We start from the raw sequence: 72,089 nt of genomic DNA, 5'->3' as shown, positions 1-72,089 counted from the left end.
ATCCCACTGGGCTCCAAATTATTAGATATTTAGTGGATGGGAGAACGGGCTACCTTAAGTCTTACTTTTTCCTGGATTTAAGTACTTGAGTTTAAAGGCTTATTCTTTTTCTAAATGTGGGCTTTTGTCAAAGCGAGTTGTAAGCTTTATAAGAGTATAAAGAGGGTGTGAAGTCTTAGCACTGTTGTAGCAACCTCAGGCTTCGTGATTTTCTGACTTTCAAGTGGGCATTTGTCAACTTTTCTATTTAGCTTCCTTTTTGTATATTATTTCTATGTTTTAGACAAAAAGGGCAAGAAACAGTCTGACTGTACACATGCAAAATTTTGTCATTGTACTCACTTAAGGAAGGTCATCAGGTCTGAGCTTAAACTGGTATGAACTGGGGAAGAGAACTGACAGCACACTCTAAACCTTTTCATCCCTCATGTACTGAAGCAATGGCATCCACTCCCGCTTTTTCAAGTCAATTGGCCTTAACAGCTGGGGTTCTTGACAAATGTATTCATAACTGAGATGTCATTAAAGATATTCTTAGTAAATGAATCCCTGGCAAACTCATTTTAAACAAGGGTTTAAAACTAAATTAAGAAAAAGGGAGAGGGGAGAAATGAGAGAGGTCTACATGGTATGAAGAAAAATGACAAGTTGATTTAAAACTACTTAGCCAATTTTCTTCAACCCGAGAGTGTTTTCTTGAAGAGGCTATATCATAAGCCAACACAAAAAATTTCTGGCCTGCCATTTTTGACTTAAACAGATGCAGACGATTTCGATAACAACATATGGAAGATTTTTTTTTCACATTCATTTAGCTGAAACATTTTTTTTCTATCTTTTCTGACATAATCCAAGAGTAAAACCAAATATGGAAATCCTCAGTCCCAGAAGAATGTAAGAAATTAATGAGAGGTGCTAAGATGAAGGTAAAATGAAAGTTGGCACAGAGCTCTACCTAAACAGTCATTAGGATGGATTTTTAATAGAGCTGCAGCCATCTTGGGTACTTTGTTAAAAAGAAAAAAAAAAAAAAAGACCCACAAAAATTCTCCCTGGTCACTCATGAATCTTTTAAAGGGCAGTCTCACCAAGCTCATTACTAGAATTTGAGATCTTCCACCAGGCCTTTAAAGACATACCAATTTTACAGTTTATATGTATATATATATTTATATAACCCCATATGTCTTGCAGGAGATGAGTATTGGCATAGACCACAAATCAACATCAGCTGCAACTTTGAAATCAATATTAAGCATGGCTGCAAGTGTTTTAGTGAACAATGGAAACGGTAATTATAAACGGTAACTGTCAGAATTGAAATTAGTAAAGCCATCCCCCACCCCCATTTAAATCATGGCCTTATATAATACTACAATCTCTTTGTCATTTGTACACAATAAAAGTTTTATTTATAAATTTCCTCTGTATGCTGTATCGCCGGGTTGCCGATTTTACCAAATGAGTTATAGAATCCACGGTGAGAGCACAGCTCTACCCATGTGAAGCAAGTTTTTGCAGCGTAAGTTACTCTCCTCCTATGGAAGAATGATCTGCCGGGGGGGATGTACTCTTACATCAGTCCAAGTGCTCCCAGGCAGGAGGAGAATGGGCAAGCAAGATGAGGAAGTCTTGGATGGGGCTTTGAGCAGCCTGGTCTAGTGGGAGGTGTTCCTGGCCATGGCAGGAGGCTGGAACTAAATGATCTTTAAGGTCCCTTCCAGCCTGAACCATTCTGTGATTCTGTGATTCTACGAAGTTTTGCACCCTAAGGAGGCTAGTGATGCTCACATGGTGTAACCATGAGGACAACACTGTAGGCAGCACCTGTGCCAAGTGTTCCCCCAGCTTGTGGGGACAATCATGAGCAGGCAAGCATGGATGTGGTGGCACCAACACTGACACGTTGTTCAGGAGCTGCGTTGGTGGCTGGAAGAGGCAAGGCTCCAGCTCCCCTGGCCGGGTCTTCTCCCAGCCACCACCCCAGCCACGAGTTGCAGCGTGAGCTTCCCGCAGCTGCAGACCAGACCCTGCAGCCCTGGGTGGTGGCTGCTCTTGGACTCCGCTCAGAAAAACCTCCTCGGGGATGCTGAGTGTTGCCAGCAGTGTAATGCAGCCTGGCTCCTTGCAGTTGGGGAGCAAAGTTAGCTGGCTTTTGGCCACCTCTTTCACAGGAGCGCAGTGGGGGACTAAGGGTTCCCTCTGCAGAAACATAATTCTCTGTGGCTTGCTTGTAATTTGATCTATAGCTGTCAAGAATGAATGCTGCCTGGACTTACCAAGACGCGTAAAATAGCGTGTATAAGGACGTCCCTTGTTAAGGAACACCCATTGTTTAACTCTATTAAAGAATGGAACGAATCATGGTATTTATATGGAGAGCGCTGCACTAAATCCCTAGCATAAAAATATTTTGTGTGCACGCCTTAACTTCTAATTGATATTATCTTTCTGTGCTTTGTTCAGCCTTTGCTACGACTGCCTGAAATAAACAGCAAGACTTGAGTTTTGTCCCCTGTGGAAGTCGGAATCCTGCATGCTTGCTTCGTGGGAACCATCTAACTGACTTCAGTGCCAGTATACAGAGCCCCTGCATGCAACAGGAGCAAGAGCTAATTCTCATGTACAGCACTGTGGTGTGGTAAATGCTGACTTAAATATGACTAATGATATAATTAATGGCCAGACTGGTTGCTTTTCATTATCTTGTTCAGCTAAGCAAACACATTTCAAAGCTCCAAAGGAGTCAGTCAACGTCCAGAAAAAGTTGATTTATCAGGAACAGGCAGCCAAAGCTGTTCTGTATCCCTTTCAAACAAATAATCCTTTCCAAAACTAAATAAGTATATGAACTACTTCCTGAAAGAAATGTGTTGTTTGTGCAATGAAAAGCGCAAGTTGTAAGATGGTTTCTACTGCCTTTTCTCCTTTACCCCTTCAGATTTTCTATGTTGTCATCAGTTGGAAATCTTACAAAAAGCATCAGATTATAAGTGAGACAGAAAACTCAATTAAAGCTTCTAATTTTTACCAAACTGACCGTACAAATTATCTATTATGGAAGTGAAACAGCTACAATGGAAACGTCGTGCCATGCTATTGTGCAGATTAGGAAGCATCTGATTTTACTTCCCCTTTAACTAAAATACTCATTTCTTCTCCAAAATTTGTGGTCTCCTGTTTAAAAACTCGATGAAGCACCTTTTGCAATCAGTTATACATATTCAAACCACCAGGTGAATGCATACATAAGAAAAGCCTTTGCCCCAATACTCTATGTCAGCTGTTTATATGGGAAAAGCTGGCTCTGTTTGCTTGAGATGTTTCCATTTTGCTTTTCAAAAACCACCAAACACCATCCGTTTGAAAAAATAAAGCACTACTGACATATTTCAAGTAGGGAAACCATTAAATGAAAATTATCAAAATCACAGGTCACTTTTTTGAAGTGTAGATCATGAAGTTTAATTTTCCGTCACAAGAACTGGGCAAATCAAGCTCTTAATATTAAAAAAAAAATCCATCTGCTAAACTGGGGGAAGATATCACTGTTCACATTATTTTTATTTTTTTTATTGCACGGTAGTAAAATATACTGTGTAGTACTTTACACAACCGTATTAAATATAACCCTGTCTGACCATTTTTTAAATAGGGACGCTGTCATTTTCTTAGCATTACAAAATAGTTTAGGCAATGTAGATCTGAGTTTTTAGAAAACTTTTCTGGATTGTAAGACCTGTAATAATTATCCTTCTCAGGAACATTACTTCATTTCATAAGGGTTTTAGAACCGATGCGTGCAGCGCAACAGAAGGCGTCTGCGTTAGGTTTTGAATACACTGTGAGTGCAAGGAGATCCATGGCCAGCAAACTGTCGGGTTCACAATCCCGTAAGCGTGGGAATCCCCTGAGTCTCTCCTTCATGGTGGGGTCTGCCCAGCTGCTCCCTGGATTGCTGTGCCAGCAAGGGTGTCACATCTCGGTGAAGGAGCTTTTCTCACAAATTTGTAAGGCACCTCAGACTGCCACAAGCGAGACCCTGCTGCACAGAATTCGGGTTGTCCCAGGCAAAACATCTGTCTCTCAGCCCATTTTGGCACCCTTTGGGAAGGCTCTTTGCTGTATGCTATTACCCCTATGCACAAACCCATGACCTCTTTTCCAGCCTATGCCGTGTGTTTTTTTTAGCATCCGCAGTTGTCTCATAAAGCTAGAAAGAAAGAAGGATCCAAAATCTTCCCTGATGGCCACAGAGAGGGGGAGGAAAAACTCTTGCAGTGCATAGTGCCTGACCCCTCTCAGCGTTACGCGAGGCTGGTGGAACACCCTTTGCGGCACCAAGAAGAGGGCAGAGCTGCTGGGGCACGCTGCCACCCAGCCTCCTAGGCACTAGGGGTCCCGGCGCTCAGTGTGCTCCTGGGACCACGCTACCCTCCAGGCGGGAGGTGATCAAACCAGGGCCGACTATTTCAGAAGGTAAGAGGCCTCTGCGTGGCCTGGTGCAGGAGGAACAGCTAGCTGCCCCACATTCCTACCACATCTCTATGCCTCGTCAAAGAAAACCCTTCACCCATGGGTTATTTGGCTGCAGAGACAAATTCCACTTCCCCAGCTTTTTATCCCTCCTTTGACCCCTCCCAGGCCTGTGCTTTGGAAGCAGCTCCTCTCCGGTCAGTCTGTAAGCCCACCCCTCTGTTTATAGCACTCACCATCTTCTAGAGACAGGGCATGGAAGGGTGGTGTCTTCATCCTGCATGGAATGAAGGGGAAGGATAGACCTAAGGGCCTTCCCAAACAGCAGTTAGTCCTGAGGAGACACACTGTGAAGCGCAAAAATACTCTATTGTTGTCAAGTGCAAACAAATTTTATTGGCCTCACACAGAGAGGCTGCTGGCAAGGAGTAAGCTCTGAAAGCCAGTCCATGTTTGATAGCCTTCCAGGGACTCTCTGCCCCAGTGGGACACTAAAAGAAGAGAAAATATGTACACACAAGCCAGGCTTTCTAACTAGGCTCAGCCTACATTGCAATGTTCACAACCAGAAAATATTTTCAGATAGGCCACCCTTGTTTGTTGGGGCCATTTGGATAGCCTCGGAGTCCGTTCAGTTTAAACGTCCGCAGAGGTACTTCGCAGGCGGTGGCATGAGTTGGGAAGTTCCGAGAAAAACAAACATAACAAAAACAAGCTCTGTTCAGGCCTGGCCCATAAAAACACCTGAAAGACAGAAATGCCCCCATCCTTTTAAGGACCACATGTCCTTAGAAACAGAGTAAACAAAAGCAAGTGCCAATAGTCCTTCCCACACTGCAGTTCTGAGGCACAAATCCAGACAATAGGCTGTCTGTCCATGCGCTCATTAAAAAGCATCTGTTGTTACAGACTATGAAAACATAGACAGGGCACCATGCCCCTAGAGATGAAAGCAGCTAAAACCAAAAAGCCCAGGAAGAGTTTACATCCCACAATGGTCCTATAACACTCTTCTTCTGACCTCCACAGCCATGAGCTCCTTTGCTCCCTGCAGCTACTGGTTCATCTGACTGTGGCCAGGGGGGCACACTGCCAGCATTCAGGAAGCTGCAGCCTCTCCCAACAGCTCCTGCAAAGTTACAGGCAGTCCCACCACTGCAGCCGCCCACCAGCTGCAGAGGGGACATGCTGGGAGGCTCCGTTGGGATGATCCCTCCTCCTAGCAAAACTATGGAGCTCTACTCCCAAAACACCCCTGTAACAACCCTTATATCTGCTTCCTGTGATTGCTAGAGTCCGAGATTGCACTCTTCACGCTTAGCCTGTCCTTCCAAGTGGCCCAGAGAAAGTGGATGTAGACCCCTGTAGCAGCTACAAGAGCTTGGACTTTCTGGAGGCAACACACAAAGCGCTCTGCAGGAAAGACAGTGAACAAGGCAAGATCTGTGCTGCTCCTACCCTTGCTCTGTGAGCATTCAATGGAGAAATGGGATTAGCTAGAAAGTACAGCATGGAAATATGTTTCTGAGGGACAGTGTAAAGATAGCTCGTCTGTCTTTTCGTATCGTGTGCCCCAGAAAGGAAAAAGAAGTGAACCCTTTCTTTGGCTGTTGCAATTACACAGCTTGGAGCAGTCAAACTGTCTACCTTCCTAGAGGAGATGTGACAGGTCCCAGCGCCAGAAAGCTGCATTCCTCTACTTTGAAGAGACGACTCATAATTCATGAGCAGCAAAATCTAAAGGGAGCTATAAATGTTTTCTCAAATAATAATAAAAAAAAGAAACAACAGCTACAGCCTCAATTATACATGGAGGCTTTGGATCTGTTTTTAGCATTTTCACATGATAAAAGGCATCAGCTGAACCAGAAAAAGATGACATGGGCCAGATGTTAGGGTGCATTATAGAAGATTTCTGTCACTGCCCAGCATCAAGCTGTCTTGGCCATCAACAGACCCATCCTCAGGCTAGGGAGGATTCCTCTTGCTCCTTCCACACCAGACCCTCCCGCAGGCAGCATGGAGAAGGCGGGCGGGAGCTGCAGCCAGCCACTTCAAAGCAGCCAGCATCACTCGGAACTCGGTTCTGGTGGCCCAAAACAAGGGAGACCCCAAAGACATCTGTTTTACTTTTCTTCCTTAACCACTCCATTTTGTACAAGTCACATTGGTGAGCCTCTTCCAGTTCAGTTTACCGGAAAAAAAAATCTCCAGTGATTTTCAACAGGAGAAGACTCCGACAGTTGTCAAAGCGCTACGTTTTTCTCCATACAAATAATGAAATTGCAGATTTATTTTTTTTTTCTGAAACAGTGTAGAAAATTCATCAGGCAGTCACCAAATTCTCTCTCAGTATGTTTTCCTTGTAAGGGCAAATGGCTTTTAAAAATGGGGGCTAAAGTGTAACAACTTGAAAAATTTTTGTTCGAACTAGTATCTTGTTCATAGTCTACATGCACAGCTTGAGGGACACACAGAGTCCTTTCCTTCCTCCCAAAGCACTCTCCTTTTAATTTTTTGCCTACCTTTTACATTAACGACACAACAGGCTTTAAGCTTGACCTTTTCTTAATGACCATGCAAGAGCTCTATAATTTTTATTTTCCTAATGAAAAAAAATGCCTGTAGGGAAGTTCTTCCTGCCTTACCATATGCATCACATACAAAGTCCCCACTGCTCTTTGCCTTCTTCCAAAGTCCCATGGGATCAAGCTCCTCTTTGGTCCCTGAAGATTATCTTCGCTGCCCTTCCTTCTCCCCAGAACTGTCAAGGACTTACATGGGGGGGGATGGATGGAGAGAAGGGACCGGTCGTAAAATCATAGAATCATAGAATCTGTTGGGTTGGAAGGAAACTTTAAACCTTCTAGTCCATCCCTCCTGCAGTAGGCAGGGATATCTTTAACTAGATCAGGTTGCTCAGAGCCTCATCAAGCCTGGCCTTGAATGTCTCCAGGGATGGGGCCTCCACCACCACTCTGGGCAGCCTGTTCCAGTGTCTCACCATCCTCATTGTAAAGAACTTCATCCTAATGTCTAATCTAAACCTACCCTGCTCTAGTTTAAAACCATTGCCCCTCACCCTGTCGCTACATGCCCTTGCAAACAGCCCCTCCCCAGCTTTCCTGTAGGCCCCCTTTAGGTACTGGAAGGCCGCTATAAGGTCTCCCTGGAGCCTTCTGTTCTCCAGGCTGAACAACCCCAACTCTCTCAGCCTGTCTTCATAGGAGAGTTGCTCCAGCCCTCTGATCATCTTCGTGGCCCTCCTCTGGACCCACTCCAACAGGTCCATGTCCTTCTTGTGTTGAGGGCTCCAGGGCTGGACAAGTACTCCAACTGGTCCTCCCAGTTGCTTGGGTCCCTCTTGTTCCTTCCTCAAAGCACACAAAATGACAAAGGATGCCAATAGCATTGCCATCTGCCCTGACTGCTGACAGTCAGAAAGGAGAGTTAGAGTAACCCAGGCACATAGTCTCTGTCAGGTAGGCACCACTGTAATTTTAGCCAGAATTTTGCATACAAAACCACACATACTTTCTCTGCATAGCACAAGCACAGGGACTTCAGTCCACAGGGACACTCCACACATGTTGCCTGCCTGAATCCTGTATGTCAGAAACACTGCTATTTATAGCAGTGATTTGTCCAGGAAAACCTGACACAAATATCCATAAATCCCAAATAGTAAACTAGACATCTTAAATTCTACCTAAATAAACTTTCCAGGTTTTTCGGTAAATACTGTTGTTCCACTACAGATTCCAAACCAGGAGTTCAATGAAAAGCAGAAAAAGGACCATATATTCCTATTTTCTAAACTCTCAGCTTGTTAGAAGTTTTGTCTTCACAGAACCACAGAATCCCGGAACAGTAGGGTTGGAAGTGACCTCTGGAGATCATCTAGTCCAACCCCCCTGCCAGAGCAGGGTCACCCAGGGCAGGTTGCACAGGAACGCGTCCAGGCGGGTTTGGAATGTCTCCAGAGACGGAGACTCCACCACCTCTCTGGGCAGCCTGTGCCAGTGCTCTGCCACCCTCAGGGTAAAGAAGTTCCTCCTCATGTTTAGGTGGAACTTCCTCTGCTCAAGTTTGTGCCCATTACCTCTTGTCCTGTCACTGCGCACCACTGAAAAGAGCCTGGCCCCATCCTCCTGACACCCACCCTTTAAGTATTTATAAGTGTTAATAAGATCCCACATCAGTCTGCTATTTTTCCAGACTGAAAAGACCCAAATCCCTCAGCCTTTCTTCGTAAGAGAGAAGTTCCAGTCCCCTAATCATCATTAATTTATACATTTTCTCTTGACCTGAAGACTCTTCACAGCAATGTTCTATCACAAGACTGCCTCCATTGCAGCTATCTTCCAAACAGCCATTTGATCAGAGGCAGGAAAGGTAATTAAATCCTTAAGTATTTCTTTCCAGCTGCTGACAGGATCCTATCTTTGTGCTCTAAACTGAAGGGAAACAGCCACAAATTAAATCTGCTTTTCCAGGAAGAAGACCAGACTTTTATGACAACTGCTGAAAGTCTTCATAAGAGATAAGAAGACCTGAAAAATAAGGTACCATGTCCGTCTACATCTGTAGTATAAGAATTAGGAGGTCTGTGCACAGTAAATACAAGGTGCCTGCGGTCCCTGGGAAAGCCTTTTCACATGGAGGCATGACTGAGAGAGATTTTGAAGACCAAATGTGACACCCTACATCTTATATAGCTAAAGAAGAAAACACAGATGAAACTTCCATATAGCAATTTTCTAGGCCCAAGGGGATCTGCATTTCTGCAGGGTCTACCATCACATGCAAAACAGCCTCCCCACTGCCTTGTCAGCTGGAAGGGGTCTCCTTTCCCCATGGTGGAGTGTTCGCTGGTCTGGTTTCCTGCTGGTAGCTTTGTGAATGCAACATGCCAGCCTAGGTGAGTGTGTGTGTGAGCACCTGGAGAAATGGCTCCAGGTTATCGTTCACATGCACCTCCCACCCCTGTTACACTGATGGTTTTAGCACAATGATAAGGAAATGAGAGGAGAGCTCTCCACAGTGTTTGCTGCGCAGTGCTAGCACGATGAAAATTATGTTCTCATTAGTTTCTACTGCCCTACTAACACCTCAATGCTGAACAGATCCTGCCTTTGCAGCTGCCCTGTGCAGAGGGAAAGCCCATCCATGTCTGCATAAGCCACTATGGGCTGTCCACCCTTCCTCACTCCACTGAGGTTGGTGACCCAGTTTTCTGCCTTTTTTTATAGTTTACTTTGTAGACATGGGTGTCCCTCAGGAGGTAGTGCTAAGGAGCACCTTGACTCCCTTGATTTCAGTGACTGTGTCTTGGCCGCTCATGTAAGTGCTGCGCAGATTCAATATAATTATGCTTTTCAATGCCAATATGAGGTGCAAATACAAGCAAAAGCATACTAGAGACTCTCACAGATTCAGGCAATGTTACCTGCTCATAATCGCTTCTCTTCCCTCCTGATGTTATTTTCATTCCTGCATGCACTTCTATTCTGGGTCGGTTTCTGCTGAAATAGATCTTTTCAAATTTGGGAGCTGAAGGGCAAAATTTGCTGATATTGGCGGAACCCAGGAGGATGATTCAGGCTGAAACTGTTGCTGCATTGGCTCCGTGCTGCCAAGCCACTGCATTCCCCACCCAGCAGCCAAAAGAGCTCCAAGCCTGCACCCCAGACAAGATTACTGCCTTCTTGTTGGAAACATAATATTGTTTGGTATGTAGCCATAAAGGAGAACCTGAGCCCTAAGAGCGTGAGAGAGGCTGAAAGATTCCCCTCACGCTTAACCTTAGCTGTGTTTTCTAATTACCATTTCACTCACATAATGCTATTTATTATACTGGGACTGAATAGATGCAACCAAGATCAAAATTTCATTCTTATTAAATTTCTGCAGCCAAGGGAGACAGAGCTTGTGATCCCAGAGGATTGAGAAGGGTTGGTCATGGAAACAAAAGAGTAGAAGCTGGGTCATAAAATAGCCCAAAGACTTTTTGAAGTTTTTCTTGAGTCATTCAAGGACAGGAAGATGATGTACATAAAGAAGAAGGGATTGAGACCTAGCTGAAAAAAGGAGGGCATTTATTCTCTCCTGCATCTTGAGCCCATTATCCTAGGAACCATCATCATTGTAAAGGTATCTAATATAAACCTCTATAGTTTTGAACTTGCTATGCCAAAATCCTTCTCTGTATAACTCTACAGATGAAGAGTTCTCCATTTAGGCTAATTTTTCTCTGCCGCCGCTTTAACCTCATTATTTCTGTTCTGTTGTCATTAACTAATGACAAGAATTTGATTGTAGGCTGTTCTTTCAGTATCTCTTAAAAAAAAAAAACAACAATCATGTTCACTCCTGCTTCCTCCATCAAAATAAACCTTCATTAAGAGACAATTAAGGTTGCTCAAGCAATATGCCACCATAACAACAATTGAAAGGATGGACATTTCCAGGTCACCCTGTCCCCACTGGTTTTGCCTTGGCTTCTCTGGAACACCTCATCTGCATCCACTGCTCAGACCTCACAAGCTTTCTGCAAGACCTTTCAAACTTTGCATAATGACTCTCAGAAAATGTCATTTTTGAGCCGACTATAATGACGAACTGGTGAATTTTTGGATGCGAGTCGCGCACAGTTTCACTGAACAGCTATTGCTGAAGCCTGTCATGCTAACACCAGAGGACTGACGTTGCTAATGGACCTGAGTAGGGTTAGTGTTGGCAAAATTCAATGCGATTGAGCTGAACAGAGGAACTGTTCTCTGTATGACAGGTTCTTGCATTCCAGTGTAGATCAGTGTAGCACTCGTGTCACTTTAGGCTGGATGGGAAACAGGCCTGCTGCTTTCAATTCTGAAGTGGCCAAAGGCTTCCTTTAGCAAAAGCTTATTAGAACATTTGTACATTTAAAAATTTTCCTTGTCCCTGGCTGTTCAGCAAATTCAGTCATGGAAACTAGAAATCCATGAAAAAGATAATTCTACAGGAAAAAAGAAAAAGCACCATAATTAATAGTATGGGCTTTATATTTTAATTTATTTTATATGTTTAGTAGATTTAGTCCTTCCTTTGCGAACATTTGGTGCCTACAGCAAGAGTTGTAATCCTCAAATTACTTACCTGTCCCTAACTTATCTGAGTAACTAATTTTTTGGGGCAATAGAGCCCCTGAGGGAGCCTATGCTTTTGCTGTTGAGCACATGAGTAACGATATCTTGACCTCAGCTTTGGACTAAGGTGCCTAAAGAAGGACCTCCCACAGAACAGAAGTGTTAAAGTCCCGTTTCTGGATCTGTTCCTGAAAAGGACCAAGCTTAAGGCATAACCCCCCATCTTTCCCATTTCCAATTGGCTTACATGTCTGCATCCCAGTCTGCAGACTGGCTTTTGTAGATCTAATTCTCTGAGCTCCCAGGGACCATACTCAGACATCCTAAATTCCGCCTAAGTCCGTGTTTCCTCCTGGGAGTGCTAAGCTCTCAGAGGCCTCTCGCTGACAAGAAACTGCAGGCTCAGGACAAGGCTGGAATTGAGGCCACCTAAATACGACTCTGATGGAGCTGTGTGAGGCTCTTACTACCTTAAAAGAGCGGGGTGCCTGGAATTTAGGCACTGCAATGCCATTCCTACATCACCCTTGTCAATGGATTACTCCTTTCTCGCCAGATGTCTAATAAAACAGTCTGTGGAATGATATCCTCGTAGAACAGTTTTAAAATAAAATAAAAATCTCATGTTCTAAAGAGGAAAAATCCCGAGCTATTAGCTAGTATTACAGAAAATAAGAACCACACAGTGTTATAGCTAGGGAGAATGTATGAGAGTGTATCAGAAGAATTCTGGATTCAGCAAAAACCAAAAATAGATATTGTTGGAGACACTGTATTTAGCACTTTTATTGTTCCCTAAGAGAAATACTTCAATAATTATCCTTTATCTGAATCCTGTCATTAGAGAAGAAGGATAATTTTCAAGGTAGGGTAAAAATAACAATCTGCATAAGCTGTTTCTGAATCCTTCTTGTCTCTAGGGAAGCACAGGTAATGCACAATAACGTGTACTCTTCCCTACAGAAACTTCAGTGGTAGATTCCTGATGGAGAAAGGGACACAGACCCAGGCTTTAGAGAGAATAACATGGTGAAACTCAAGACAAGTTCCACCCTTTACATGCATTTTCCTTCTGGAGTACTATTGTTACCAGCGGTATTTTCATTTGCCTAAACGCAGATTGTTTGCCCACCCCTTTCAAAATTATACTCAGACTTTGTGTCTTCCATTTGCAATTCCTTGTTGCATGCTTTGCTGTGTTCGTTGTTAGTTGGTACTTCATTGCCCAGCCTAAAAGACCCAAAATTATCAACCACAAGATAACATTACGTTAGTACCGATCGGATTGCCCTGTATATTTAAAACAGAGCAAATGTGCTGTAAGGGACATCTCAGCCACTCAGATAATCAGAAGCTTCTGTAAACAAAATTCTTTTCACTATAACTATCAAAACGTTAATTCAGGAAAGCTGGAACCGAATAAGTGGAGTTAACCTGTATTTGCCCTTCTCTTTACACATACATATATTTACAGAAAGTTTCTGTCTTTTCTGGTTGTGAAGATAACCTTTCAAGTATAAACTGAGGGGAATGCTGGCTTGAGTCTGGAGCCAAACACATGGAAACAATAACACTAGACATAAGCTGCCTTCATTCATCTCAGTGGGATGCTAGCAATGAAGTCTGCTTATGACAATGTAAAAGCCAGACCTGTTAACTATTTCGTTGCTACATTTTGGTAACAGAAAATCTGATGCAGCCAATCTATCCATCATAGCCGGACAGTCTTTTCCTTTGACAGGATATGCCACGTAATATGACTATGTATTTGAAATATGTACATTACCCATCTTTATTTTTGCCTTGACCAGATTATGCTTTATTTGACTGTTTTAATAACTGCATGTCAAAGTCAGTTCTGTACTATATGCAGAATAAACTGCTTTCTTGAATAAGTTTTCTTTTTCAAGGAATCTTTTTCCCCAACTTCTGGTTTTTTCTTTTTTCTTTTTCCAAAGAAGAGTTGTGGCTGAGCAATCCAAGGACTAAATTTAATCGTCTTCAAGGCCTGGGGACAGATACATACAGACAGTCCAAATATCTGTCTGTCCTGTGTTTTTTCCAGGGAGCACTGTGTCAGTTCATGCAGGGAGGGAAAGAACACAGTGCGCTCAGTCAGCAAACAAGGGCTCGGGCAAAGGAAGTCTTTTCTGGTTCCTTATAGGCTTCACTAATAGGATCTGTAGGATCTGAAAACCAGTCTGCCTTAAACCTCTGTTGACTGGGGTCTTTGGTGGTAGCCACCAAGCTGGGAAGAGTGAAGTACGACAAACTTGATGGCTAAACAGGAAGCTCCTGTGCCAGAAAAGAAATATCTTAGGGCAACGTGCTTTGTAAAAGAAAATAACTTCTGTTTACAAAGAAGTGCATCATAAGAAGAAGCAACTGTCAGTTGTCCTGTCTCTGCTGTACCCATGGAGACATCTACTCTTTCCCTCTGTCTGCCTCAGCTGGAAGCAAGGGCTCCAGCTGGAGACAGGAGCAGTGGTTCTTCTTATCGCCTCTCTCCAGTTTGCATTGAGATTGACAGGAAACAAATATATTTACTAATATCATCCTTTTATGTTATTTACTTTCTGTTGCTATCTCTGTCCTCTTTCCTCTGTCCTTTGCAAGGGAAATGAAGCCAAAAGGGAACATGATAGCATCACTCCAAGGACTGGGCTGGGTTATAACATCGGAGGGATACAAGAACTTGGAGTATTTGATGTTATAGCAAGTGTAAAAAAAAATTCATCCTAGATTTCTAAAAGATGCTGACTCTTCTTGACGATGAACATTCAGTCCTGTATGGTGCCACATAGTTTGTTCCTAAGAAATCCTCTATAAACCTTTGCTTTATTTTTGGCCATTGTTTCTAGTTGCGTAAAAAGTCCCATCCAACTCAGTCCCACTGGAAAATGAGGAGAGGTCATCTTGATTTCAGTAGATTTGTGATTAAACTTGTAACGGGGATACTGATGGCTGCGTGGAAGTCTCTCTGTGCAAACAGGCTGGCTTTTGCTGAACCCCCATGAAGCTGAGCAAGTTGTAGCAATAGTAAGAAACATTTGAAATTACTTATTCTTATCAGAGATATCTGGTACACTGGATCTTGTTTCCAAAAGTTGTGAGTTCTTTCTTCAGAAATTTTTTTTGAGGAAAACTGCGCTTTCTCCCCATCAAACTGTTTAAAATAATTCTTAATGATTACACATAAATGTTGTGGCATTCTCTTTCTCCAGCTGCAAACTGCTGTATTTCAGAAAGTGTTTAGGTCTGTAGCAAGCATTTATAGAAGAAGTTTACTTTCTTGGAAGTATCACTTATCTAATTGTTTTTTCAAGCACAAAACATAATTGTGATCATTGTTTAGTTCTGGGTTTGTGTTTTTCTTGAAGGCTGCTGTTGGTGGGCCTGGAGGAGGTTCTTCGGGTTGGGTGGGAAGTTTAGGAGATTCCCTGTTCTCTTCCTTTGGCTTTTGGTCTTTATGTGTTACCCTCTGAAGATACAGCCCCTGAATCCAGTTTAGTATAATGCTTTACACACGTTAAAAAGTGAATGTCTGGATGACCTGGGGAGGATCCAGGAGGTAGGAATGGGATATGATGCCCACCTGCACTCAGGCTAGTTAGATCCTACCCCTCCAGCAAACCACTCAGGGCTCTTAACTAAGTGAGGGCTCTTCAGCAGCTTAGATGAAATATGTGGGATGTGCTCAGCCTAACTCCCAGAGGAAATACATCTATCTGAGAAACACATGCTCTTTTTCAGTCCGTCCCTCAACACAGACGGGCAGCTCGCTGGGGTAGGGGGCCGTAAGATTTTATTTCCAGCTGTGATCTTTGTACAGGGATTTGATGGGTGGGTGATCCTGTTCTCAGGCTGCCTAGGGGCTGGTTGCTCGCGTGCAAACCCATGGAGAGGAGGAACAGCCTTATGAAATAAGCTGAAGCAGCTCAAAATAGCTGTTGTGGAGCGCAGCCTGTTCAAAATAGAGCATGGGTATACCGAAAGCACAATACGGATTAATTTCTATTGTTTTCTTTCAAATGCCTCCTAGTGCTCTAGGTGGAGAACAGAATCTGTCTCTTCATAAACGTTAAAGCCACATTGTTCATTTAACTGGGTAAATGCAGACATAAATATCAATCCTAGTAGCACAGACTTACTAGCCTCACACCACATATAAATACAGTTTCACACCATTTGCAAGAAATACTGTATTCTCTGAGTTCCAGCTTCGCTATTATGATAACTGTTATATACCTGGGTAAAATGCCAGTGCTGACAATGTTTGGAAGGTTCATACCTGTTAAACTGTCGATCAATAAGTGATTTTCTTGTCAATCTGGGTGCTGCTGAAAAGAGCTGCATCGACAGGCTTACTCCATTCCAGCTTTCTTCTTTCTGTTTTGTAATTTCTCTCTCAGTTCTTTTACTGGGATTATAGAAAATTAAACTGTAAACTTGTTCACCTAAAAGGTTTTCTTACAACAATGCAGTCCTGGCTGAAATAACCATTTCCAATTTGACTGTGTTAGGAGAGCAGCATGTGCTTGCGTTGTGCGCGCGCACACACACACACGTATATGGATGACTAAAATTTCATTCATAATACCGTGCTTTTTCTATTGCTTTGATGGTGATAAACTGGAACAGGTTGCCCAGGGAAGTTGTGGATGCCCCATCCCTGGAAGTGTTCAAGGCCAGGCTGGATGGGGCTTTGAGCAGCCTGGTCTAGTGGGAGGTGTCCCTGCCCATGGCAGGGCGGTTGGAACTGGGTGATCTTTAAGGTCCCTTCCAACCCAAACCATTCTGTGATTCTATGAAATGCATGTGGCTTTACAGAAGCCCCCAGCAGGAGCACACTGAGGGATGTCTGGGGGACAAGGGTGGCACCAGAACCTTCTGCATATGTCACCACTATGACTAATATCGGCACCCTCCTGAAATTAAAAGCAGGAAGATGCAAAGATGGGCTGCAATGTATGTAACTACAGTTTTTCACAGCAAACAGGCGTTTTCCAAGCCTTTTGTGCTAATGGTGATTCTTGAACAAGAGATTATCTTTAATTTATAGGTCAGACTTTGGCTGCAGTGTGGGTATGGCTGGAATTAAAGGAAAAAGCCTTGGCGCTTTGGAGGCTGGTCAACGGCAATATGCCGTTCCCAGGGCTCAAAAGCAACAGGGCTTTGATCCAGAAGGGCATATTTTAGGGTAAGATGACCTTCCTCTATTTCCACATGATAAACAGAATGAGGGCTCTTTAATGGAAGAAACTGTAGCCTGCCTCAGACTTCTTAATTTTCAGCTAAATCAGAGGCACACACAGTTTGAAAGGCTAAAGTAAGTAAAACTTCATAGTTACTGAAATCTTTGAAATCTTCCTCTTGTGTCTTTGTAGAGGTAGGGAATGTTTCCTGTCACCTACATGTAGACAGCCTTTATGTTGGGGAGGGGGAAATAAAAGAAGCAATAAAAATAAATCCTCTATTGGGGTCTGCCTACAACAGAGTTTGTCTCTACAGTTTAAATGTTTATTTCTGTTTACACATGTAAAAGGAGAACTATGAGAAGCTCTTTAAAGTGTGACTATTGTACACTTCTGGGATTTTGGAAAGAACTACTGAAGCTGTAAGCTTTTCTCCAAGCTCAGTGTTATTCCACAAAGACCGAGGATGGCATTCTGGTCCCTGGGGTTGGGGGGGGGGTGTGGAACTGTAATAATCCATTATATTTTATGCTTTCAAAAAGAAAATAATGAATCTATTCTGTCACACCTTTGGGTCAGTTTAACAGCCAGTCAGTGGTAATGGTTCAGTTTCCTTGCCCTGACACATTATAATGTCAAATAATAGTCACTGGATTTCAAAAGGTGGGGTTTTTTCCTAGATTTTAATCAGTATAAGAAATGAATTTGGCTTGTTCATTTTAATACTGATTTATCTGTAACTCCACATTCAGTGTCACACATATACTCTTGATTTATGCTTAAAGATCTCTACAGATAACTCGATCCTTGCCTTAGCAATTATAAGGTGTGAAAGCCTTCTTTTAAATTCAACACATGTAGATGTTAAATGACCAGCCCTCTCATCGTATATGTCTAACCATTACAGCCTCTCTTTAGCAGATGGGACAGTCACAACCCTTGTAGCCAGATGGATAGGTGAACTTCAGTAGCTCAGAGAGAGCCTGGTGGTTACTGAACACACCAGGGCTACTTGGATTCCAGCCTTATTCCATAAACTACTTTAGTGTTCTGTGTATAGCAGCCTTGTGTCAAAAAGAGAAAATAAATATACTCCAATTCTAAGAGGAGAGCTGACTTCAATCTCCATCATGCCTGATGTAAAGGTTTGAAACATCTAAATATGGGCAGGATGAATGCAAGATGCTGCTCATTTCTCACGCCTTTATGTGGGAATAGCTTTACTGTGGGCACCCATAGAAACTGGAAGCCAGATAGGGTAACGACTTATTGAAGGTATAGGTTTATGGTTATCATTAAGTTACTCAGCACTGCTGAATGCTGGGAAATTTTGCCTCCAGCGGAAATGGGGCAGCTAGGATTTTTTTTTTTTTCTGGAAGAAATTTAGGAATTAAGAGACTTAAACCAACTGTTTATGTACAAAGCAGCAAAATGGCCGTTTTTGCAAATGCTCACCTCAGCTTCCTGTCTCACAGAAATAAGTGCAGCAGTGCTAATGCACGTGGACCCAGAAGTGGTCCCTGCTCAGCCTCAAAAAGGCGGCTACTCATGTCTAAGTAGTTAGCTGTATTCCTGCAGAACATACTGTCAGGCGTTCAGGGTCACTGTGCCAGACTCTGTGGAAAGGGGAGGAGGCAAAATATAATAGGAGGGAGCTAGAAAGGGCCATGCTGCCACACTTTTCATATTTTTTTGTATGTCCCTTTTTGGGACCTTTAGACATAAAATCTTGCTTCTCTCACACTCCCCCTGACCCACGTCACAGCGCAAATCAACGGCCGTGAGGTAGACTGGATAGGGGAAACAGGAAATATGACACGATTCTTCTTCAGGTAGGGCCACTGACCACCAGAAGAGATAGTCAAAGAGAAGATGGCTTTCTACTTTATGAAGTGTCCCAGTCAAGCCTGGAGGTCCTTCTGGAAGACTCGCGTTGGCTTTGGCATCACTCATGTGACTCTGCGGTGAGTCAGTTTAGAAACCTGAGTTGACAGAAAGCTGACCTATGTGGGAGAGCAAACAGGTTATTCTCTGCTTCAGTCCCTGAAGTGTGGGCTTTCTGTAGGGTCAGATTTATGCCAGAGCCGGTGCACGTGAAGGAGCAGGACGACCACTCCACACAGGGCAGCAGAGGAACGCTATGTGCATGACCACTGCTCAACCACAGCAATTGGACCAGCTCAAGGAGGTTGTGAAAATGTAGTTTCAGTGACCGTGACCACTTGTTGCAACTGCAAAGGGTTTATGGAATTTCAGTCCAAATTGTAAGTCCTATTTACAATTTGTTTTTAAACTTTCAACCTCCAGTGATCTAAACATTGATCTATGCCACTCCTTTGAAAAGCATAGTCATGAACAAAATATTTCTTCTGTGTTCACTATTGTCCTGATGTGTTTTTTAATGCTCAAGAGGCGGATTAGATTTACATTTAGCCTCTTCTCCTTTCTTTTGCTAGAAAAGCAATATGATCTATTCCAGCATTATAAAAAGCAAAGTCCCATTACTCTCGGAAATATTAAATCCATCCAATAAATTACCATTAGGATAAATGAACACACTTCAAGCAGATCTCAGAAGACTATTCAGGATTCCACCATGGAGCTAATTTCAAATGAGTTTTACCCTTCCTCTGAGATTCGTATCTTTTTCTTCAAGGTGGCTAATTACAAATGTAACTGTAAAAGTATGTACCTATCCATAAAAATGTTCCTTTCCCTCCTCAAGGAAAGATCCTATTACAGATACTAGCACAGATTTTCAGCTGTCAAATCAACAGATTACGTAGTATATAGAAACCATGTAATATTTATTCCTAAATCTGCCTTCCACATGAGAGGCGGGCCAGCTCAACAACATCTGGAGGGCTAATATATTTGTATGCAGTGAATAAAGACAGCAACCTGGAGCCTAGGTGCAGCTGCATAGATATTCCCTTATACTCGCTACCCATATACTCACATCTTGCATACAATATTGCATCATATTTACCCTCATATAGATCCCCATATGCCTAATGTGTTCAAATCTTGACTAAGAGAACAGAATCAGAAATGACCCCAGCGCTGCAGGGAAAAGGGAGACAAGTCTACAGCCTCAGCACCAGAGCTGTGCAAGTTAGCTTGCTAGGAAAAAGATTTAAGAAATAAAAGGAAATATTTTTTAATGAAATATTTGATTATTCTGCATAGTTTTAGCTTTTGGAAGTGCTCAAAATGTTTTCAGTCAATCGTAAGTGACATTTTGGGAATAAGATCTGAAAAAATTAATCTTACTCTAACTCTGAATGATCTACTTTACAGCTAGAACCAGGATTAAAAAAAAAAAAAATCTGGAAACAGTTGACAAGTCTAAGAGCTTAAGTAAGGACTGGGAGACTGGATAAGTCTAGCAGGCCATGATATCTGCAGTGAGAAAAAGGGAACAGCTTTGCTGTGTACAGAGGTCTGAAATCTGTAACTTTTGCATGTCTAACCCATCCACTTGAAATAGCAAGCAGAAGGCTGCTGAGAGTGCAGAAAGCCTGAAAAGATTTGGCTCCAAAGCAGTAAGGGACTGCAAAACATTTTTGATTTTACAAATAAAAATGAAAGAGAACACAAAACTTTTCATAACACAGAATTCTGGACTCTGCTGCTTAAGTGGAGATTATAAACACAGATATCGGAAAATTGCAATTGCAGCACGTGATGTGCTCTGCAAATAAATCAACTGTCAAACAGAAAGCATCCCATAGAAAACACACAGTTCATACGTTTTAATACATCAAACAGTTTCACAGCACTCATGCTTTTCCTTTCAAGAACAAACACTATAACAACAGGAAGAAACGGTCGTGAAGATGTTCAGATGACCCAAAAAGCAAAGCCATCATTTTAAGGATCCTACTTGAAATTCTTATAGAATCAAGCTTCCTCATGCTAATATAGAATAATTGATAGAGAATTCTGTAACTTGATCGAAGATGTGCTGCTTCAGTAATGCCATAGCATGATTAACAGGCTACAAATATATTTATACACACACACACACATATATATATAGTTATGCAGTTACAAAAAACTTGCGTCTTCCAAAAATGTACAAATCCTCATTTCCCATGCAAGGCTGCAGAAGGTAATATACAGCGTGTGCTAAGTCGCCAGGCAATAAAGAAGGATATTGTGTTTTGTTTGGCAGAGAACAACAGAGAGCCTCAGATAGATTGGCAAAGCACTGAATGCCAAAGGTTGAAAGAATTACAACTTTCAGCCAAAGGAGAAAAATAATGGAAAAGGAAAGCGATGTTTTTCAGGATTGTGCCAGGACCTTAAGATTTGCTAACATAAATTGGTTTTGAAGAGGGAGAAACATGTTTTGCAAATGGAGGGGAAGGCTAGAAGTAGGACTTTGGCATCTTCAGAGCCTTGAGTTATGTGCAAAGACTCCTAGCGTGAGAGGAGATGCTGTCCACAGATATGTTGATTTCCATGTTAACCAGTAGCCTCAAACCATACGTAGATCATTCTTCCTTAAAACAGAGGGTATACTAGTTCTACAGACTGACGAATATTTCTTCAGGACCTACCTAGCTCAAGCTTGTGTGTAAAACAGACTGAAGATAATTGCGAGGTACTCTTTGTGACCAACACACACGTATGCAGCCTCACGGCCTTATTTTCCCGCAACAGGAAAATGCAGTCTGTACATACAAGCCATTCCAGGTACTGAGTTTTTCTTGGAAAAAAACATCAGTCCCAGAAGAGCTAAAACATCCTGAGAGCATCTCAAAAAGTATTTGCATCCAAATACAGTCTTGTGTTAAGAAAAAGCATTTTTCCCAAAAAAAAATAATGGTCTGCTGTGGCCTTACAAAGAAAAGAAAAGAAAAAAAAAACAACAAACAAAACTTTTCAATCTTGTCAGAAAAAATGCAGCTTATTGTGCATTCTGCTAAACCAGACCACTGGTGGATGGACTGATAAAATAATGAAAGCTTTTATCCAGTCCTTTAAAACCCTGACCTACAGTAATCTTTCAAAGACATTCCCACTGAATTCAAGATGAAGTGAGCAAAGACACCCACGCAATTTCCACATGGAAGAAAAAGAAGTCTTAATGAAATAATCCTGAGCTAATCCAGAGACCAGAACTGATACCTAGAATCAAACGCATCTGCTGACTGATGGAGAGGAATTAGCACATGGTGCATCAAGGGGAAGAAAAAACCCAACACGTTCAACCCAACTTTGAAACACGTAGGTGGAGAATATTCTCTGCCTATAGAAAACCTTGAATAATGCAGCTTTGCTGTCTTCTACGGAAAACAATGCATCCAAACTCCGCTATCGAAGTGGAAAAGACCTGTATATTTGAATGTAGCTAGTGAATAACTATTTAGCGAGCAAATGTGTCAATACATTTTCTTCTTTTGTGAATGCTGTATAGTAATAGCAAGGATTCAACAGGGCTGATGTCAGTATCGCCACATTTGTGTACATCAGCTGAGAGTTTTCCACAATGTCGTTTGTTCGATGCACTTTTACCACTGCTTCCTGAATGAGGCACTTCCTCATCGTCTGTGGTTGACCTTTTAAAAGATGTTTTGCTGCAGTTTCTGTATTGCCCAGCTACTTAATTTTGAATGATTTGTCCCTTTTTTACGGATAGTTACCTGGAAACAGTGTGATCTGTTAATGCAGAACATCCTGTATGCTAAAATAATATGTGTGCCCTTTGGGTGGATTTAACTTGAGTGTCAGAGCGGCACAGATAATTTAATTAACTGGTTGCTCCGTCTTGATCTGACAAGAGATTTAGAATCTTCTTCAGCATGGCCATTCCTGGGATGAGAAAAGAGGATTAAGGACTTTATCAATCAAACTGCTACAATGATTTTCAGAAACTGGCTTTTAAAGGTGACTGTTTAAGTGCATTAAGCAGTTAATACCTATATTTCTGGTCTAAAACATGAACTGAAAGATCCTATCAGCTGTGCAATGGAGTGACAACAGAGATGTGCAGCTACAGCACTGCATGGAGACAGTGTTTTTTTCAGCTAAATAGAGACCAGCCATGTCCATATGGTTCTGCACTGAAAGGTCCTGTCCTTCACCAGAACTTAATTCAGGGGAACACCATCCAATGCGATTATGCCACATCTAGTTCCAAAGACAGCTCAGGAGTGTCCTCGTCCTCGCTCCAGGACGTCATGCTGACATATCCTAAAATTTTTTCTTGAACTAGAGACCCTTCAAGAATTTCCATGTTTCCAGTCCTATCCCTTTTCAACTTCTAAGCAGATTTACTTTCTGAAATGCAGCACAGCCAGCACGTTTGCTTTATACGCAGTGCCTGAAGATACTGGAGAATACCATGAGCACCTATCCATTCTCTGCATTGCCAATACACCACTACCATGCATAGGAGCTTCATCTAGTAAGCCTTGTGATAAGGTATCATGTCACGGGCTGGCAGGGGAGGTAAAGGCAATAATACAGACACAGATGTATGGAATAAAGTGTTTTGTCATAGACTCTGTTGCTATCCAATACACTGGAGAATGAAAATCATATCAATGTAGGAATTTATGCATCCCATGATCTTCCAAGTCAATGCTAACATACTATCCAGTCTTGAAAACACTGCAGTAGCAGAAGCACACTGGGTTTTGGAATTTGGATCCATGGAGTGCATTCAGGTAAGGTGAACACCCAGGAGCCTGCCCGGTGTTCTTCTGTATGCATCCCATGAGGACACCTACAGGCTGTGTCTTCTTTTATGGATCAGCAGTTAGGAAACTCGCCCAAGATGCAAGAAACTTTAGCTCTTTTTCTTCTTCCTGAGAGAATTCAACCCCACACAGTTTCTGACTTGTAGAAGAGCCAGCCTCAAAGAAAGCATGATGTAATCACAGCTCCAAAGCTAAAGTGACTTGTGCAAGAAGCAGCATTAGCCTTTGACCAACTATGATTTGCAGAGAGGGAAGAAAAGTAAATTTCTTGCTTTTTTAAAATTCAAGACTCAGGTATTTACTTTCAGAAGGTCCAGAGTAGAGAAACTGGAGGGAAATGGAGCACTGCTCAGTGTGCATCTGCCAAGGAGTGTTTGAGAGGTAGTTTAAAAACATACATCAGCTTTTATTAAGGCCTACATTAAGAAGCTATGTCTTCAGTAGGCTTGCAGTGTAATTGCCTCACTTATGTTGCAGAAAATTTAGGAAAAACACTAAAGAATCTGCATTCTTCCAGGCAACCAAAACTTAGGTACAGGGATGCTAACATTCACAACACTTAGATCCAATTTACCCATATAACCCCCAGCTACACTGTGCAGAGCAGAGTTTCTTGGCTTCTGAGTAGAAAGGAAAAGTTTACCTGATAAAAGTCTACAGAGTTAAAAGAGCAAAATCTTTCTAAAGCTTTTTTTTTTTTATAGCATCCATACAATTTTAAGGGAATTACTTCTTCACTAGAGCATTCCAAATGAGGGACCCAAGCCACACAAACAGGATGGGGCCAGGCTCTTTTCAGTGGTGCCCAGCAACAGGACAAGAGGTAACAGGCACAAACTTGAGCACAGGAAGTTCCACCTAAACATGAGGAGGAACTTCTTTCCTTTGAGGGTGGCAGAGCACTGGCACAGGCTGCCCAGAGAGGTGGTGGAGTCTCCGTCTCTGGAGACATTCCAAACCCACCTGGACACGTTCCTGTGCAACCTGCTCTGGGTGACCCTGCTCTGGCAGGGGGGTTGGACTGGATGGTCTCCAGAGGTCTCTTCCAACCCCTACCGTTCTGGGATTCTGTGATCGCTATTCCACATCGGGTTATTTGACAGCTATTTGAATAGGACTTTTCCAGAAGACTAGTGATGTTAGGGGCTTGGGAGGAGGGGCTCAGATTGCCTAAATCAGGCCTTTAAAAAAAAAAAAAGCATTCCTAGCCATGTCTGTAACAAGGGCTTTTTCTTCCATTTCAGGACAGTGACAGTGTGCTACAACTGCCTGATTTGTTTTATGAGGGTGGGGTTAATAAGAAGTCATTTATTTCTCAATACACTGCTTTCAAGTAGCACAAGTATTCTGGCATTAAAGGACAAAGATCAACATGAATGTATGAGTTGCTAATATTTTACCCTGTGCTACACATGCTCTTTCAATATCTGGCATTTGTCTTGCCCACAGCTATTTTCATTAGGATCTTTATCTATTGTCTGCTTCAGACCATAGAAAGGAGACTGAGTGGTGGTATGAAAACTTAAAGAGATGGGAGGAGAAGGGAAAAAAAAAAAAAGAAGAAAAAAAAACAAACAAAAGACTGTCTTTAATTTGCACTGGGTTAGAACTTGCTAATTGTTGCCTCCCTGTTCCTATTAATAGAAGGAAGCAATAGAGCTCACCTAACTCACAAGGGCTCTCTGAGAAGTTTGCCAAGTGCCAGGTCATCCCATCAAGCCTTATAAAGCAACAATGTGTTTAAGAAGGGACTTTACATTGGTAGGTAAATAATTCTGCACAGTCTCCATGACTCTTAAATTGGGATTTCATGATGAATCTGAAAAAAAACCTCAGCAAACTGTGAAAGTAGGGATAGTAAGAAAGAATTTTAAAAAAAATAACAACAAAATTTTAAAGCAGCTGCAAGAAGCCTAAGACAATAGAACATTTGAAGAATGCGTCCAAGTATTTTTGGCAGAGAAGTAACGCATTAAACCCCCACCCCCTACAGATCTCACCAAGCTGAGAAACTCCAAAGGAATTTACAAACAAACCCTCCATCCATAACAAAACTTCAGGCAGAAGTGAAACAATAAATAAGACTAGGCGTAGTGGCAGGACCACAACAGTGGTTTGTGACAGCTCTTCAGTGCCAAGTTCATCAATGCACACAGGTAACAGACACCAGCATTTCACCGGCCTCACTGCCTGGGGTCGGGGAACGTGGACAGAAGGAAAAAAGAGCTGAAATAGTGAAGAGATCAAACCAGACACGGTATTTTGCAGATACCTCAATTTTGTTGTTTGCTTTTTTTAACGTAGCACTTAAGGTTTTACCCTGAAAAAGCAGTCACGTTTTGAATCACTGACTTAACAGGATGTCCTTGCTAGAGCAGCAGCCTCGGAACTCAACGGGAGTTAAGCGTCAAATGCTCAAGTTTGCTTTTAATTAGGAACTGTTCTTTTAAAAATCAGATGATATTTTCCAGTTGTCTTATTAATCAAGGACTAATTTACTCACTACTTGAACATTAATACTGAAAAGATGGGGCACCTTCCATATTATGAATACTTCCAAAATACTTCTTTTAAAACAATGTAATTTGTACCCTGAAAAATAAGCCCTACAAGTAACAAGGAGAAAGAACACCAAAGAAAAACTGTTTGATAAGCCCTTCTCGCAGTTCTCGTACTGCATTAACTAATGTTTGCCTCTTCCCGCCTACTGTCCCCACCGCACAAGCCCCACAGTGGTGCCACCTCATGAAGGAATGACCCCGCAGGACCTTTTTGGCTGGGTTATCCCAAGTGCCAGATCGATTCCCCAACCCAGCCTGTTGTGTCACCTTTGGCTGGGTTACTGGCACAGGTGAGGGGCTGGAGGGCAAGAGAAAAGGAACACAAGCAATACTTGAGGTGACACTACGGACAGTAAAGCTCATCCAGTGCTCTTAGTCTTGGATCTGGTTTTATTTCACTGGAATGAACACACTTTAGCCTTAAGAAGCACAGTTCGAATTTTTTAGATGGGACAACACCGGGTTTAATGACTGTTCAGGAGTTCAGGAAAGAGGCTGCGGGAGCTCACCGGGTATTTTCTGAGCTTCTTTTCAAAATCAGAAGTATGTCAGTTAAGTGCTTGCTAATGAGGCTTTCAGCTCTGATGTTTTGCTGAACAGTTTCTGGAGGGCCTTGCACATCTTTTGTATTAGTTGTGTTTAGATTAACGAGAACTATCATGTGCAAGCAGCCCTTGTTTATGGCGTTTCACTGGGAGGGAGCAGAGCTGAGTGAGGTCATACCTCCTCTGTTTGTCCTGGAGGCAGTGTCCCAGGGAGGGTGACAGCCCAACAAACTCCCACATAACTTCCTGCATGGGGAGGAGGGAAGAGGTGGAGCCCCCAATTCCTCTTTCGCTGGCTCCCACCCCCTCAGGGCCATGGATTCGTGCTTCCCAGAAGTGAGGTCCAGGTTCTGGTTGGGCACAATCAACTAGTCGTGCCCACCAGCTTGTACATGCAGAACGAAGCTGCGTGCTGCCCACAAACAGAAGTGATCAACCGAAAGAAAGGGAACAGAGGAGCGCACCCTAGCTAACCTCGCAACACCCGAAACTCTGTAAATACCTTACCCAAAGGCCCCTCTTGCAGGGTTCAGTGCTCCTGGGAACTCCCATATCCTCTCCTTGGAGAGCTCAAGTAGGAAATGCCACGGTTGGGACTGCACAGGCAGGATCTGCTTGTTTTAAAACGAGCGCAGATGAGACTGCTGGGGGACAGAGGGAGGCTCCGGTGAGACAAGGTCTCCAGTCCTGTTGTTGCACCCTCTGATGTGATCAGCAACAACAACAAGTTTCCCTTCTATCTCTCTCCTCTCTATCGCATATCTTAGTTTCAGCCTTAACGTTAGAGTTCAACTCCCCGCTGCTGGAATGTGCTCAGGCAGCACCTCAAAAGCATTGTTTCAGTTATACACAAGCTCGGCCTACCTGAGACCCAATTTTAAATCAACCTGAGCTGAACTCTGTCCTGGCAAAACTGCTACTGAAAGCTGAGCAAGGTCCTTTCAAGCCAGCGTGTTATAAGAGATGCACCTTTAGCTGCGGTCTCTCTCAACGCTTGCTCCTGCAGGAGCTGCCCCAACCGTTTGTCAAGGTTTGTATTGCTCCGGGCTTCAAAGAGCCAAACCAGTCATGGTATCATGCACTGTTGCTCTTTTGTAGCGTGCCTAGACATGCTTACCACACACTAACAGTGGAGACTATAGGGACATGCCAAGACCTGCATTACAATTCTCCTAGCCTGCTTTCTGAAGAGAACTTGGCAATCCGAGAAAAGAAAACAAACAACGAAGCCATACCAAAGTGGGTTGGTAACAGCACTGGAAATGTTTTTAGCATTAAAAATAGAAATTTGTAAAGAAACTTTTCATGTCATCATGTAGCACAGAGAAAGCAGAAGAGGCATGTATGCGGTAACTAATCATTGTTGCTGCCACATAAAGGCTTAACTCACATTCCAAAATTTCGGTTCATCAATTTAGAAACTACAAGATATTCGCGTTCTCCATAGCAACTTTAGTTTGGAGGTACTGGTTTGCAGAACTGCTGTTTATCTGCCTCTCAACATCAAATCCCAAATGGCTCTTTCAGATTAGGCACCCAAAATAACTCATATCTTAAATTTAACCCATCATTTTAAGATTTAAGGCACCATTCATCTGGGAATAGGAAACATCTACTAAAGTAAACAGAACGGAAAACTCTTGTCAAAGTTTACAGATAGCAAGGGATTTTTTTTTCCTGCCTCCAAGCCCGCTCCACAGTTAGATTTCTTCTCCTTTCCCTCTGACACAGAAAACATAGCTTTAGGCATAGGTGTGAAGAACGAAGCGAGTTTCCAAACAACCAGTTTAGGAGCTTATGGGAGTCTTAGAGCTGTGCCCTGCATGTGGTCCAGGGTAAGGAACATCAGCCTACAAGGGGTCAACAAGAGAAAGTTTAAATCAGGCTAAAGAGACCCATATTCTCCCCCTCAGACAGCTGCCGAAAGCAGAGCAAACTCTTTTAAGGGTACCACCCACAAGAGACCTTCACTAGGGTTTGCAGAGCAGCTCAGCCTTGTAGTGGTGCTCCTTCCTCATCCCGTACGTTGAACACGTACGGCACAAGCTCTTACTTGTGCAAAACCCAGAGCTGTGATCTCAGCACCAGTGACCAAGGCACTGTTCTTCTCGTGCTCTGTGCGCCCACGGACTCACGGGCTCCCGCTGGTTGTGGGCAGAGGGAACAGGCATTTACGTTTCGTTCCTGTGCTGCCAATAGTTTAGACCAACCCCTGGTCTGATGAGAAAAATGCCACCTTTACTGGTCTTAAATATTTCCCTTTAGATGGAAGAAGCATATAAGATTCTGCAGGGCAATTCTAGGAATATGTGGCTTTTTTCTTTCCTTAAAAAAGAAAAAAAGAAAAAAAAGGAAAGAAAAGGAGAGTATCTGGGTTTTTGATGCTCAAGGTGCATAGAACAATTTTTTTTTAGACTCTTTACATACGTATCTGCAGTTACAGCAGCACTGCCCATTCAGATTCCTTTAGTGTGTTACCACTCACTGACCATGGAATGAAAAAACAGTGCCAAAAAAAGAAAAAAAAAAAAAAAAAAAAAGAGGAGGGAAGGGAAACAGCCAAAAAAACCCTGCACAGTGATGCAAGTAGGGAAGCATGCCCCATTCATTGGCATAATGAAAAGGTTAACATGAAGACTGTTAGCACAGAAAAAGATTCCATTTAAAAATCCGTAGCGTTTAAGTCTCTTTCTTCCCATCTGAGCTGTCAGAAATCTCCCTCATAATTTCAGTCTCCACAGAAAGGTACTAAGTACAAACTTTAAAAGAATGTTGCTATTGTGTTTAAAAACCTTCCCGACCGAACGGGGTCTCAGTCAGCCACACAATAGCGTGGTTTTCTGACTCATAACCCTTCTTGTCACTCTGATCTTCCCCTTCCTTCAAGCCCGATTGCCGATTTGTCTGTCTTCAATTGCTCGCTAGCCTGAAAAAGAAAAGAGTAACTGCTTTTAAAATATTGAGTCAATTTTGTCCTAGGCTTAATACAGCAGCATGATACCATCTGCAGTGATACCGAATTTTTTCCTCCACCAGCTAAGTCTCTGGGGCATTTTATGGAATCAAATATTGTCAAAAGCAGCATCACATAAAGAAAGTTTTTAAAATAGATTTAAAAAACAAAAGAGCAATTCAGCATACACATTATCCATGTGGAGCTGGTTTGGCAACTGCAACATGGAATTACTTAAAGCTTGCCCACAGCTTTTTTCTTTTTTTTTTTTCCCCTCCTTCTTCTGGCAGCATGATCATGGAAAACATTAGACCTAAACTATTATTAATACAAGTTTATAACCTAGGAAGTTATTCTTTATTTCTGCCTGCTGCTATCCAGCTTCAATAGCTATTTTTGCCAGCTCATCTATTTACAACAAATGCCATTTCAAAAAGATACGGTACTCTCTCAGGTAAGTTGAAAAGCATTAAACACTTCACTAAATTTGCTGCTGACTGTCGTATATAACCTCTTCTTAATTAAGCTCATAATTCCCTATTCCATTTGCAGGTACTCTTATACAGAGGTGATATAACTAAACAGAATGACACAAGTGAGCCAGAAAGAAAAAAGTAAAGATTTTGAAGGGTTCTTTTACTAGCAAAAAAGTAGCAAAACCGTCACTTAGAAGACATTTTCAAATGGCTGCAACCATTCATAGTTTCAGTGAGCTAAAAAACTAATTTCAAGTGCAAAACTATCTCATTGTAACAAAAAAAAAAAAAAAAAAAAGAGAGACTAAAAGAGAGCTGGTCAAATCAAGATACAGCCGCAGAGGGGCAAAAGGTTAGAGCTTCTCTCTTGCCATGGGATGAGGAAGAAATAAGGTATTTCGTAGTGCTGAGCAGAGGGAAAGGGGGCAACGGCCGTAGCTGACCTAATCCCCTCCCTCTGCAAACCCATCCTTCTCGCCTGTGCTTCAACCATACCCAAGAACAGCTGCGTACGTTTGCATTTATAATTATATTTCTTGAAATCAACTTTCAATCCATTGGAGTGAACGATAACATGACCAAACATGATCACACATTAGTCTTCTTTTGATGTCTTCGCCTCACGAGTAGGTAATTATTACATTCTTTAAAAAAAAAATAAAAAAAAAATCAAACACCTCATGGTTGGTAACTGTACTGATAATACATACTATTTCTGCTGACGTGTTCTGAACATTATCTTACAGACTGTGTCTTTGGTACCTTTGCAACATCTATTAACCATACATAAAAATCCTCTCTAATACGGTTCAATACACAGATTTCTAAATCCCACTGAAAATTCAGCTAAAATTTGGCTAAATCTGCTTCTAGTCTGTACGCAGTCCTGCAGCAAGTGTTTCAAAGAATGTCTTGCTACAGGTACAGCAGCTCTTGAAACAGGAACATCTCCTATTCCTACGTGAGCAGAAAGTAGTAGTTTACGGCAAAAACCAGCCTGCAAAATACCTGAACACTGCATTTCAAGAATACTCTTGAGTATTTCCATTCTCTTCCCATGACAAACCACTCACAAGCTCCTTGTGAAGTGACAACATCAGATGTTTTACAAAGTCCTTCATGAAAGAATGGAGAAGGTAGTAATAAATGAAATATAAGAAAATAATAATCAGAAAACCTTCAGCAGTGATAGCCAGCATGAACGTTCAAATGAAGTCTATATTGTTATTCTTAACTTTCAGGTTTTTAAAAATTGGATGGGGACTGTCAGTGGTTGGAATAAGCAAAAATCTTTTCCTTGGCCAGATAAAGCTAAAAGCAAATTACGCTTGAAATATGGATCATTTTTTTAAGGACAAAGGAAGGAAAATTCCCTCCTGTGGCTACATACAGACATAAAGTTATATATTACGCCTCCCTTTAATAATAGAAGGGATATTCATCAAACTTTGACTGGATATGAGTAGCACTGTAATTTTCAATAAATGATTAAGGATGAAGCAAAAGAGTTAACCTTTTTGCTTATCTTGAGTTAGTTGAGGGTTTAGTTTCACTTATGCATATTCTTGGATTTAATTCATATATTAAAGTCCCTACATTTTACTGCTTTGGGCTGAAGTGAGCCAAAGTCACAAGCTTGGATCTTTGCAATACCTGCATCTGGGAAATCCGGCTAATGAAGGATAGTTCTTGATCTACGTGTAATGCTGGAAGAGATTACGGGTTACTTGAACAAGAACTCTGTAAGAGACATGAACAAGGTATGGAACAACTTTTTTAAAAAAATAGATGTATACACACAGTGAATATAGAAATATGTTATCTTCAGTTCTATAGAGTCAAAACTTCTGTAACAGAATGTAGAGTGCCAAACTCTTTACAAATACCAGTGGACACTTGCGATGCCACTGACCTCTTCCCACCCTGTTAGTACAATCCTACAGCCTTTCTACCAGTTCCCCAAATCCAACTTTTATCCTCTTCAGCCTAGGGAGCAGGCAGCTATTAGATCTACATGGGAGACTGCACGCCTGCTCCCAGATGTTGCCTCCAAATCTAGGGCTCAATCAAGCACAAAAAAAAAAAAAAATGCAGCAAGTCCTCCCCAAATCTCTTCAGGTTACAAAAAGCATCGCTGAAGTTCCAGATGCTCAAAGAGGTGACCAGAGAGCATTTATGATCTACCAAAAGTTCAAATAAATTAATTTTCAGTCTGATGGGTACTTTCCTAGAAGGAAGAACACAGCACTAGTACACGGGTGCTGAAAAAATCCCACTGTATCTCTCCCCGCACCTTTAAGAATATAAGCCTTACAAAGTTCACCCAAGAGTCCAAATGGAAGACTCCAAGACAGACGGAATATTCAGGAAGATTAAAGGTTTAAAAAAAGAAATATATATACACACACATGCATACTGGAAAGGCATTAAGAAAACAAAACTTTTCCCCTCCTACATATCAAGTAGTCCTATTTTTAGTGAAAGTTATTCTAATTGGAAAAGAGAGTAAAATTAGTCAACTCATGACACACCTTCAGAAGAGCCTTCGGTGAATATACCATTTGGACAAAACAAAAGCACAAGTAATTCAGAATTGGAATTTTAGCATGAATGAATCAATTAGCCCAAGATGACAATCCCAGAATTTTATGTAAAGGACTGAGAATAGTTTTAAAAGAAAAAAGTAGTAAGATTTTCATTTAAAAAAAATAAAGAAAAAGATTGTTTAGCAATGCAGTTCTGCAAACTTCTGTCCTCACTGTTTTGAAGTCTTGATACCAAAGCTTGCACGTTTCATTAAATGTCAACCTGTAAGACAATTATTGTAGATTAAGAAAAAAAAGGAATGTGTGCACCCAGGTCTTTGTTTCAATTCAGGCACCAGAACTAACTAATGAATCAAGAAGAAAGGCAGTAAAAACCTTTCTTTTTAAGGGGGACAAAGTTTTGTGTTGCTCATAGTTGTAAAAAGTCAGTATGGCTTTTAAGTTAAAATCCAAACTTTCACTTCCTATCTTGCAACCTTTGAAAAACGACCATATACAAGTTTAATGAACAGCAAATTAATCAGTCTTTGGGTAGATTCTGACACTGGAAAAGGTTCTTGGACAATACAAAGCATATGAATACAGAGTTTTAAAGCTTTACATTAAAATGTTATTTCATACAACCACCTTATTCCAACATCTCTTCACCCATTTATTCAGCCTGTTCAAACCTCACGTACTTGTATTCCAGTACCTTTGTTTGCACCCCAGGCAGAAGCCACTGAAATGCGTGGAGTCGATGAAAGCAACACAGTTCAACTTGTGTGTTCACCAGCTGTCCATTTAAATCCACTAGCTACTCAAACGTAAGTCTGCTTAATTTACCTGGAGTTTTCCCTCTACGTAGTTCAATGATGGACAAAAGACAACCAAGTACAATTTTTTTTTTTTAATAAAGATAAAATTACAAAAAAGGTAAAATCAGCTCAGGAAAGGCAAATTACTTTAATAGATCAGTTTAGACATTTAACATAATAACTCACATCCATTTTTAAATACTATTACATAAAGCATGGTGAAGAAAGGAATTTCTGCCTCATAATTAGAAAACTCACAATACAACTTGCCAAAAAACCAGAACAAAGCCGTTTGAAAATAAATACGGTCCATGCCAAATAGTACAAAATGAAATCAGCAGTCTCTCTTGATACGAAAACTTTTCTTCTTTTAGGTATTCTCCAACTCTAGTATTATGTTCTGCAATTGATGAGAGGCTATCTTTTGTTCAAGGATTGCTGAGCTGTTCTGATTTTGCTCTGTACAAAGGCAAAAATTAAACTGTTAAGTTGTTTCGTTCTTTCAATTCACTGTTTCAGAAATGCAATTTTGAATTACTACTGTCATTAATCTAAAACATTTAGTATTATGAGGAAGTGAAAGTGATCTCTACAGAAATCAATACTTTATAATATTTTAAATTAACAAACACTTTTCAAAAAGGTGACATTCATTATTAATTAATTAGGGTTTACCCTTTGGCATCTGTCTTTTCACCACTGCTGTCCTTGGATTTATCCTCCTCCTTAACATCTGAAAAATAACAAGATTTTAAGTATACCAAGAGATGCATGAAAAACCTTAAAAGACTTCAGAAGAAAAAAGCATGACCAAGTCACATTTTTTTGTACATGCTCCTAGCCAGAGGGAACTAGCTTTTAAAAGAAGTGGTTGGTTACACATTAACATACAGTGTTAAATGCATCCATTCAAAGGAGTGATCTGGGCACAAAGCCCAGTGATTCAAAATACCTCAGGGCAGGCCTCTCTTGAATGGCCATAACGATGGTATGGTATGCCGTAACAAGACCTGGGTATCCCCTGAGTGCCCTCTGGCCCTAAGATGTAGTCTGTTCTTGGAAAAGTCAAGAGTCCTTGAAATTACACTATGCCCAGAACCACATCCAGCTTCTGTTTCAGAGAAAACTAGTTGGCTCTACTCCACCAAAAAAAAAAAAAAAGCAAGAAAAAACTCTTTGTCTAACGTATTTAAGTCAAGAACCGTTTTTTATCCTTATTTTCATTAAGCTATACAAATCCCTGGCTCTAAGATTTCAAACTTGTGGGGAAGCAACAATAACCCTTGGCCAAAAATACTGTTCTAGTGTGAATAGCTGTATATTGAAACTGATTAATTTAAAATAGATGCTTTAAATATGATGGAAAAAATAAATCATCATCTCAACAGCTAATTAGCTGTTAGCAGAAAATGCATCTTTCTCCTCACAGAACTGGTATCTGCAGTTCTAAAATATAGGATGAAACCACACCAGAGTCCTACCTGCTTTCTTGTCCTCCGTCTCTTTTTTGTCTTCCTCTATCCTGGCTTTCTTTGCTCCTTTCTTATGATCTGCAACATTTCGTCGTCCACCTTCCCCTTCATCTTCAGAATCCGAAAATTCTTCATCACAGGCTATGCGCTTATCAGATGCTCGAACTAGGATTTAGATTCATGAAATTAATTAAGCATAAAGTGAACTACAATAGGTCTAATAAAAGAGAACTATCAAGTTAAGGATGAGTAATAATATACTATAATCATTTAATGTTGATGAACTAATTATGGATAAACCCACTATCTTTTCAAAATACTCTGGGACTCTCACAATGACTTCCGAAAAGAGCTTTACAGAGACACAGGAGAAGGGTGGGAGTATTTTAACATATATCAAATGAATTTAAAATACTGGAAACTAAAATCCCAGGAGAAAACATGGTTTCAGCAGTTCAGAAAGTGGACAGTGCACTAATAAGAGGCTATAGAATTACTCCACCATCAAAAAGCGTTAAGTGTAGCAGGAAACCCTAAGCTATAGCTGAAGAACAACTCATTGTTAGTACAAGGGCTGATGGTAATAAAGTTAAGGGTAGTGTCACAAGTATGGAAAACCTATCTGTCACAACAACAACAAACAAACAAAAACCCCAAAAAAACACAGAACAAAACCCAAACAAAAGATTATTTTTCTTAAAAACAGAGTATCTCACTTTACATTGATTTGGAACATTATTTTTTATTAATAGCAAAACACAGAAGCTAAGTCCCGTGTTCCTTTAGTTACAGTTCATGTGAGACTTCTGGAATTCTTAGATTTGAAATAGCCAGACTGTTTCATAAGATGCAAAAAACCACGTTCTTTCAGCACTTCTTTAAACCCCTTTAACAGGTTCAGATTTGTGCAGAGATTCCCCCTTGAGGACAGCAAAACTGGCAGCCCAGTGGCAAAGTTTTTTACTCAGGAAAGAAAACTGCCAATCTTCCAACACTGCACTACTAGGACTAAGGTTCTGAACAATTAAACCTAAAAAGACTCCACTTGGACGTGCTCTATCATGAAGAGGTATTTCTTACTAGAAATGCGTTTGTCTGGATCTTCTCCATCCTCATCTCCACTGTCTTCATGAACAGCATCTTCAGGAATGGCCTGCATCTGTACACCAGGTGCGTGAGGTAACATGCGCAAGTTTTCAAATAAACGTTGCCTGCAAGTAACAGACAAGGGACGTTGTAACTACACAGAAGCAGTATTTCCTTGGATTTTGTACTTAATTCTGAAAACTCTGCATTCAAAGTTAACCTGCTTTGCTTTAGAGTCAGTTTCACTTAAAAAAAAAAAAAGCATGCCAAGTTCAGAAGTAGTTACATCCCTAACAGATCATTAGTATCCAACAGTGTACTTGAACATCATTTTCTTTGAACTTTTTAAACACTTCTTTCAATCAACTTAAATCTCCAATTCCCCACAGGGTCAGCACAACTACTGACTTGGGCTGAACCAAGTGACAGCATTGCTCTGTTTATAATAAGCTAGAGTATTAAGTAGGATAATAAACTATGGTCTAGTTTCTTAGAAAGCAAACCAAACACTTAAAAGCATGAAGATTTCCACACTGTGTGCAGCATTGACTTCAGGGTCAAAAGTGATCCATCTGGATAAGATTCCTTATTGGATGTTTCAGGGAGAACAGAGAGAAGTTCCTTCCTGTCTGAGCAACCTGATTCGATGGACCCCCAACTCCAAAGCACCACGTGCAGGAGAAGGAAGGACAATGGACTTCTCTTGGGACTTAAAACTATCACTGCGGACAAGTCCAAGTAGAGAGAAAGGTGTGGCAAGCATCAAATATTAGCACTTGTAACAACTATCTCAGTATCATTCTGCCCAATTTGAAGAGCTAAATGGCAACTGCTTCTTTTTTGGAATCCTTACAGACTCTGTCTCTGTTCAAATCACATGACCTGTGATTCTGTGCGACCTGGCAAACCAGTTTTGCCAATCCAGGGAGTCCCCTGAGTTAGGTCTCTGTGAAAGCAAACAACTGAAGGACGATTCTCTGAAATGATGGGTCATTGCTCTTTTTGTGGGTGCTAGTATGAGGAGGTGAGATTGTTAACAGAACACTCGGAATCCGCGCCCAGAGATGTGTTAAAGAGCAAGCAAGTTTTGCAGCCTACTCGCACCATGAAAACTCAGCAACACTCAATATACAGCAAGCAGCCTGGCAGACCACCAGCTGGAGCACTATTACTGCAGAGTAGTGGTGCAGAATTACATCAGTGAAAAATAGGCGGTTTTTTTCCTCCCCTTGCACATTATTAAAAACTAAAACCCTTTCATCTGATTGTGATTTATATCTTTGTGTCAGGAGCACCAATCACAGTCTATACACCAACCACTTCAAAAATTAGTATTTTTACCGCTTTGGTGAATTTTGCTCTTTGACAATTTTACAGGTTATAGCAGTACTGGCAAACTTACACAGCTAGTTTCACATCTTTATTCAGCTATTTTTAGTAACCAAAAGAATTCCTGTGCACTGTTAACAGCCTGTTAAACTTGGGGCAGGGCTTTATTCTTTTAAACCCAGAGCAGGGACAAGCCCCAGTAAGCAAAAAGTACTTCAGGATAACAAATTATCTCTTATCAGTTGAGTACAGAATTGATTGTATGCACGCATTACTCCATCCCTGAAGTAAAACATTTGTTTACAATCAAACCTTCAGGATGTGAGGAGGAATAATCTAAGTATCAGAAGCAGCACAGGCTAAAAACACATAGCCAAAGCTTGGCAACGAGAGCGTCTCAAACCTTGTGAATTTGTCAAGCCACAGTCACTCAATTGCCTGCATATGGATCACTATCTTTCCACAATTTTGGATGTCCAAGCTCACATGTGACTTATTTTCACAGCTGACTGCTACAAAGACAATCTCAATTCATGCTTAGACGTGGAGCTGAGAATTAGAAGTCCTACTCATCGCAGCATACCAGCTTTTTTCCTGACGGGATAAACTTTCTGCAAAATTAGAATGGGAAGCCAAGTAAAACAGTCATCTCTTTGGCTGCTGGAAAAAGTAAAAACCCAGGCTGGGTCTTAAATTTTCATATTTATAGTCATAGAACTTCATAAGCATACATACTGTTATAGGAACAGACTTTTTAAAAGTATCTCTTCTGAGAGAAATGAAAAATATGTGCGATGGATTCAGTACTTATTTTTAGTGTGTAACAAAAAGGTGTACAGTTTTCAAAACTGCCTAACAAAATTCTGGAGAAATGTGATCCACGTGACCTACTTAACAGGTAAGTTAATCACTACTTACTTGATCTTCTCCATATATTCTGGCGTATTCTGATTAGTCATATTTGAAGGACTAATATGAAGCTTGAAGTCTGGTCCGAAATACTCAAAGTAGTCATTGTATGGCAACTCTATAAACAAAACATAAAAGACAACTTTGTGACCCAAAAAAAGATTTTCAAGATTTTAAATACAGCAGTAGTTTTGACAGGATTTTAGCTAGAGAACTATCAAACCTGAAGCATTCAGGTAAGCAGTAATACTTAAGTACTGCCTGAACCGTTCAGTGTTTTTCCTCTAAATTATTCAATAGATGAATTTAAATATATTGGCAAAATACAAAGAGCAAGAGAAAATTCTACTGTAATCATGTTAGAACATACATTGGAACAACACCAGTAACAAATTTGGTATAACAACTAAAAATGATACTTCTGCAGAAAAGAGAAGATCAACTGATGATTTATTAGAGCTGTTTTCAAAGTTAGTCCAGCTTGAAAGGTTTAAGTGAGCTATTCAAAATATTTCTTCAGTTAAACGTATAATACGTATCATTAGGCTGAAGATCACAGCTAGTTCATTACTGACGGTAAGCGCTGTACAGTGGCTCAGTGATGCCCACCATGGCTGTCCGTTCCTCTCCTTCCCCTGACTGAAACATCGAATCCCCAAAATGAAGTCAACAAAGACTTCATATGCAGAAAAACAGTAGTATTTTATATGTAATATGACTGTATCTTCACGGATAAAGTAACAGAAAACTAGAAAACTCAGAAGCCCTTAAGAAAAGACACTGAAATCCACTTCCAATTGAACCCTTTGTTTTGTTTCTTCATTTCTAATTTTTACAGGATATGCAATGTTGTTAGGTGGACAGAAAAGAGACAGGAAGATTAACTTGCTATTGCAACATTTAGAAATGCACTGTTCTTTCTCAGAACAGATTAAAGATGACAGGGACACACAAACTTGAGAAGAATGTTAAAAAAATATCCAAAAAACTTGATATATGTACATTTAATCGGACATGCTAGTGGAAAAAAAAAGTCACAAGATAAAGAAATACTACTGTCTCTTCAAAAGCTTTGGCTGACAAAGAATATATATTGGCATGCAAGATGGAAAATATACATCTTGAAAGGTACAGTCCAAATACTCTTTTCTCACTGACAGCAGCATTCCACTGAAATCAGACGGAAACACTATGAATCCAGCAAGACATACATGAATAGCAAAAGGTTATCAGCAAAAGTTGCAGTCCAATGTGGAAACTGCCAATGACTGATGTGCAACAAACCAGTCCAAATACCAATTTTATAAAAAGGCATTCCAAAAACATGTCCAGAAGTATAATTGGCCAGAAGTAAATGGAGTGAAGGATCACTGGGGATCTTCTTCAAAGAAATTACTTCACTATTCAACTATTTGAAAGAAGTCTAGTGTTGCTTTTTTTTATTTTCATGGTTTTTTTATGATAGCTTGTATAGTCAAAATTGAGTCAAATGGAAGCAAAGTCATCAATATACTTTCACTTACTTTTGAGTCATAGATACAATGAAGAAGAGTTACATTTTACTACATAAAATGTACGCTTGCATGCTCATTAATTTCTTATGAATACCATGTCTGTGGTGCCCAACCTACACAGGTCTACACTGTTATTATCAAAATGCAGTATATATTTTATCACACTGATGACCTTCATATTAAAAATAGTTACAATTAAGGTTCCGCAAGTTTTACATGTTTTGAATTTTCCTAAAATGATCCAATCATTCAAAGCATTTGCTAAGACATAAAAAAGCCCCAAATGCTTAAATTTTAGTGCATAAACTACTGAAAATTTATTGGCTAAATCCTAACAATAGCTTTCTATGCAGCTTATCCTGAACTGATGCATTACAGTTAGCTATAGAAATATTTGCTATCTGTTCACTTAAACCCTCCCATGATTATTTCTTAATAAAATATTAATTTAGGTATTAATATTTACCATTAGGAATTTCACAATCTAAGGCAACAGCAGTTTCATACGTCCAGCATCGAGCAACATTACGAATAGTGTATCCTCCTCCTCCTAACATCAGCAATGGCAAGTTAAAAGTCTTTACAACTTCCACACATTTAGCATGACCTGTCAAACACAAAAAGAATTGACAATACATGCAAAATATCTAAATAGAAAAATGTATAATGAAGTATTTAATCAGATATATGCAGCCACACTTATCAAGTGAGAACTGAATTGATTCAAGTAAAACAGAACTGTCTCCCCCAAAAGCTAAGCACAACTTCACAAGAAATCAAGATCTACGGATAAGAAACGTACAAAATACATCGAATATTATCCACCCCAGTCTTCAGAGACTTTGCATGATGCTCTATTGCTGCTGTTCTGAAATGCTCTTAGAATGTTTAGTGTTTCGTTCTTTCGTAACTGATGTCAATATACAGTGACAAATCTAGGGACAATTTCTCAGTCAAATGCAAAGAGGGAAAAAGGGAAAACAGTAAATCAGTACTTGGTCCTTTCTACTTCTAAATTTGAACCTGTATTAGAGGTTGCTAAGTCTTGCTTACAGAGTGAACTGGTGCCAAGACAGTACACACTCCAGGGAGATACAGCATACTGAAAGGCATCTGTAGGAGGCAGCAGCTCTCTTGGTTTCCAAGATATGTAAGATGGAAAAAAATCTGAGCTGTATGGGCAACTGAAGTAGCTTTGCCACCTGGTGCAAATCAAGAAAAGAACCCTGAAACACTGCAGACCCAACAGACACTATACTGCATTTTGTTGCCTACAAAACTCTAATTGCCTCATTAAGAAAACACAAAAACAAGAAAACCCAGAAAATTAATGATTCAAACAGGCTGGACTCAAGGCTTAACAAGAGTTCAACATACATTTAACATTTTGTCACTTAAATAAATAATATTAATTAAAAAAACATATAATTATAATTAAAAAATAATAATATAATAATAACGTTTGATAAATTAACATCTCATCTCACATATGAGAATCACTGTTTTGGGTAGAAATGTAAATAATACCAAAATAAACTAATTCTATACAAGTTAATAAAAATGAATGTTAACATAAAGCTCGGTATAACACACACCACTATAAATTTAACAATGCAGTGAGTATTCTCAGTTCAGTAATACCTATTTTACGCCCAACAAGGTGTTTGATGTTTAGTATCTGTAGTCGTACTAAGTGAACCACTAGTTTTGTTATTTGTCCATCATAGTAAGTGCTGCAGTAGGACAACTGCTGACGTCCTGTCATTCCAGAACATCGCTTTTAAGCTACAGAAAGCCTGTGCATAGAAGAAAGGGAATCACTTGAGTGGCTAGGAAGAACATGGAAAACCAAGCTTCTTAACTTTTTTAGATGGACAGAAAGAAAGAGGCAACTTCTGGGTTTCTTTTGGCCATCCCTGTATAGCAAAGAAAGAGGTGATTAATCATAGTAATGAACAAAATCTTTGTGACTCCAGTCCTCATCATGCAAGTGTCTTGAAAAATAGTATGAAGGATAGAGGTTTCTATTAAATAAAGAGTTACAAACACGAACTTTTCTGCTTACCTTTAACAGTAAGATTAAAGCATCCCAGCCTGTCACCAGACAGTGAATCTGCTCCACACTGTAATACCACAGCACTGGGCTGGTACATCTCCATTACTTTGGATATAATCTATAATCAGTAGAAAACAGCAAGTTGTTAATTCACATTATGAAAATAGATCCACAAAATGAAATCAGTACCTTTCCAGAGAACTTAAAGAAAAAAAGTACTCACTGGTTTGAATATCTGTCCATATGATTCATCATCTATACCATCCCTCATTGGAAAGTTGACAGCATAGTATTTACCTTTTCCAGCACCAATGTCCTAAGAACAAAGATGAAAAATGATTTATTCCAAATACAGAAGCACATGAAAGTATCACAGAAAAAAGTATACACAAGTCTGATGTGCTATTTTGTATATTCACGTCTGCAAGGGGAAAAGAGGCAAAGTATCTTACTTGATTCCCATTCTCCCATAAAATCATTTTGGAGTGTAGGAATTGTACACCGAGACTAAATTTGCAGGAAGTACACTTGCTTTTTTTAATTCAAAGACTTAAGACAAAAAGAGAAAACATAACTGATTAGTTCAGCCTGGTAAAAATACTTGGGTGAAATCAAGAAAGAAAACTGAGAAGCAGCAAAGTGATATGCACGTCTTTGGCTCTGTACAAAAGATTTGGATTTAAGGAGGTTTTAAAAACCATATTCTTTGCTCTGAACATAGGATGAAGAACTAGCTGCAGCAAAAGGGAGACAAGAAAATCAGAGGCTACTTATAGGTGCTCTTGAAGAAATCGAGACTCTTCAAACAAAAAAAAAAAAAAAAAAAAAGAACTTGCAGATTATTTCCAGTTCCATCAGGTGACAAGGCAGGAACTGTATCAGTCTATCTTACCGTCTTTCCTGGACAACATATGCATTAAAAGAAAAAACTCTTTGCAAAAAAAAAAAATCAAGAGAATAAACCCTGAATCCATCCATTATTGTTTTGATGATCAGCTCAAAACCTAAAGATTTGCCACACATTCCTGTTACTTCCCTTTAGCTCACCACTAAGACAGAAACTGATCCAGTTTACAGAGCAGTTCCCTCCCACTAATAAAGGTACAGTGGGGCCTCCTTAGCAGTGAATGCAACAGCAATATCCCGCTTCCAGTAACTAACTTTTATTGTAGGTGTGTGTGCAAGAAACATGGACGTAAATGGCCAATGTAGCACAGGCACAATGTTAACAGCTAAGGGTTTTTTTCTTCCTCCAGCACATTATTAACATTTCATAGTTTTGCAAGATTAGTGATACTGAAGACCCCTGCGCTGAACTCAACTCTGGCTGATTTGGGGCATGACAATTATCCAGAATCTCTCAAGTGAATCACCTAGGCTTTCAGATGCTCATTTTTGTAAGGTGATAGTGCCTTGCTTTCCAGATTGGAAGGGGGGAAGGCATTAAATCAATCTCATCCTAAACCATAGCAAAGACACATGTTCACGCTACTTCCCACTAAACAGGGCAATTGCTTTCCAGCCTGAGCTACTCAAGGGATGTTTTTTGTAACTGATACTTGCATCAGTTTATAAACACTAAAGAAACAATATAGCATTCTGGTAGTTGCCCATTCCTCAACAGATCAAATTTCCTCACGGAACCTGGGCCTCTATGTAGCTCTACAGTCTCAACTGACCTACCTGCGTGTATCTAAAACAAGATTAGTGCTACCATCTAAGATGCATAGAAAGTCAAATAACTTACTAAGGACACCGGAAGTTAAGACTGCACAATAGCTTCAGCAGAAAATGGATGAATGCAGCTGAACTAGACAACCTCTGTAAGATTCAGCTACATCGATGGAGCTGCAATCACAAAATCACCGGCTGATGCACAATTTGTTCCCACATCAAGTAAGTGTAACCTGATCAGCAAACTAGACCAACTAACTAAAGAATTACAGAAACAAGCTTGAATGGAATGCACCGACAAAAACAAAGATAAGATTTGACTGTTAAAGTTGATGTACAAAATCAGCTATGGCAGATCAAGCTGAGCAGAAGCAAGGAACACTGACTTTTCAGAGAATTAGTTCTCCCTTTAGTTCAATTAGCTTTGCAAGCTCTGGAGGCAGGAAGAAGTTAATGTTGTGGGTTTTTTTATCCTATGGGGGATATAATAATTGCAATAAAGCCTGCTGAAGTCTGTATGCAGACAATACTAATTTCAAAATACTAGCTAGCAACACAGAATAAAAGTTACCGTGCCTGAGGTACTGTTTGTCACTTACACTGTGCTAAAAAAATCCCAATAACATACAATATTCTATTTATTTCAACTGTGTATCTTTAAACTTTGTCCTGGGTGTGGTGAGGTGAAGAATCCATAAACTTCTCTGTCAACGGGAAGTGCTGTTTCTAAAAAGCCAAGATATCTAACCCTTCAAAAAAATTTTAGCCAAATTCAGCAACAACAGCTTGTCTTTATAAACATTTGGGTCCGAGCTGCTTTTTGTTTGAAGCACCACTACCACCTTGTGGACAGTCAGGTTAAACCACATGGATAAAAACAATACCTAATCTGATTTCTACCTAAATCAATTTAGAATGCAGTTTAACAAAATCTAACAACCATAATAGCATTCAACTCCAATAACCACACTGAAATGAATGCTTAGCCCCCCACTGATTTAAAGCTTAACTTTCATTTGCTCTTGTGTCCTCTGCGTATCACTAGCACACTGGGGAGCACACATTCCAGAAATTAGTAGAAACACAAATATCTGCATCTCTCGAATCAATTTAAAGATAGTAGGAGCACAGTGAATTCTTTCCCAACACAGCATTTTTATAGGTCAACTCTTTAGAAGTGTTTACAATTTTTTTAAAAAAATTATTAACTTTGTGTACAAACTAATGTGCAAACTTGCTAATACCAGAGGATTGACTTATCTGGGGAGCGCCTCTGAGAAACAAGAGGTGTGATGTAAGAGTTTGAAACGAGGAATAGATTAATCCTAATACTTCAAATATTCTTTCAAGTTATGAAGTGGAACAATTTCCTGTTCTAATGGCCTAACATGAGGAATGACTAACTTAGAATTAATATGAAGGGCCAAGAAAATTAGTTGCCATTCTCAGCTTTGTCAGAGATTCTACAACAGCTTAAATGATAATTCTTCACAGGCCAATGTTCCCTCCTTCAAGCTAGCTATAAGGATTAGAACACAATTGTCTGTGGGGCTTACTGAAGTTCTTCAGCAGTGAGCATCGTGAGAACTGAAAACACTTTACAACATAAGAAATATTCCAAAAAACAAGCCAACTGTATTACTAGGCAAATAAAACACAGTAAATTCAAGTTGCAGCTGAAGCTTTGCAACTATTAAAGCTCTGGCACATAAAGTTATTCTATGATTTGAAATTAAGTTTTGAAGCCAGATGATCTCCAAACAGCTACTTTTCACTGTATATGCAGAATTGAAATGTACAGATAATGTAGTTTATTTATAATGTTTATCTTCCTAGAGACATTTCCAAAATCTGAGTGAACTAAACTAATTATACATTTTAATTAAAATTTGAGACAATTTATACAAAAGTGCAGGTGTTGATTTTGTGTAGAAGTGAATAATTCACTTCCCCACTATCCTGATTGTTTTTGACTTTTTTTTTTCCTAAGGTTCTTCAAAAAATCTATCACTCCAAACTAACCTAATTGCTGAAAACTTGTTGCTGTATAGTATTACTGGATACAGTTATTGTAACCTACTACTAAAACAGTATCTACAAGGAAGAGATTAAGAGGGAATTTATCACCTAATGAAATTTCATGTTCAACCTTACCCTAAGATCCCCTGTGCCCGGAAAATATTCACCATACTTATGGAATGATACTGTCATGACACGATCTGTGGTATAAAATGCTTCTTCAACACCATCACCATGATGGATATCAATATCAATATACAACACTCTTTGGTGATACCTAGAAAGAAAATCACATATGAGAAATCATCATTATCTGTTACGTTCATAATATACTGATGCCTAACAAGGAAAAACCTAATGAAAAACCCAACCAAACACTAAAATCCAAGATTATGAACATTTTGATGATTTTAGTTGAAGTAACGATATGCTCTTAGAATTCTCAGTACAGTTTGGATAATAACGAAAATAAGCTTATATTCATAAAAATAAGTAAACTATGTAATGTATTTAGTAGTTACACCAAGTTGTCTCACTCCATAGAAGCTATACCTTGTTTCTGTTCACACCACTTTGCTGTTCACATCTGCTGAATTCGCTCCTTTCACAGGGCATTTCTTTCTGCCTTCTCAGTAATTACCAGCACAGCCTGCACTAAAACATCTCTTAGTGCACACTTCAAACAGCATAGTGCCATGAGCAGGAATAACCCCTGTTCCATAAGCCCGCAAAAAATAATTTTAAATACTTCTTTTCCATCAACTTTTCTTCTTCACCTCTGCAACTTGTAAAAATAGGCACATTCTTATTTCCAATTGTATCACGCTTACTATTAGCATGAATTTATTTATTATGTTACTGCTTATTATTTCCTTAACTATTGCAAGTTTCAGATCAGTTTATTTGAGATGGATAGAGAAACCAGCTGTTTGAAGCCTCAGAGCACTGGAAACAACAGTAAGTATCCCTTTGTATCCCTTGTTCAGTAAAGAACAAAGTCTATCAACATCAGAAGATGCATTTTTATGATGCTTTGCACAGTGTGACAGAAAGTGAGTCTGAGAAGCCGTAATTTCAGATGGGCTAAGATTTTTCGCTTAACAAAACACTGAACTGGATGGTTTCCTATGGTTAATAACCCATAATTATCTGAAAGTTTCCTTCCTTCACACGCACGTTAAGCTAAAAACTTCAAGATTCAACCACAGAAAATCATATCACTTTTCTTGGACTGCAGAGACAGATCCCAAATACACGCTGTACATTAAAATGAATGTCTTAATTAATATGTTAATATTAACTATTTGTTAGAGTCTTTCCAAAACTTTTTCCATCTTTAAAAAACACTTCCCAATTACAGCTGCTTCTCCCTTCCCTCACCAGCAGACTCAGCTACTCCATTCACAAGTGTTAAATACCTAAAATATTTTTTTGTAAAAAAAATGAGATTTGTATGCTATTAGGAGGAATACAGTCCCCTGAAGCAGCACAAGTAACACTCAGGATTTTAAATTTTAGTGAAGCATTACTGCTCAAAGTTAATTCTATCATCACTTTTTTATTACTCCTCTCATTTTTTTATTTTGCAGTCACAGCAGCACAGCTGTTATTTCATTATTTATTCATAACAGCCACATTAATTCATGTAGCAATCCAAGGAAGCTCAGTGCATGATCTTCCCTAAATATTCCTGTTTGCTTTAGTAACAACTGAAACGATAGTAAATAAGCAGGCATATCGAGAAACTAAATGGGTGTATGATTGTGAGCATAATGACTGTCCTAAGGGGTCAGGGCAGTGGTCCATCTAGCCCACTATCTTGTCCCCATGAGTGGCAACTGGAGATTAACATTTACAAAAAGCATGTAAACCTGTCCATTTTCTGAAGTCTGCTACCCTAGTACTTCCCCACCATCCAGAATTACAGCATATGGTGTTTTACAGGGTGCATTGTTGCTCAGGTCTTTAACATCTATTTACAGACCTCTTGTCCACGATTATGTCTAATCTCTTTTTTTGAAACTGCTGTTGCTGTCTGCTTCCTTCAGCCTCCTGTAGCAGCAAGTTCCAGAAGTTCACTATCCTCTGTGTAAAGAAGTACTTCTAAATATCTTTTTTAAACCTATCTCATAGTATCATAGAATATAATCACAGAATATAATCATAGAATAGTTTGGGCTGGAAGAGACCTTTAAAGGTCATCTAGTCCAACAGCCCCCCACCTCCACCTACATCAGGTTGCTCAGAGCCCCATCCTACCTGATCTTGAATGCTTCCAGGAATGGGGCATCTACCACATCTCTAGGCAATCTGTTACAGTGTTTCACCAGGCTTATATAAAAAAAATACTTCTATCTAGTCTAAATCTTCCATCAAGCCATTACCCCTTGTCCTAACCAAAAGGCCCTGCTAAAAAGTTTGTCCTCGTCTTTCCTGCAGGCCCCCTTTAAGCACTGAAAGGCTGCAATAAGGTCTCCCTGGAGCCTTCTGCAGGCTGAGTCTCCTATTCCTTATCTTTTCAGCTTTCCTGTATTTTATTTTAAACTTCTTGCGGAAGCCAGTTTTCTTAATTGAAACTGTGCAAGTTCAACATCGGCTATGAAAACTCACTGAAATAATTACAATTCATATTGTCAAACATTTAAATATTTGAATTTGACACTTTCTATAATTTTATCTTTATCCCCTGTACTGAACTTACTTCAGTAACTCAAGGATGGCAAGCACAATATCATTGACATAACAGAAACCAGATGCCTCCGATTTCTTGGCATGGTGAAGTCCTCCAGCCCAATTAACAGCCATGTCTGTCTGTTGTCTGTTCAATTTTACCGCCCCAGCTGCAAAAAGACACACAAAACCGAGAAGAAACGCAGTCAGAAACTTCTGAGGGCCTTTAAATCTGTTACGTGAAATAGTACTGTATTTTTTAAGTAAGTTGATCCTAGATCTGATCTCTTACCAATACAGACTGTCAATTACGAGATATATCAAGTAACCGATACACAATCATTTCTTTACAAAAACCACTTATATTTGCTTCAGTTTTAAATATACTACCAAAGTTTTAAGTTGCCGACATAAATGTAATAAAGCTACAAAAAGGCTGTCCTATACTTACCAACAGAGCCTCCAGTTGACAGCTGACAAAACTCAAACAGGCCATCAAATACAGGACAATCTTCTCCAACATTAACTGTGTAAGAAATGCAATACTTTTCAAAAACATCATTCCAACAGCATTGTCATACGCATGGATGACACACATGCAATGCATAGTTCATTCAGCACTTTAACTACTTCCACCTCCCCTGCCACATTTTTGTCAGGCTAAATTTTAAGCAGTAAAAACAATATGAGGTCTTTATAATCTAATATGACTTCAAACTAATTTATTTATTTAATTATTTTAGTTTCCCCAGGAAACTTTGTCTCCTCATTAACAAGACATTAGATAATTTTCAGATTTTTGAAGAAGTACTGATTAACATAGGTCATGGTAAGAAATGCACAATTACTTAGAAAGATAACTTGCTGAGAATAAGGCACCATAAAGAGGTTACAATGCTGCCTTTTAAATTGATATAATAGCTGTCAAACAGCATTCCTAACAGTACTGTGAGCTTATCCCTATAATTAAAGAAATAAATTAACAGAAAGGGTGAACAGTGAATACTACACATTTTTTTACTATCTCCCTCCAACAGGAATGAGCAACTCCTCTTCTTGACTTAAACACATTTTCACACATTGATTTTTACTTCTCTACTCTTCTAAAAGCTATTCTTTTTCAGGAAGATTTTGCATTAGAACAGATCTTAAGACAGTTTTGCAAACAGCTCACAACTTAAGCTTACAGAAAGTATTATTTCACATCTAGAATACACCCTGTGAAAGGGGAGGCAAAAATCCTTCCATAAGCTTAAAGAACATTTTTGCCAAGATGGCTGCTTTTTATAGAAAAGCCCCAAAATTAGTGTAGCTAAAGGCAGGCACATGTTACTTTTGTTACAGTATTTCTCTAACCCCCAAACACCATTAAGTCACATTCATACCTCTGTATTCCTGAATTCTTAGCTTTAAACAATGCTAACCATCAAAGCACATACATAGAGATTTAGTAGCCAACGTTGACACTTACATCTCTGCATTTGCTTGCTGTACTCAGACATATTATCAGGCCTTATCGATCGGAGAAATTTGATGTATTCATCACTATGATACTTGGTCATTTCCTCAGCAGTAGCTTTGTGGGGTCGCTGATAACAAAGAATAAATTATAGAAATAATCAGTGCTCTGCAAAATCAGCTAACAATTGTCTAAAACAGACAACTTGAGAGAAATCTAATCTACCCTAAAAGGAGAACAGTGAAACTGAGAATAGTGCTGTTTTACAGAAAGCAGGAACTACTCTGCTGTTAGTAGACAACTTAGTTAATTCTTTGTGCAGTTACCCCAATGTACCCCCAATAGCCCAGCCCCCCCAGTCATAGAAATACTGGTGAGAAGTCTCTACTGGGGCTCTACCTCACTTTTTCCAGACATGGACAACAATCTGCAGCCCTCACCAGCTACAAAATACTGCTTCATTTCCAAGTAAGAAAGCTCTGAATACACTATTTAAGTATTTTTTTATTTCCACTTCTGCTTCTCTCCATTTATCTGTGTGAGAATACTTGAAGCCCTTTAAAAATACCTTATAATGCTTCAGTTGACACACTCTATTGCTTATACTCACGTAAATTTCCATTTTTCTATACAAGCCATAATTTAGCAGCAAGTTGTGGGTCATTCGGATCCTATGAGGTTTCATTGGATGTCCTTGTCCATAGTAATAGTTTCCGATATCACCTGTTAATATTACACAAATGAGTAACTATTCATATTACAAAGCAACTTTTCATTGTTACTTAAAAGAATCATTCCCAGAAGAAAGCAGGTACAATGATTAAAAAAAAACAAATGAAAACAGAACAACCCCACAAACCGATAAAGCGACTACTGTCTATTTCAAAAAGGCCATGAGGAAAACAAATGGTGCATAAAAGGTCATACATCAGAAGCAAGAGGGCAAAAAGGAGGTCAAATCTAACACCTTTACTACAAGCAGACAGTAGTGGGCGAGCAAAGCAGCCCACAATAAGTGGTTTCAAATCAAGAGTGATGAAAACAGCATGCAGGAACTGAAGAATAAAGTAATGGGAAACAAAACTGGAATAAAGAGGTGAGCAGAAATTAGTGATGATGTAGCCACGTTGTACCATAACAGAGGCTGTAGTAAAACTTGCCGTTTTGCAGGAGCTGATTTTAGAATACCATTGTCAGCCTGCCCTTAACTACTAACCCTAGCAGTTACATTCCAGAAGTTAGCTTCAGATCCATTGCTGCAACCACACAGACTAACATTCCCCAGCCACCTGCTGCTAGGGATCCACAGTAGTTTAACAGAACCTTGTAATCTAATCGGAGAACAACTAGACACACAATTAAGTGAACAAATTTGACGCTCGCTTCCAAGAAAAGAATGGCTGCTATCATGGGCTAGTTAAGCTTTCTCCTCGGCTCAGGTACTGTTAGAACATACACACCTCTACTTTGAATACTGACATTCCCAAGACACAAACCATTTTAAACAGAACTAGCAGTCCATATGTTTCTGGAAACGTAGACAAGCCTAAAAGGTATGTCCAGTTGTCGAATGGCTTTCATCTGGAGAGTTCCATAACAATTCTTTGCAAGAGCATCTCTTTTCGTTTTGACCAAATTTTTACTTTTCTTTCACATCCTCCAATATGGTCTACCTTGTCCACTTGGAACAATACTATTTTCAAAACGTCATACTATTTTACAAATTCTGGTAGTCAGAGGTAAGAAGCAGCACTGCTACAAAACAACTTCAGTTTCGCTTCTTCAACACAAGCTCCAGCTCAGGAGGAAGGAAAAATGTCAGGTTGCAGTAGTATCTCCAACTACCACGAAAAGCAGCCATTACAGTAAGATTCTAAGTCTCAAAGCATTCTAAAATCCAGCTTTCAAAGAGAGAGCGAGGACACTTAAGAAAAACAGATATAACCTCATGTATTGCAAGATGAGGTTACCTAGAAAAACAATCGCTCAACACCTAGCTCTTAGCTATCCCACAGCAATGAAAATACCAAGTTTTAACATTAAGTCAAGAACTTTGAAGAACCTGGACCTACTCTTAACTTAGGTATTTAACTGGAAGATTAGTACTTCTTGTCAGTTACTAAGGAGTCTTGCAGTTACATGGAGTCTTGCAGATACTTATTGCAAGCCTGCACTTTTGACCACATGCAGGTCAAGAGCAAAAGGTACTGAGAGTATACCCTGACCCCTGTCAGCAAAAACAGTTCCAAACATTTTACAAAACACTACCTTATAAATTTGGTGTTTAGGAAAGACCTATCACGTCTCTTTGAAACTAATGACTGGAAGATGGAAACCAACCATTTACTAGCCCTACTTCGTTTTGTGAAGTTACTGTTAAGTCACAGATTTACAAAGCTTCAAGCTAGTAAGAGCTTAAAATTTTGAAATTTTTAAGACAATAGTAACTTTCAGTAACATGATACTTTTGAGGAAATTTCATTATAAATGCATTTGTGGCTTAAAGAACCTGTATATATTTCATACCTTTTGTTTTAATTTTAACTACTTCAGCTTGTACAGTCATTGTCCCTGACAGTCATAATGCCGATGGGTAAGGAAGCAGACAATTAAGAATGATTTTCTCTCTTACGAAAGATCTCTTATTTTCCCTCACGTAAAAGAAAAAAAAAAGTTTCCCAAATATACTTGCAACATATCCTTCAATATATTGTAATTAATCAATTAAACAGATTCAAAATTAAGCACTCTACAAACCATACATACACTGCAGTGTACACTTAAAAAAAATAATAAATCAATAACTTAAGCACATCTTTTAACTTTCACTTTATTTTTTTACCAGAAAGGAAAACTTTTAAAAGAACTGGCATGTCAGTAAATTTAATGGGAGTTTATTTAATCAAACAGAAGATCTGTGGATAAGTATTAGAGGTCAGCAATAACGACTTAACAACTGATATCAATATAATACACTTTAGCAATAGGCAATACCATTTACATCTTTCAGGTCTTAGCATCACAAACAAAAAAGGGTATTGTCATTAGCATCATAAAAAAAAATAATAAAGTCAACCATATGGACAAAAAAGCCCACTAAATTTCAAGGGACTGCTGCAATGTGTATCTTGGCAGGGGTGTGGGAAGGAAAAGGTACGCAAGAGGTTCCTCCTTCTTCATTAGCACCCTATTTCCAGCCAACATCACATCACAAAGGGGACCCATCTTGGAGACATTATCCTCTGGTGAAGGCAAAGGTGTCAAAAGTCTCTCTTCCTTTACCCAGTGAAGGAGAAGGTGCCCTTCCTGGTACAAAGGCTTCTTCCTCTGGTCCTGAAACCTCTTCATCCATTGATCCTGAAACCTCTTCTCCAATATATTACAGCCTTACTGGAGTACTTTGGGGAGAAAAGCAAGGTGTACCAAGAGCTAGTGTGTGCAGGGATGGGACATCTGCCCCAGTGATGGAGCTAAAAAGCTCTGCACTTAGTGCCAGACTGACTCTGACAACAGTACGCATACATACGAAAAACAGGTACAGCGAGGCCAAGTGCACAAGACTAGTATTGCAGGCAGTACGATACTTGATCCTAAACTTGCCAGTACAAAGGTAAAAATCATACAGAAGTCTTGTAGGTGTATTTTGTATCACTCACCAGCGTGGGTGCGCACGGAAAGTGCAAAAGAACAGAACACAACTGAAAAGAGGAAGCAGAGGGAAAAAATGCAAAGTAGTATACGCAGAAAGTTGGCAAATATACTTATCTTTCACAGCAAGGCTTCAAAGACCGAAATTTACTCTTTTATACCAGTAAAAATATCAGATAAATGGCTCCCATTGAGAAGTAACAACATAATCTCTGAAAAGTTGAGTCCTTAACTAAAATGAGACAAGTCAAGTACCAGTTTAATGCTAGCACAAGTTTATTGTCCTGCACTGTTCACCACATGATGCAAAATGTGATACCAACAAATGACTAGAAGACCTATCTGAAAATTAAGTTTTCAAATACACCATTATGTTTTGGGTTAAAATACATATGGGGGGGGGAATACTTCTCAATTCATAAAAGTTTCTCACCTAAATTCTGAAAGCTATAAAATAAAAATAAACCCATGTGATTCCTTTGGTGAACATAAGTTTTAGACACTCAACTTCTTTATCTGAGACTTCTGCAAGGTCTACAGATGTTAAATATTCTAATACATAGAAAAATACAAGAGGCTACACGCCCTAAAGGAACTTCAATTACGTCTGACAAACACACAACTGAGTAACAAAAGCTGCTATGTCCCTTAGTCTCTCTAGTTACTAAAATAGATAGAAAAATAGCATCTTTAAATTAACCCACTACAAAACAGTCTTAACAGCCTGAACAAAGAGGCAAGATATGACATTTACTTATCTTTTTTGATACTTTGTAACTTGTAAGTTACATTACTTTGTAACTTTGATACAGATAAATTGTGATATACACCGACCATATCTCTGCTTATTTAAAGTACAGTTAACATGAAATCATGAGGTATTTCAGAACTGTACTAAGTGCAGAAACATAACCACTACAATGGAAACCACATGAAAAAAATCTTAATAGCAGTAGTTACATTTGGATTGACTTCTGCAATACAAACAGGTGAACTCATGTAAAGATTAATCCAGAAAAGGATCATCAATCACAGAATCACAGAAACTTCAGAGTTGGAAGGGACCTCTAGACATCATCTAGTCCAACTCCCCTGCTAAAGCAGGATTGCCTAGAGCACATTACTCAGGACTGCATCCAGGCGAGTCTTGAAAATCTCCAGAGAAGGGGACCCCACAACCTCCCTGGGCAGCCTGTTCCAGTGCTCTGTCACCCTCACTGTAAAGAAGTTTTTCCGTGTATTTGAACAGAACTTCCTATGTTCCAACTTGTGCCCATTGCCCCTCATCCTGTCACTGGGAACCATTTAAAAAGAGTCTGGCACCATCCTCCTTCAACCCACCCTTTAGATACTTGTATGCCAATGTTTGATCAGTCTAACAAACAGCTGTTCAAACAGGCCTAGAATTACTGCACTATCATCTGAAGGGTTGGGGGTTTTGTTCTGGTTTTTAAAATTAAGCAGTCATCACAAGACTAGCAAAGTTCTGACTTTTGACCCCTGAGCAGAGGTTGGACACCACCACCATGTTCAGAAGCCACTGCACAAAACACTGATGAGTCTCCATGAAACACTCTTCAGGTAAAGCTTATATCTGCAGAGATGAACTTAAACTGTACGTGTTAATGTACTTAAAAACTATCTGAATATAGCTGCATACTGCCCTATTAAAACAGGTTTCGTCTCGCCGTTATGGGTGGAACCAACCACATTCTGATGCAGATCTCTGACATTTTTCATGAAGGTAGAGCCTTTTGAACACCCACATTAAATTATGCACAAGAAGCAACCTATACACTACTGCTAGTGCACTGACATGGAATAAGTACACTTATTAACTGTAGCCATGCTAGCTGCTGCACGATTCTCTAGATCTGTGCCTAGATGTACAGGAGCACAGTTGGAAAGACCCTCTGGGTCCTGTCCTCATTGCTGTGGGCAACTGTACAACATGTATCTATTTTGGAAGAGGCCACTGAAGTACCCAAGCCACGTGCTGCAAGACCGTGGCAACAACCTGAAGATACATGGTAAAAGGCTAAAACAAATGCTACAATATCTTTCCATATCTAGCATGACTGTAAGGAGCATGAACAACAGACTTTGGTAAGCTACGGTCATATATATTAAGACTAGAAGCAGTTGCTAAAAATATTTTAGGTAAGATGGCTAAAATGTCTTAATTTGTGAGGTTTTAGTTCTTCCTATAGTATACTGTCTCAAATTAAAAAAAAATTCCTGACCTGAGCATGATCGCGAGCAATGCAAATTCTGCAAACCAGATATGGCTGACAGTCTATTACAAACAAACTGCAGAAAATTAAATCAAGCTTCTTCTACCCAAAGTTTATTGGTTCCAGGTACAGTGTGAAGGTTATTAAAGCTTTTAATTATCAGAAAGCATTAACAAGCAATACACTCTGAAAAAACTTTGTAAGTTACAGGCTACTTTAAAAATGCAACTTTAGATGACAATCACACCAAGTTTCCCAAAAAGCATGTAGGAATTTATTGCATCCCAAAGATATGCATATATGCCTTCTAGCACTTTTCAACACTTTTTACTGTATACTTTTAAAGAAACAAAGTGAAAGTATGTGTGGAGGGAAAATTATGACAATAAATGGTAATTTACTTCAGTTACGACATACTTGGAGATACACCACTGCCTCAGTTGTGTGCTTGAGGTATCATTGTATTTTTTGGTTTGAGTTATTTAAGGTTTCAAACACTCCCCTCACCTTGACTCAAGACTTTGCCGGTACAACACAGTTACAAGATACTTAGAATTGCCAGATGAACCACAAATCAGTGTTACCTACTATAGAAATACAGAAGTATTCTAATAGCGCTATTTACAAAATAAGTGTAAAATAACTGTTGTATTTGGCAATAAAAAAAAAGGCATCAAAACCATTCCAAAGCTGCTAAATTTCTGCCACAGAGAAAGCACTTTTTTAAAAATCGCTTTTACAACAGATACTCCTTTCTCTACACTATTCTTAACCACATTTATCCTAGTCTACATATTCAAGCAAGATAGGAGCTACAACTGCTTTTAAGTCGCCATTATTCTGCCACCTGAAAACTTCTTCCCTCTCCAGTTTCTCCCCCCTCTTCACTGGCATAGCTTTTTGGCTGTTAAGGGAGACTCTGACACTAGCACCGACCATGAAAATAAAGGGACCACAGAAAAACTGAAGATATTGATACCTAGTAAACTATAACCACGTGACTTTATTTAAAATAATAAATAAAAAAAAGAAAAAGCTTATTGATTAAAAAAACTCAGGCAAACATTTGCAGAGAGAAAGCTTCTGAACTATCACTGCAGTCTTCCTTTCAACAAAGCAAAAAGTCATCCCTCTTCCCAAAGAAAAGTAAGATTCCAGCCTCACCAAAACTCTCCCTAACAGGGGCCTCCTTTCCCCTTTAGGCTGAACAAAGAACCAGAGCTAGCAACAAAGAGAAGGGGGCGGCAACCACGACTCGGCCTTCTTTAGTGTAGTAAAGAAAACCAAACCAAGACAGGCCCCACAAGATCTGCCATTTCTAAAGAATGGCAGATTTGCTACAGCAGCGGACACCTTTGATATCTTAGCGGGTTTAACCATTCATCTTCATTTCCAAAATGGTGAACACACCAAAACCCTACATCAGAACAGCCTCAACCTCACTCTTTCCTGGATACTACCAATACCAGTCTAAAACACCACCGAGGCAATTTAAAAAAATATATAAAAGCTCTTAACTAATCTGACCAATGAGCTTACCCTCCCAATTAAAAAAAAAAAAAAGAAAACCAAACGCAAACTCAAGAAGAAAACCAAAAGTTCTCGCTGCTGCCTGTGGCCAGAGAGAACCACAAACAAGTCGCTGCAAATATCTGAAAGTAAGCAGGGGGCTCGATGCACTGTTTTCCGCCGCGGCTGACAACGCAGATCGCGACTCGCCGCGTCCCCGCCGGAGAAGCGGGCGAACTCGGGCGGCCTGCACGCAGCGACTCCCATTTCACTGTTATTAAACACCCACGCACACAACTTTCGTGTTTGGCGGGCGGAGGGGCCGGTGGAAGCCGAACCTCCGCTCTGATACGTGTTGGGGGAGGCTTGGGGAGGCAGAGCCCCCAGCCCCCCGGAGGGGAGGCAGCAGTAGGGCAAGGCCCCAGCGCCGAGGACCACCAGGTGCCGAAGCTACACATGACCTAGACTTTTTTTTTTTTTTTTTGCAGGGGAGGAGCCAGACGCGGCAGCGACTCCAAACGCCTCTGTGCTTAGCGGATGGAGGGGAGTGTCTCAACTTTTCTTCTTTTTTCTTTATTTTTTTGGTGGTGTTGGGGGGGGGGGGGAAAGGGGGAACAATAGACACCGCATTCATCCCGCTGGGCCTTGCAGGCAGCTCCCCGACCTCAACCTCCCCTGGCTCCAACCCCACCGCCACCCCCCCAACCCCCCACTCCCGCCGCCGCTTCCCCCTTCGCCCGGCGGCCCCCCAGGGCTCGGCCCCCCGGGGCTCAGCCCCGCGGCGGGGCGGGAGCGCGCAGGGCCGATGGCAGGAGCGGGGCGCGGCGGCGGCGCCGCAGGTGGAGGCGGCGGGGACCCCCCCACCCCAAACCGGGACCGCCACGGTACCGTGAAGGGGGGTGGGCCGTAATGGCGGGGGACAGGGTCAGGCCGCCCCGGGCAGCCGTTAGAAGGGCTCCACACACACGCGCCCGCGCGCTCCCGCTCACCGTCATAATAGTAGCAGACTTTCTTCTTGCCGCTGCCCTGACTGTACGCCATAGGGCCGCCGCCGGGGCCGAGCCGGAGCCGGGGGGAGGGAACGGGAGGCCGAGGCGACCGCCGAGCCGGCACGGAGGGAGGAGGCGGAGGAGGGAAGGGGCGGGAGAAGGCGGACGCGGGAGAGCGGGAACTCGCGACGCCGGGCCACAGGCAGCGCGAGCGGGCCCTACCATCGGCAGCGAGGCGGGGGGGGGAAGCAAGCCGGACGTGCCTAATCCGCCGCCGCCGGGGTTCGGCGCGGGAGAGAGAAGCGTGAGAGGAGGCGTGCGAGCGAGACCCGGCTCTATCCTGCTTCTCCTTGCCCTTAACTCTCATTCAAACACACAGTCAGGGAAGGAGCCAGCAAGGAATCCTCATAAGCGAACTCTTGGAGGAAGCGCTTTCCTCGCCCACCCCTACGCCGCGCAGTGGTGTGGTACGGTCCGCCGGCGGGCGTCGTCGTGTGTCCCCGCCCTTCAGCGGAGGCCTCTGGCGCATGCGCGGAGCGGCACCACCCCCTCAGCCTGCTGCGGGCCCGGCAGCGCATGGTCGCCGCGGCGGCGGTGGGGCAGGGGTAGGGGCCGCGGCCGGTGGGAGACCTTTGCTTCACCAGCCGACCCCCAGACCCGGAACACAGCGTGCCCTTCCCCTGCTCAGCGCGGGAGCAAGTCACGGCGGCTCCCCTCAGCTTCCCCCCAACCCCGGGCCCGGCCGTGGGCGGGGAGCGCTTCCCGCCGCCCCGGGGCCGGTACCTCACTCTCGGCCCGTCTCCCCGGGAGAGCAGACGCTGAGCACGCTGGGGATGTCCTGTGCCCATGCAGTGAGAAGTCACGCAGTCTGCTGTTTCCCACAACAAAACTGGTTTCTCTTGGGCTTTGGGTTTTTTTCTGATAGTGGAGTTATGTACCACTATTTTTAATTTATGTTTTTTCTTTTGTTCTGAAGATTTGCAGAAGAACTGCCATTTTTACCCGTGTTTGAGAAGAGCCCCCCGATACATGAGGCGGCTGCAGCCAGGCCTCGGGCCGAAGCAGAGCTCGGGCCGCTGTGGGCCCTGCTGACGCCGTTGCTGCTGAGTACCCTTGTTCCAGAAGAAGTTCAAAGCCTGCTTCACAGTATGAACAGCCGTCGCTCCTTCCAAAATTAAGGCATGCTATGGAAGATGAAAGTAATTGGGGTTTTATATAAGAGGGCTTGACACCTGAATCAGGTTTCAGATTAAGATCTAGCAGCAGTTTTCCCTGCCCACCTCAGCTCTGCTACAAACATAGGAGGAGGAAGTACAGGAAGTTAATGTGATCATCTCTGTACTAACCCAGTGGCTACAGCTTCCTTGTACTCGCATTTATATAGGGGTTCACACTTGTTAGAACTTGAGGTCTGATATACCTGAGTCTGGAGATGTGTATCAGTTACGCAGAAGATTACTGTTTCTTCATCTGACATGAAAAGCCAGTATTTAGGGACTCGCGCTCATTGTAGAAGTCTTCACCAAAGTAGAAGTCTTCACCAAAGTTTCTTGGAGACTCTAATAAAAGTACCTAGAAACTCTGATTGTTGCCACATATACTTTTATACTAGATTATATAAAAATGTAATTGTTATCAACATCACTCATCAAAACCAGTACATGCACTAACACAGGTTAGATCTTTCTTCCCAGAATTAGGTTATTTTCACTCCCGGAGATACCTAAGAGGAAGTTGGGACCTTGTAGCTGATAAAAATTGGTTTTATATTGTTAGAGAGAACCAACTGTAAGACACGTTTATGTTAACTACATGTATACACACAACACCCTGAGGGTAAACCTAGTACATGCTGAAATAAAAATGGGTTCTGCATTTTTTCCCCCCTCTTCATGTTGTAAAAAGAGGATACTATTTTGTCATGTGGTGTAGCATATTTGAGAAGCATTTGCCATATTCCATTTATAAATTTCTGTCTTAGAAATGGCATACAAAATTGATTTCTACAGCTTATCATACAACTGATAATGTGCTTCATGCTGCAAAGTGCAGCAAAATATCTACGTGAAATTATAAGCTATAACAGGCTTGATACTATTCACCACTAACTTCCTTGTATTCTCAGTCTGCTTAGTGCTGTCACTGCTTGAACAGAGTTAGATAGGACTCCAGAAGCTCCATACATTGGTTATCTAATACAAAATAAAGTATTATACACTTCTTTGACCGTTGAAATTCAATGCATTTGTGAGGTTACTCAGTGTTTCGTTGTTGCCGGATAAACATTTGTATCCAAATAATGTAATAGCACAAGTCAGCTGGCTCAATAAGAGGAAATTCAATACAAGCAGTGACATATTGTCAAAGTTCTTAGTGACTTTTTCTGAAGTTCATAATCACATTAATAATACCAAGTTTCAAAGCTATGTGTACAACATGGATTTCCTAGCCCAGTCTCACTTCTAGAAATGCAAGTTCTGCACATATATTCAAACCCACTTGTGAAGGGAACAGCACGGCAGCCATGCTACACAAAAGCTAATGACATGGAAGAAAAACTGGAGCAGTCACTCCCCACAGTAAGCACACATGAACGTCACCTGTTTGAGTCCCAGGCCGGTTCTGAGATAGAAGAGAGTAAATAACAGCGTATTAGTGGAAAAAGTGACTATTCCATTTTAATATGTAGCTACATACAGACCTGATTTTACAACATAATGGAGATATTCTTATACCTTCCTGTAGTTGCTTGTTGCCGTTACTGGATGACTTTTAGCTTTATTTCATGCTCTCTCTGCATCATTATACTAGCATTAGCTTGTTCTTTCACACAATATTTATGTTGTACCTTAGATAGTATTTATTAAGTAACATGAAAAAAGGAGCAATAAGGATCTTTTAAACAGAAGAGTAACTTTCAGCTTCAGCATTCGCAGCCAGCATTGCTCTCCTAAAGCACATCTATTATGGATGCTCAGCGAATGCTCGTGCAAACAGTGAATGAGAAATCTCTATAGGTAAAAGTTTAAACCTTTATTTTTCTTAGCAAAAAGTGCTCAAGACAGCATTCTCAACTCCAGAGTACCCATCACCCCAGTAAAAGCCAAGCAGAGTATTTTAAAACAGAGAGCTTAAGTGAAGGATCTAAAGCACCTTTTTTTTCTCCTCTCCTCACAGCTGCTATAGAAAAGTGGTGTTACTCATATACCACAGAAATCATAACCAGATCGCCTTCCTTCTCTCTCCTTGCATAACCTAGAAGCAGAATAATGCAGCTAGAAAACTTGCCGTCACCTAGCTCGTTACTTACCTAAACTGTGCCACCCCGTACACACTCACATACATACAGCCACCTCCATTCATTGTAGCAGAACTCAATAACTAATCAAGTTAAATTAAAAAAAAAACAAAACAAAACAAAACCAAACACAACCAAAAAGCCTCTAAGGAGCAAATTGTTCACCTAACAATTGAGCCCCCTCATTATCAAAGGCCGAAGGGAGCTTTTTAAACTACCTCACTCCAGACTGTACACTCCAAAAAAACAAGCTAATTTAACCTAGAGATACACACAAAATCTTTTCATTAGTTCACCTCTTCATGAAATAGTTATCCCTTACACTATTAAGTACAGTACAATCCAACATCCCATACCTTTCTTTAAATTTAACAATAGTCATGCTCATTTTCCTGCCCTCCTTTTCTACCTGTGAGAAGTAAGTATTTTCAGGTGCTACCTATTAGCAGCATTTGCAGCCGCAAACTTGTAACCACACATGCATAAATGTAAGGAGAAGTCACAGATATTAATACTATTGACTTGCCCCATTGCCCAGTAACGCTAACGGTCTCTTGACAGCATGCAAGAGAGTTAACACGGAAAAAGTAGTTTTCTCAAGACATTCATAGACTTTACAAGAGTCCTAAAAAGCATAAGAGTAAATAGGGCTTTGGGGCTGCTGTCCTGAGAAGGAAACGTGGGTTTCATCATGCAGATACCTTGCTAGTGAAATCATTTCATGCAGTACCTCAAAGTCATTAAAGAACAAATAGATAAAGAGAACTAAATAGAAAACAAACTGTGAGATTCAGGTTTTCTCCCTTGGTTATTTGTGCAATAAGCACTGGCAATATTGCCATCTACTAATTGCTTTTGAATTTCAAGAGGGTGGACTGCTCTGCTGGATAGTCTTCTTTATTCATTGTTAGGAAAATGCTAGGGCTCATAGTGGGTTTGTAGGAATGCTATGGAATAGTCGTTACTGCCCATCTGGGAGCAAAGGGAACTTGCCCTGCTCCTGGATGCTCATGTCAACAGTAAAACAGTGATTTCAGTTTAAGCAGTTGGCCAGTGTATTATTCTCTTACACACCTATCATTTCTCTGTGCAGTGTCTTCATCTTTGTGTTGTGCGTGTAAACATAATAGATCAGTAGCGTATTCTGCCTGGGGCAGCTATCCCCACCCATTGAATCTCTTCTGTAATTGCCTGAAACTGGTTCCTGTTCAGTTGTGTCTCTGTCAGTCTGGTAGCCAGGAAAAGTCTGTCTTCAGTGTGCAGCACATAAACACAGGGGCAGTGTTTATGCAAAGCAGCATGGTACAATGCAATAGCTCTAATGCTTATTTTTCTCTTTAAAAAAAAAAGGCTACACAATGTTTTTAAAGCACATAATCATCAATATTCAAATATTTTCTTTTAAAAACTTACTTTTTATAAAGTTGGTAGGAGTAGGAAGGTGGAAGAAACATGCAATGCTAGGTATAGTTTAATGAGAGTAATGTAATCCACCTTTCCTGTTTGTACTGAAAACTTCGACAGACCTAGAGAAAACGGTATACATTCACCTCTGTAAGAACTTAGATGGCTATCACTCGCTTTTGCAGTTAAAATGCTGTTTCTTGGTGGTTGCTAGAGTGCCCGGTATACGCAATCTCGCAGTCTTCTTTGTTTGCAAAGAGAGATCAGTTTAAATTATGCTAGCTTTCAGTGAGATGACTGAATCTTATTCTGTGTATTTGGTAATGCCCGTAGAAAGACAGACATCTTTTTAAAAGAAAATCTGGCACATAGTTATGACATTCAAAAAATATAGATTAAAAAAGTTACTGTCCATCACAATATATTTCTCAGAGCCACAGACCTCCATATCAAGCACAGTACTTGAGACTTACTGTTGTCTGCTTTGCTTTGCTTTGCTTTATTTTATCTACTTCTGAGCTAAAGATCGAAGTTGGGTGGAAGGTAAACTAGCGTAAAGTAGCAGCCAGGTCTTCTCAACCTATAAATGATGTTTTCATAGCTCTGTATGCTTACAAATTGCTAGGGTTAAATTTTCTTAGGAGCAGTCTAATTTACAGAAATGGGTATGGGCAAACGCAGGTAATTTTTTGTTTTCAGTAAGTAGTGGGAAACAGTCTGCTGGTAGGAAGTGCCCAGATGAGGAGCACATCAGGCCATGGGAGAGCAGTGTGCAGAGTACCACGGTTCTCCAGCAGCTCCCGAGGAGTGAGTCCTGAACTGCTATAACCTATAAATCACTTCCTTATTTCTTCTCTGTCTCAGGGGCTGAACAGGTCACAGCTGATAAGACATTCTGGTCCCTGCATGATTCACTCTCCCTTTTGATTCCTTGATTAACCCTTGATATCTCAAGCAAACAAAAACCAGTGAGTCACTGGCCATCTATGCAAACACCCTACCAGTGCTAATTTTTGCATATCAGGTGTACCATGTGAAGCATTATTAAGATAAAGCTGTATCCACATAAGTAAAATGCACCAATTTAACTTAAATCAAATTTAAAACCAATTTAAACTGCAGTGAGGCACTGTATGAACACTATTTCAACTTGACAGTGGCAGGTTACCTTCTATTTAGAATGATTCTAATCTTCAGAGACTAATCTGATATAAAGCAGCATCCACGTAGTCATTTGTATCAATTAGAAAACAATTTAAGGTAAACAGGGGCAAACTTCCCATATAACTGGTGCCTATCAGTTTGAGTTTCCTATCTGATGCAGTCTTGACAATGAATGAATTGTCAATGAATAAAACCAGGCAAAATAAATGGAATTCTGCAGCCTGTAGGCAGTTAGCTGCTTGAAGGACAAGACTGCTCGCCTTTCCGTTAGCCATACCAGTGCAAGGTTAAAAAACAGAAAGGGTGACCTGAGGATGGATGCATCTGAGGAGAGACGTGCAGTTGTCAGCATGCAGATGAGATTCTTGGCAATTCTCTTTGGCTTTATTTCCACTGTGCAGGAATTACCAGCAGGCTGTGGATCAGCAACCTCATTATTGCAAAGTCATCAATGTTCCTTCTTTCTTCATCTGTTCTTAGCGTGGATACATCACAGGTGCAACGTACCACAACGTTTCTTTGCAGCACAGCAAACCTGAGTGTCAAAGAACAGAAGCAAAGGTGAGAAAAGGTATTTTTACAAGATGGGTCCCGAAGAAAGATTTTCTTGTTACTTCTCATGAATCTAGTCAAAATAGGTCACCATTTAGGAGTTTTTAAGCAACTATTATTTTTTTCAGGAAGTCCACTGAAGAAAAAAAGAAAATTCTCTCTCCCAAATACCAAAATACCCATTCTACCCCACTGACCCAGCTTAATATTACATTCTAGAAACCATCTTAATTTCACATTTTAAGACTTGTGATTTATTAGTAGCTGCCTGTAATAACGCATCATATTGTCCTGAGATGAAAATACTGCACTGTATATACTGTGCATATATTGTCGCTTTACTAGTAACACTGCCTTTAGAAAAGGAAGCAAGTTCTTCTCTACCCCTTTCTGCCATCATTTTGCCTGGAGCCTTCAATGTTGTTGTGCTGGTTATATACCCACTTCTCTGCCAAGATTCCTGTTTCCTCACCTCACCCCACTTGATAATCAGATTCCTTCAGGAATATCACATTCATTCAGGTGGTGGCTGGGAGATCAAAGCATTTGAAGGGCAGGCTGAAGCAAGTTTCTTGGCACTGAAGTGATCGAGAAGCAAACTAAAACAGAGGTTTTAGGTTCTTGCAGAAAAAAGTCCCTGTCACATTTTTATTCTCCGTTAAATTGTTCATACCATTTTATTTGCTTTCTAATCGGTTGGAGATCATGATATATTTGATATGAGTGTTAAATAATGGACATCTTAGAAGGCCATCTGAGGGCTGGCATGGTCTCATCTGTCTTACTGGCCCCTAGACCATGTTGCTCAAAGCCCCATCCAAACTGGCCTTGAACACTTGCAGGGATGGAACATCCACAACTTCTCTGGGCAACCTGTTCCAGTGTCTCATCACCCTCAGAGTAAAGAATTTCTTCCTAATATCTAGTCTATATCTCCCCTCTTTCAGTTTAAAACCTTTACCCCTCGTCCTATCACTACACTTCCTGATAGAGAGTCCATCCCCATCTTTCCTTTAGGCCCCCTTCAGGCATGGAAGGCTACTATAAGGTCTCCCTGAAGCCTTTTCTCCAGGCTGAACAACCCCAGCTCTCTCAGCCTGTCCTCATAGAAGAGGTGCTCAGCCCTCTGATCATCTTCATGGCCCTCCTCTGGACCCGATCCAACAAGTCCATGTCCTTCTTGTGCTGAGAATTCCAAAGCTGGATGCAGTACTCCAGGTGGGGTCTCACCAGAGCAGAGTAGAGGACAAGAATCACCTCCCTCAACCTGCTGGCCACACTTGTGATGCAGTGCAGGATGTGGTTGGCCTTCTGGGCTGCAAGCATACATTGCTGGCTCATGTTAAGCCTCTCATCAACCAACACCCCCAATGCTTTGCACGAGTCCAGGTAGATGGCGTCAGTTGCTCTTCCCTTTTCCACCAACACTGTAATGCCATCGTAGAAGGCCACAAAATTTGTTAGGCATGATTTACCCTCTGTGAAACCACGTTAGCTGTCACCAGTAACGTGAGTCAGATTTGATGGATACTCATATGGTATTATGTGTTGATAGGACACGTGGAAATGTAATGAAGCTGCATCAGACTGGACATTAGGAAAAGTTTCTTCACTGAGAGTGTGTTCAGTCACTGGAACAGGCTCCCCAGGGAAGTGGTCATGGTACCAAACCTGTCAGAGTTCAAGGAGCGTCTGGACGATGCTCTTAGTCACGTTAGGTAGTCCTGTGAGGAGCAAGGAGTTGGACTCCTTATGGATCCCTTCCAACTTGCAATACTCTGCAATTCTGGGATTCTATGGTATTACAGTAATAACTAGCGTCCATCAGGTTGAAAGCTAAGAAAAAGAGTAATATGAAATCTAGTGGCATAAGACAGCATAATAACAAGGTTGCCCTCTAAAATGCCCAGAAGGAATGACGAGGAAGTAGTCTGCTTTAGCAAGATCATAGCCAAGAAAGAGACTGTGGCCAGTTGTATTATATGTATACCCCAGCTCTAAATCTAGCCTGTTTCTTAAATATCTCCAGCTCCAAATGGGGTCCCTGTGTGAGCCGATGCAGGCAGGACACAGGAATGACCACAAACCACGGATGAAAAGCAAAGAACAAGTTTAATCTCGATACTTCACAGACCAGGAAATCTCCAAAGCAACACCTGGGTAGAGGCATGCAAGCAGGGGACGCGGGCACCGCGGAGTGAGAGAGAGTCCTTGTTAGCAAGAGTCCTTGGCAGTGAGAGAGTCCTTGTTAGCAAGAGCACGCGCGGACTCCCTGTTCTCGCTGGTATTTAAAGGGTTCAAACAGGCATAGTTTTCCCACTGTGCTTTGATCTTCTTCGACAACAGGCCAGGATTCTCAAGCGGCTAGATAAGGTGTCCCTGACTCCATCGCAGACTTACGTTATCTAAGTGCAAGTGTTTTACTTGCAAGCACCCAAGACTGAACAACAATTAGTGTGATATATGTGTTTCCCAGCACCACAAGTGCAAGTCACTTGGGCGTATTTACAATCCTCCTCGCCAATATTCTGTTGCTTTCCCACAATCCCTCACTCTTTTTCTCAGCATCATGAATTCCAAAGTCTCCTAGTAGCCAGTCACTTCTGTATTTTAGGTTTTCCGTGATGCTTCCTGCCTGAAGAGATGAGGCAAGTCAAAAAGATGCGTTGATCTGGTGAGAGATGCAGAGGGAGAAAGCTGTTTCAGGGCCTGAGAATGAATTCTTAAATTCTAAGCTTTAGTTAACTTATATCCAGCATGTTTTTTTCTCCTTTTCTTCAAATGTGATTTACTTAAGACTAAATGTCTACACAAACAGCTGGTTTAGCACCTAAGATAATTATACCAGCTGAGGATCCGGACAAATAACATTCCAAGTGATTCCCAGACTACTTACTTTCACTGCAGTTTACTTAAATAGCCAAACCTATTTTGAGAGCACTGAGTACTTATTTCTGCTACTGTATTTATGTTAAAAGTTTTAGCAATTCTAAATATATCTTCAGTCTCTCAAGAGACCTAGGATTTAAAAGCAAAATATAGCAGAAAGCAAAGTCTCTAGTTCTGACGTGAAAAGCAAATAGCAGGACTAAATCTCATATCTTTTTTCAACTCAGGTATTTCATACTCTGTCATGGACAGTATGAAAACTTGAGCTTACTCTGTCATACATAACCTGATGGCCTAATTCTCCACTAGTTTACTATTTGCGGAGTCCTGAATTAAAGCAGGATTTAATACTGTCCATGAAGTATCCCCTGATTCAGATTTTCAAGTGGCAATGACTAAATATCCTGAGGTATTGGTACGCAGCCTTCACAATGTTGTGAAATGTATTATTGAACCATAGGATAAACATATGAAGCTGCATATGCCTACTATCTGTTCCAGGTGTGGGAAAGAAGTACCTACAGATGTGTTTAGCAAAAAGCTAAGGAAACAAGTGTTTTCGAACTCACGACTTAAAAAGAGGAGATAGTGAATTTACCAGTTAGGAGAGCCCACTCAATGCAGCTGCTGCATTATAGACAACTGGCAGATTCTCTACATTGTCTAATGTTCAGGGAGTTTCTGAAGACTAATAAAGACTTACGCTGAAACCTGACATTTTTCAAGAGAAGAAAAATTAATCAAGTCACATTTCTTGGTGTTTTTTTAGAAGAAAAATATTGACTTCCTTTGCATCTGAAGACAAGTCCAGTCTCATTTTAAGCTGTTGCTCCAAGCTTTGAAGTGACTTTCTCAGGGGGATATATTTCACATCAAGTGGATATATATAACTGAAATTTTATCGGTGGGAAGTGTTGTTTTTTTTAATTATTGTGCTGGTTTTAGCTGCATCGAAGTCTGTTTCAGTGTTCAGTGTGCATTCTGGAGTACAGGAAGAACTCACTATACTTCTGTCCCTGCCGACTCTTGAAGCAGTACAGACAACTCACTGAGTCATCTTCCAAAAAAGAGAAAATGCAGTCACCAATGGGATGCTACTAACCACATTCAATAGATGTTCCCCCCCAAAGTCTGCAGCTGAAAAAGCAGAGAGAAGGAAACCACTGGTAGAGACTATTATAGTTTCTCAGAGTCGGAAGATAGGGTGAAAGGCCAGTGGGTTTCATGAAGATTATCCGCTCCACTAACCTTCTTCTTTCTATTTAGGGAGATTTGGAAAATTATATTTTGTGTTAGAATTAGCCTAAGGAACCGTGTGAATTAATTAATTCATTTTCTCAAATCCCTAACTTAGTGCTCTGATGAGTAAAAAGTGGTAGCTGTGATATGGTCTCTACAAATTATGTTTCCTTTTACATTAGCTTCATAAGCAGATAAAATACTGACATATTTGGATGGCTTTGCTAGATTGCTCCTGGAGTATGTCCAAATGAGAGGACTGCAGGCCATAAAACCTTGCTTGTGTCCATGCTCTAGCCCCAAGGGGTGATACAAAACACTTCATTTATGAGTAGGTAACTTAGCGTACAGGGTGTCCTGAGAGAGGAGCTCTTTCAACGTGTTTGGAAAGACTTTCCTTAGCTCTTCTTTTACCATGCATGCACTGTGACCCCTCTATACAGCACTGCCCCCTTATGCAGCTCCTCGGCACCTACTCCAATCTTGATGCATTAATATCTTCCAGCAAGCACACCGATATATGTGGTAGCACATGATGGTGGGAAAGATAAGAAAGGAACGAAAGACTTCAAAAAACTCAAAGGAGGGAGCAGCATACTCACACCCAAAACACTTAACCTCATTTCAAGGACCATGTCATCCTGTCAGGTACCAGGCATAATCTCAGGTGAGCTGCTCTGACATAACAAGAATATAATGAAGTCCTTGCTGTCAAGACTTGGTTGACTATCTTTGATGTTTCTGGAAGTATGTGGTGTGTGATGACCAACAAGAGTTAATCTCCAGATGGTCTTGACTCACTGCTAAGTGAAGAAGCCTGGCTGATAAGTGGGTGGAAGAAGATGATGGAGGACAGCCGGTGGCCGGAGATACAGCATTGCCTGCTGACTCTCATGGAGAAGAGCTTGAAGGACTGGACTGTCTGGGGAAAGGGACCTCACTGCTCTCTCTCTGTTGTCATTTTTAGTGTTTCTGCAGTCAAGGCCATGGCTAGGGAAGGTCCCCGCTGCACAAGTTTAGTGCCCCATCCACTGCTTTGTGGCTGCGCTAAGTGATTTTCACCCAGCCCAGAGTTTGTCACTGACATTTTTCCGTCTTTTTCACTGCTCCCGTGCTTGCTTAGAGGCTGCACAGGTTGCCCTCTGCTGTGGATTTCCTGAAATACTTCATCTGAAGTAGGAAAGCCCCCTTACCCCGAGCAGTTATTTTTGTCCTTAGTCTTATTACAGCCTTTTTCTCTTTCCATGAGCACTACTTCCATGTTTACGTATACCTGACTGGGACATCTACACATCAATAAACTCCAGCTCAGGTCTACCTTGGCAAAGCTAGGGTCTTATAAATCTCCTCTAGAAAGAGGCTTTAGTTAGAGCATTTCAGTCTGAGTAGCAGGCTGAAGACTTTCCGCACATGTGGCTCAATACCAAGTGAGCTGTGGGGTTTTTTACAAGAAGTGTTTTATGCTTGCAGTGGAGCTGGATCTGAAGATGCAGTGACCACATTACAGTGCCTTGTGGGATTTATAATGGTGAATTTGAGCCCTTTCTGGAGAAGGAGGCTACGCTTTCAGAACTTACCCGGGAGTTTCTGGAAGCACTGTGAGGACTAGGTGACCTTAAAGTTTGCCCTGCAGATAATAAGCAGATAATAAAGATAGTAAAGAACCACTGGATGATATTCCCAAATAGTTTTCCAAAAGTTAGGTATTTAGTCTTGAAGCCATCATAAGGGGACTTTTACAGAGTTGTATTCATCAGTAGGTTAACCACCACAACTCTCCTGTCTAACACAGTTTCTCGATTTAGATAATGTCCTTGGAGTAGGAAAGAAAAGCTATGAAAGAAGCTATTGCAAAAGCGTCTTTGAAGTACACTTCTGGCAGTACTTTTGCTGTTAACAGACATGTAGAATAGAAACAAAGGACCTTTGTTTGTGTTTCATATAAATCCTGAGGTTGCAAATTTATTGGATTCCTGGTTCCTCTGATAGAGAGAGAAAGAAGGAAGAAAAAAGGAGGGAAATTAAAAATATTCCCAAATTAAAAAATCATTAAAAAAAAACACACACAAAAGTCAGTATTTTTTACTCTACCTGTAACAATAGTTGCTAGATATTTTCCTCCACAGCTCTGCTTGAGAGAATTTCTCCTTATGTGAGAAGTAGCTATGTTAATAATTGATAGCATTTGTTATTTATAACACAAAAAACCCTTTCATAAAAAATATTTCCCCAGACATAGTAGTGTCGAATGATCAGATGACCAGGCATGTGAACAATGCCTATATGGTCTTGTGAATATGCCCCCTCCCACCCTCCAAATTAATGTTGGGTTTCCTGAGCCCAGTCCTGCTGTCAGAGCTTCGTGTGTCCTTGGCTCAACTTCAGCTTGCAAAGGCAGAATATCATTGGTAAGTATTTTGAGGTTCTTTTTGGACTGGGGGTTGAGGAAATGTGATGGTATATTGCAGTCATTCCGTTTCCATCTCTGGTAAGCAGTGATAGAAGGGTGTTGACATTTAAAGCATTATCAATGGGTAGCTAAGTTGGTGCTCGCTGAGAAGGATGCGGGAAATCATTTCTCAGAACATTGTTAGTTAAGGTTCTGAAAGTGCAAGCAGATGCCACTACATCTGTTACATCCTCTTCCCGTGTTTGAGTGCATCTCTCCAACCACATTAGCTGGAGATTTCAGTCTGAGGGAAACAGCAACAAACACAGATATTTCCCCTCACTTCCCAAGCCTTTAGGATCTGGAAAACAAAGATATAGCATTTAAAAGATGCCAATATATCTTACAGCTTACTTGCCAAATCCAAACGGTGCGTGTGTTAACTATTAGTATTTACACATTTGATGCAAGAGAAACTTATCTTAATACATTTTGGGTAAATGGCTGAAAATGTATGTGCTGGCAACGATGTGGCTGAGAGACCTAGGAATCTAAGGAAGTAGCTGTTCTCCGAAGTGAGAAACATAAGGGACAAAAAGCATTATGTGGTTGATATGGCCAGTTTCCCAAAGAGAATAGCAAAAGAAACAAGCAGTAAAAGACTAAGTAGGAAGCAGCAATTTCTCATAATACTGCTTGCAATTACAGAATAGTTATAGGCCGTTCATAACAAGAGATGTTATGTGTGCTTTGTTATTTATTTTGTAGAAGTAATTCAACCATTTTTTACATATACATTTGTTTAGGATGTCAAAATTTGCTTTCCTGGCTTTGAAATATTTCTATATGTCTAGTAGTAGCATTGTTCTTCTCATCTTCATGTGCTTAGAACATACAGAATTAGGACCTAAGAGCTGTGAATCGTAATTTAAAATAATATTTAAGTTCTGTTGCTGATGTTGATTTATCGAAGCAGTAATTTTCCATGGCTGCATAAGCTCTCTTTTTTTTCCTTTTGTAGCATTGATAATACAGTAAATCCCAATGGAATAAATTCTGTGTTGCAGCCAATGGAATAAAACCAGCACAGTGTTTACAGACAGTTACTTAAGTGCCAAATATCAGGGAAACTGTTATAAGTCCCTAAGAAGCTCTGTTAGGAGTCATGAGGATAGATACATCATAAAGGAGAGCCTCTG

General features: G+C 40.6%; 1 protein-coding gene across 1 annotated transcript; it reads right to left on the bottom strand.

Annotated features, from left to right (window-relative positions):
* Positions 1 to 33,464: 33,464 nt before the first annotated feature.
* HDAC2 (histone deacetylase 2) lies at positions 33,465 to 58,186 on the bottom strand. The gene is made up of 14 exons (XM_063329762.1): positions 57,956 to 58,186; positions 50,186 to 50,298; positions 49,588 to 49,705; positions 48,568 to 48,642; positions 48,148 to 48,286; positions 45,582 to 45,723; positions 41,977 to 42,069; positions 41,763 to 41,871; positions 40,164 to 40,304; positions 38,193 to 38,301; positions 35,940 to 36,070; positions 34,869 to 35,024; positions 34,063 to 34,120; positions 33,465 to 33,846 (listed from the first exon to the last, which is right to left on the bottom strand). The coding sequence occupies exons 1-14, from the start codon at positions 58,005 to 58,007 to the stop codon at positions 33,816 to 33,818; spliced, it is 1,467 nt and encodes a 488-aa protein (XP_063185832.1). The 5' UTR covers positions 58,008 to 58,186; the 3' UTR covers positions 33,465 to 33,815.
* Positions 58,187 to 72,089: the final 13,903 nt, after the last annotated feature.

Source organism: Chroicocephalus ridibundus, chromosome 3 (genome assembly GCF_963924245.1).
Source record: "Chroicocephalus ridibundus chromosome 3, bChrRid1.1, whole genome shotgun sequence".
NCBI classification, from domain to species: domain Eukaryota; kingdom Metazoa; phylum Chordata; class Aves; order Charadriiformes; family Laridae; genus Chroicocephalus; species Chroicocephalus ridibundus.
Note: the sequence above shows the minus strand (reverse complement) of the source record. Positions and strands in the feature narration are given on the sequence as shown.

Excerpts from the sequence above, each read along its gene's own strand:
- HDAC2 (XM_063329762.1), bottom strand. The coding sequence starts at position 58,007 with ATGGCGTACAGTCAGGGCAGCGGCAAGAAGAAAGTCTGCTACTATTAT. Across the intron at positions 40,305-41,762 it reads CTTTAATCTTACTGTTAAAG|GTCATGCTAAATGTGTGGAA; the intron begins GTAAGCAGAAAA and ends TGTGTTTGACAG. Across the intron at positions 34,121-34,868 it reads GACGGAGGACAAGAAAGCAG|ATGTTAAGGAGGAGGATAAA; the intron begins GTAGGACTCTGG and ends GTTATTTTTCAG.